General features: G+C 44.2%; 1 protein-coding gene across 1 annotated transcript; it reads right to left on the bottom strand.

The window, feature by feature from the left end:
• Window positions 1–34,341: 34,341 nt before the first annotated feature.
• On the bottom strand, window positions 34,342–57,410 carry LOC140361350 (7SK snRNA methylphosphate capping enzyme-like). The gene is made up of 9 exons (XM_072447063.1): window positions 57,091–57,410; window positions 54,245–54,517; window positions 53,238–53,515; window positions 52,521–52,722; window positions 40,715–41,087; window positions 40,319–40,618; window positions 36,984–37,196; window positions 35,457–35,565; window positions 34,342–34,558 (listed from the first exon to the last, which is right to left on the bottom strand). Exons 2-9 carry the CDS (start codon window positions 54,499–54,501, stop codon window positions 34,506–34,508), a joined length of 1,785 nt encoding a protein of 594 aa, XP_072303164.1. The 5' UTR covers window positions 54,502–54,517; window positions 57,091–57,410; the 3' UTR covers window positions 34,342–34,505.
• Window positions 57,411–72,089: the final 14,679 nt, after the last annotated feature.

The following is a 72,089-nucleotide window of genomic DNA, read 5'->3' as shown; positions in this document are numbered from 1 at the left end:
ATACAAGCGACTGACCTTTGTACCAGGGACTGACCTTTATACAAGGGACTGACCTTTATACAAGGGACTGACCTTTGTACAAATAACTGACCTTTATACAAGGGACTGACCTTTGTACCAGGGACTGACCTTTATACAAGGGACTGACCTTTATACAAGGGACTGACCTTTATACAAAGGACTGACCTTTGTACAAGGGACTGACCTTTGTACAAGGGAATGCCCTTTATACAAGTGACTGACCTTTGTACAAGGGACTGACCTTTGTACAAGGGAATGACCTTTATACAAGCGACTGACCTTTGTACCAGGGACTGACCTTTATACAAGGGACTGACCTTTATACAAGGGACTGACCTTTATACAAATAACTGACCTTTATACAAATAACTGACCTTTATACAAGGGACTGACCTTTGTACAAGGGACTGACCTTTGTACAAGGGACTGACCTTTGTACAAGGGATCGACATTTGTACAAGGGACTGACCTTTGTACAAGGGACTCACCTTTATACAAGAGACTGACCTTTGTACAAGGGACTGACTTTTGTACAAGGGAATGCCCTTTATACAAGCGACTGACCTTTATACAAGCGACTGACCTTTGTACCAGGGACTGACCTTTATACAAAGGACTGACCTTTATACAAGGGACTGACCTTTGTACAAGGGACTGACCTTTGTACAAGGGTATGTCCTTTGTACAAGGGAATGGCCTTTGTACAAGGGACTGACCTTTGTACAAGGGACTGACCTTTGTACAAGGGAATGACTTTTTTACAAGGGACTGACCTTTGTACAAGGGACTGACCTTTGTACAAGGGACTGACCTTTGTACAAGGGATTGACCTTTGTACAAGGGATTGATCTTTGTACAAGGGACTGACCTTTGTACAAGGGAATGACCTTTGTACAAGGGAATGGCCTATGTACAAGGGACTGACCTTTGTACAAGGGAATGACCTTTGTACAAGGGACTGACCTTTGTACAAGGGAATGACCTTTGTACAAGGGAATGGCCTTTGTACAAGGGACTGACCTTTGTACAAGGGAATGACCTTTGTACAAAGGACTGACCTTTGTACAAGGGATTGACCTTTGTTCAAGGGACTGACCTTTGTACAAGGGAATGACCTTTGTACAAGGGAATGGCCTCTGTACAAGGGACTGACCTTTGTACAAGGGAATGACCTTTGTACAAGGGAATGACCTTTGTACAAGGGACTGACCTTTGTACAAGGGACTGACCTTTGTACAAGGGAATGACTTTTGTACAAGGGACTGATCTTTGTACAAGGGACTGACCTTTGTACAAGGGATTGACCTTTGTACAAGGGATTGACCTTTGTACAAGGTACTGACCTTTGTACAAGGGACTGACCTTTGTACAAGGGAATGACCTTTGTACAAGGGAATGACCTTTGTACAAGGGATTGACCTTTGTACAAGAGATTGACCTTTGTACAAGGGACTGACCTTTGTACAAGGGACTGACCTTTATACAAGGGACTGACCTTTATACAAGGGACTGACCTTTATACAAGGGACTGACCTTTATACAAGTAACTGACCTTTATACAAGGGACAGACCTTTATACAAGGGACTGACCTTTGTACAAGGGACTGACCTTTGTACAAGGGATTGACCTTTGTACAAGGGATTGACCTTTGTACGAGGGACTGACCTTTGTACAAGGGACTGACCTTTATACAAGGGACTGACCTTTGTACAAGGGACTGACCTTTGTACAAGGGACTGACCTTTGTACAAGGAATTGACCTTTGTACAAGGGATTGACCTTTGTACAAGGGACTGACCTTTGTACAGGGGACTGACCTTTATACAAGGGACTGACCTTTGTACAAGGGACTGACCTTTGTACAGGGAATGACCTTTGTACAAGGGAATGACCTTTGAACAAGGGATTGACCTTTGTACAAGGGACTGACCTTTGTACAAGGGACTGACCTTTGTAGAAGGGAATGACCTTTGTACAAGGGACTGACCTTTGTACAAGGGAATTACCTTTGTACAAGGGACTGACCTTTGTACAAGGGACTGACCTTTGTACAACGGAATGGCCTTTGTACAAGGGACTGACCTTTGTATAAGGGAATGACATTTGTACAAGGGACTGACCTTTGTACAAGGGACTGACCTTTGTACAAGGTACTGACCTTTGTACAAGGTACTGACCTTTGTACAAGGGACTGACCTTTGTACAGGGGAATGACCTTTGTACAAGAGAATGACTTTTGTACAAGGGAATGACCTTTGTACAAGGGACTGGCCTTTGTACAAGGGATTGACCTTTGTACAAGGGATTGACCTTTGTACAAGGTACTGACCTTTGTACAAGGGACTGACCTTTGTACAGGGGAATGACCTTTGTACAAGAGAATGACTTTTGTACAAGGGAATGACCTTTGTACAGGGGCCTGACCTTTGTACAAGGGACTGACCTTTGTACAAGGGATTGACCTTTGCACAAGGAATTGACCTTTGTACAAGGGACTGACCTTTGTACAAAGAACTGACCTTTGTACAAGGGACTGACCTTTGTACAAGGGACTGACCTTTGTACAAGGGAATGCCCTTTATACAAGCGACTGACCTTTGTACAAGGGACTGACCTTTGTAAAAGGGAATGACCTTTATACAAGGGACTGACCTTTATACAAGGGACTGACCTTTATACAAGTAACTGACCTTTATACAAGGGACTGACCTTTATACAAGGGACTGACCTTTATACAAGGGAATGACCTTTGTATAAGGGACTGACCTTTGTACAAGGGACTGACCTTTGTACAAGGGACTGACCTTTGTACAAGGGAATGTCCTTTATACAAGCGACTGACCTTTGTACAAGGGACTGATCTTTGTACAAGGGAATGACCTTTATACAAGCGACTGACCTTTGTACCAGGGACTGACCTTTATACAAGGGACTGAACTTTATACAAGGGACTGACCTTTATACAAGTAACAGACCTTTATACAAGGGACTGACCTTTATACAAGGGAATGCCCTTTATACAAGTGACTGACCTTTGTACAAGGGACTGACCTTTGTACAAGGGAATGACCTTTATACAAGCGACTGACCTTTGTACCAGGGACTGACCTTTATACAAGGGACTGACCTTTATACAAGGGACTGACCTTTGTACAAATAACTGACCTTTATACAAGGGACTGACCTTTATACAATGGACTGACCTTTGTACAAATAACTGACCTTTATACAAGGGACTGACCTTTATACAGGGGACTGACCTTTGTACAAGGGAATGACCTTTGTACAAGGGAATGACCTCTGTACAAGGGACTGACCTTTGTAAAAGGGACAGACCTTTGTACAAGGGATTGACCTTTGTACAAGGGATTGACCTTTTTACAAGGGACTGACCTTTGTACAAGGGACTGACCTTTATACAAGGGACTGACCTTTGTACAAGGGACTGACCTTTGTACAAGGGAATGCCCTTTATACAAGTGACTACCTTTGTACAAGGGACTGACCTTTGTACAAGGGAATGACCTTTATACAAGCGACTGATCTTTGTACCAGGGACTGACCTTTATACAAGTAACTGACCTTTATACAAGGGACTGACCTTTATACAAGTAACTGACCTTTATACAAGCGACTGACCTTTGTACCAGGGACTGACCTTTATACAAGGGACTGACCTTTATACAAGTAACTGACCTTTATACAAGGGACTGACCTTTATACAAGGGACTGACCTTTATACAAGGGACTGACCTTTATACAAAGGACTGACCTTTGTACAAGGGACTGACCTTTGTACAAGGGAATGCCCTTTATACAAGTGACTGACCTTTGTACAAGGGACTGACCTTTGTACAAGGGAATGACCTTTATACAAGCGACTGACCTTTGTACCAGGGACTGACCTTTATACAAGGGACTGACCTTTATACAAGGGACTGACCTTTATACAAATAACTGACCTTTATACAAATAACTGACCTTTATACAAGGGACTGACCTTTGTACAAGGGACTGACCTTTGTACAAGGGACTGACCTTTGTACAAGGGATCGACATTTGTACAAGGGACTGACCTTTGTACAAGGGACTCACCTTTATACAAGAGACTGACCTTTGTACAAGGGACTGACCTTTATACAAGTAACTGACCTTTATACAAGGGACTGACCTTTATACAAGGGACTGACCTTTATACAAGGGACTGACCTTTGTACAAATAACTGACCTTTATACAAGGGACTGACCTTTATACAAGGGACTGACCTTTGTACAAGGGACTGGCCTTTGTACAAGGGATTGACCTTTGCACAAGGGATTGACCTTTGTACAAGGGACTGACCTTTGTACAAAGAACTGACCTTTGTACAAGGGACTGACCTTTGTACAAGGGACTCACCTTTATACAAGAGACTGACCTTTGTACAAGGGACTGACCTTTATACAAGTAACTGACCTTTATACAAGGGACTGACCTTTATACAAGGGACTGACCTTTATACAAGTAACTGACCTTTATACAAGGGACTGACCTTTATACAAGGGACTGACCTTTATACAAGGGACTGACCTTTGTACAAATAACTGACCTTTATACAAGGGACTGACCTTTATACAAGGGACTGACCTTTGTACAAGGGAATGACCTTTGTACAAGGGAATGACCTCTGTACAAGGGACTGACCTTTGTACAAGGGACTGACCTTTGTACAAGGGATTGACCTTTGTACAAGGGATTGACCTTTTTACAAGGAACTGACCTTTGTACAAGGGACTGACCTTTATACAAGGGACTGACCTTTGTACAAGGGACTGACCTTTGTAAAAGGGAATGCCCTTTATACAAGTGACTGACCTTTGTACAAGGGACTGACCTTTGTACAAGGGAATGACCTTTATACAAGCGACTGACCTTTGTACCAGGGACTGACCTTTATACAAGTAACTGACCTTTATACAAGGGACTGACCTTTATACAAGTAACTGACCTTTATACAAGCGACTGACCTTTGTACCAGGGACTGACCTTTATACAAGGGACTGACCTTTATACAAGGGACTGACCTTTATACAAAGGACTGACCTTTGTACAAGGGACTGACCTTTGTACAAGGGAATGCCCTTTATACAAGTGACTGACCTTTGTACAAGGGACTGACCTTTGTACAAGGGAATGACCTTTATACAAGCGACTGACCTTTGTACCAGGGACTGACCTTTATACAAGGGACTGACCTTTATACAAGGGACTGACCTTTATACAAATAACTGACCTTTATACAAATAACTGACCTTTATACAAGGGACTGACCTTTGTACAAGGGACTGACCTTTGTACAAGGGACTGACCTTTGTACAAGGGATCGACATTTGTACAAGGGACTGACCTTTGTACAAGGGACTCACCTTTATACAAGAGACTGACCTTTGTACAAGGGACTGACCTTTGTACAAGGGAATGCCCTTTATACAAGCGACTGACCTTTATACAAGCGACTGACCTTTGTACCAGGGACTGACCTTTATACAAAGGACTGACCTTTATACAAGGGACTGACCTTTGTACAAGGGACTGACCTTTGTACAAGGGTATGTCCTTTGTACAAGGGAATGGCCTTTGTACAAGGGACTGACCTTTGTACAAGGGACTGACCTTTGTACAAGGGAATGACTTTTTTACAAGGGACTGACCTTTGTACAAGGGACTGACCTTTGTACAAGGGACTGACCTTTGTACAAGGGATTGACCTTTGTACAAGGGATTGATCTTTGTACAAGGGACTGACCTTTGTACAAGGGAATGACCTTTGTACAAGGGAATGGCCTATGTACAAGGGACTGACCTTTGTACAAGGGAATGACCTTTGTACAAGGGACTGACCTTTGTACAAGGGAATGACCTTTGTACAAGGGAATGGCCTTTGTACAAGGGACTGACCTTTGTACAAGGGAATGACCTTTGTACAAAGGACTGACCTTTGTACAAGGGATTGACCTTTGTTCAAGGGACTGACCTTTGTACAAGGGAATGACCTTTGTACAAGGGAATGGCCTCTGTACAAGGGACTGACCTTTGTACAAGGGAATGACCTTTGTACAAGGGAATGACCTTTGTACAAGGGACTGACCTTTGTACAAGGGACTGACCTTTGTACAAGGGAATGACTTTTGTACAAGGGACTGATCTTTGTACAAGGGACTGACCTTTGTACAAGGGATTGACCTTTGTACAAGGGATTGACCTTTGTACAAGGGACTGACCTTTGTACAAGGGACTGACCTTTATACAAGGGACTGACCTTTATACAAGGGACTGACCTTTATACAAGTAACTGACCTTTATACAAGGGACAGACCTTTATACAAGGGACTGACCTTTGTACAAGGGACTGACCTTTGTACAAGGGATTGACCTTTGTACAAGGGATTGACCTTTGTACGAGGGACTGACCTTTGTACAAGGGACTGACTTTTATACAAGGGACTGACCTTTGTACAAGGGACTGACCTTTGTACAAGGGACTGACCTTTGTACAAGGAATTGACCTTTGTACAAGGGATTGACCTTTGTACAAGGGACTGACCTTTGTACAGGGGACTGACCTTTATACAAGGGACTGACCTTTGTACAAGGGACTGACCTTTGTACAGGGAATGACCTTTGTACAAGGGAATGACCTTTGAACAAGGGATTGACCTTTGTACAAGGGACTGACCTTTGTACAAGGGACTGACCTTTGTAGAAGGGAATGACCTTTGTACAAGGGACTGACCTTTGTACAAGGGAATTACCTTTGTACAAGGGACTGACCTTTGTACAAGGGACTGACCTTTGTACAACGGAATGGCCTTTGTACAAGGGACTGACCTTTGTATAAGGGAATGACATTTGTACAAGGGACTGACCTTTGTACAAGGTACTGACCTTTGTACAAGGTACTGACCTTTGTACAAGGGACTGACCTTTGTACAGGGGAATGACCTTTGTACAAGAGAATGACTTTTGTACAAGGGAATGACCTTTGTACAAGGGACTGGCCTTTGTACAAGGGATTGACCTTTGTACAAGGGATTGACCTTTGTACAAGGTACTGACCTTTGTACAAGGGACTGACCTTTGTACAGGGGAATGACCTTTGTACAAGAGAATGACTTTTGTACAAGGGAATGACCTTTGTACAAGGGAATGACCTTTGAACAAGGGATTGACCTTTGTACAAGGGACTGACCTTTGTACAAGGGACTGACCTTTGTAGAAGGGAATGACCTTTGTACAAGGGACTGACCTTTGTACAAGGGAATTACATTTGTACAAGGGACTGACCTTTGTACAAGGGACTGACCTTTGTACAAGGTACTGACCTTTGTACAAGGGACTGACCTTTGTACAGGGGAATGACCTTTGTACAAGAGAATGACTTTTGTACAAGGGAATGACCTTTGTACAAGGGACTGGCCTTTGTACAAGGGATTGACCTTTGCACAAGGGATTGACCTTTGTACAAGGGACTGACCTTTGTACAAAGAACTGACCTTTGTACAAGGGACTGACCTTTGTACAAGGGACTGACCTTTGTACAAGGGAATGCCCTTTATACAAGCGACTGACCTTTGTACAAGGGACTGACCTTTGTAAAAGGGAATGACCTTTATACAAGGGACTGACCTTTATACAAGGGACTGACCTTTATACAAGTAACTGACCTTTATACAAGGGACTGACCTTTATACAAGGGACTGACCTTTGTACAAGGGAATGACCTTTGTATAAGGGACTGACCTTTGTACAAGGGACTGACCTTTGTACAAGGGAATGCCCTTTATACAAGCGACTGACCTTTGTACAAGGGACTGACCTTTGTACAAGGGAATGCCCTTTATACAAGCGACTGACCTTTGTACAAGGGACTGACCTTTGTACAAGGGAATGCCCTTTATACAAGCGACTGACCTTTGTACAAGGGACTGACCTTTGTAAAAGGGAATGACCTTTATACAAGGGACTGACCTTTATACAAGGGACTGACCTTTATACAAGTAACTGACCTTTATACAAGGGACTGACCTTTATACAAGGGACTGACCTTTGTACAAGGGAATGACCTTTGTATAAGGGACTGACCTTTGTACAAGGGACTGACCTTTGTACAAGGGAATGCCCTTTATACAAGCGACTGACCTTTGTACAAGGGACTGACCTTTGTACAAGGGAATGACCTTTATACAAGCGACTGACCTTTGTATCAGGGACTGACCTTTATACAAGGGACTGACCTTTATACAAGGGACTGACCTTTGTACAAATAACTGACCTTTATACAAGGGACTGACCTTTATACAAGGGACTGACCTTTGTACAAGGGAATGACCTTTGTACAAGGGAATGACCTCTGTACAAGGGACTGACCTTTGTAAAAGGGACAGACCTTTGTACAAGGGATTGACCTTTGTACAAGGGATTGACCTTTTTACAAGGGACTGACCTTTGTACAAGGGACTGACCTTTATACAAGGGACTGACCTTTGTACAAGGGACTGACCTTTGTACAAGGGAATGCCCTTTATACAAGTGACTACCTTTGTACAAGGGACTGACCTTTGTACAAGGGAATGACCTTTATACAAGCGACTGACCTTTGTACCAGGGACTGACCTTTATAAAAGTAACTGACCTTTATACAAGGGACTGACCTTTATACAAGTAACTGACCTTTATACAAGCGACTGACCTTTGTACCAGGGACTGACCTTTATACAAGGGACTGACCTTTATACAAGGGACTGACCTTTATACAAGTAACTGACCTTTATACAAGGGACTGACCTTTATACAAGGGACTGACCTTTGTACAAGGGACTGACGTTTGTACAAGGGAATGCCCTTTATACAAGTGACTGACCTTTGTACAAGGGACTGACCTTTGTACAAGGGAATGACCTTTATACAAGCGACTGACCTTTGTACCAGGGACTGACCTTTATACAAGGGACTGACCTTTATACAAGGGACTGACCTTTATACAAGGGACTGACCTTTGTACAAGGGAATGACCTTTGTACAAGGGACTGACCTTTGTACAAGGGACTGACCTTTGTTCAAGGGATTGACCTTTGTACAAGGGATTGACCTTTGTACAAGGGACTGACCTTTGTACAAGGGACTGACCTTTATACAAGAGACTGACCTTTGTACAAGGGACTGACCTTTGTACAAGGGAATGCCCTTTATACAAGCGACTGACCTTTATACAAGCGACTGACCTTTGTACCAGGGACTGACCTTCATACAAGGGACTGACCTTTATACAAGAGACTGACCTTTGTACAAGGGAATGACCTTTGTACAAGGGAATAGCCTTTGTACAAGGGACTGACCTTTTTACAAGGGAATGACCTTTGTACAAAGGACTGACCTTTGTACAAGGGACTGACCTTTGTACAAGGGAATGACCTTTGTACAAGGGAATGGCCTTTGTACAAGGGACTCACCTTTGTACAAGGGACTGACCTTTGTACAAGGGAATGACCTTTGTACATGGACTGACCTTTGTACAAGGGAATGACCTTTGTACAAAGGACTGACCTTTGTACAAGGGACTGACCTTTGTACAAGGGACTGACCTTTGTACAACGGAATGGCCTTTGTACAAGGGACTGACCTTTGTACAAGGGAATGACTTTTGTACAAGGGACTGACCTTTGTACAAGGTACTGACCTTTGTACAGGGGAATGACCTTTGTACAAGAGAATGACTTTTGTACAAGGGAATGACCTTTGTACAAGGGACTGGCCTTTGTACAAGGGATTGACCTTTGTACAAGGGATTGACCTTTGTACAAGGTACTGACCTTTGTACAAGGGACTGACCTTTGTACAGGGGAATGACCTTTGTACAAGAGAATGACTTTTGTACAAGGGAATGACCTTTGTACAAGGGAATGACCTTTGAACAAGGGATTGACCTTTGTACAAGGGACTGACCTTTGTACAAGGGACTGACCTTTGTAGAAGGGAATGACCTTTGTACAAGGGACTGACCTTTGTACAAGGGAATTACATTTGTACAAGGGACTGACCTTTGTACAAGGGACTGACCTTTGTACAAGGTACTGACCTTTGTACAAGGGACTGACCTTTGTACAGGGGAATGACCTTTGTACAAGAGAATGACTTTTGTACAAGGGAATGACCTTTGTACAAGGGACTGGCCTTTGTACAAGGGATTGACCTTTGCACAAGGGATTGACCTTTGTACAAGGGACTGACCTTTGTACAAAGAACTGACCTTTGTACAAGGGACTGACCTTTGTACAAGGGACTGACCTTTGTACAAGGGAATGCCCTTTATACAAGCGACTGACCTTTGTACAAGGGACTGACCTTTGTAAAAGGGAATGACCTTTATACAAGGGACTGACCTTTATACAAGGGACTGACCTTTATACAAGTAACTGACCTTTATACAAGGGACTGACCTTTATACAAGGGACTGACCTTTGTACAAGGGAATGACCTTTGTATAAGGGACTGACCTTTGTACAAGGGACTGACCTTTGTACAAGGGAATGCCCTTTATACAAGCGACTGACCTTTGTACAAGGGACTGACCTTTGTACAAGGGAATGACCTTTATACAAGCGACTGACCTTTGTACCAGGGACTGACCTTTATACAAGGGACTGAACTTTATAAAAGGGACTGACCTTTATACAAGTAACAGACCTTTATACAAGGGACTGACCTTTATACAAGGGAATGCCCTTTATACAAGTGACTGACCTTTGTACAAGGGACTGACCTTTGTACAAGGGAATGACCTTTATACAAGCGACTGACCTTTGTATCAGGGACTGACCTTTATACAAGGGACTGACCTTTATACAAGGGACTGACCTTTGTACAAATAACTGACCTTTATACAAGGGACTGACCTTTATACAAGGGACTGACCTTTGTACAAGGGAATGACCTTTGTACAAGGGAATGACCTCTGTACAAGGGACTGACCTTTGTAAAAGGGACAGACCTTTGTACAAGGGATTGACCTTTGTACAAGGGATTGACCTTTTTACAAGGGACTGACCTTTGTACAAGGGACTGACCTTTATACAAGGGACTGACCTTTGTACAAGGGACTGACCTTTGTACAAGGGAATGCCCTTTATACAAGTGACTACCTTTGTACAAGGGACTGACCTTTGTACAAGGGAATGACCTTTATACAAGCGACTGACCTTTGTACCAGGGACTGACCTTTATACAAGTAACTGACCTTTATACAAGGGACTGACCTTTATACAAGTAACTGACCTTTATACAAGCGACTGACCTTTGTACCAGGGACTGACCTTTATACAAGGGACTGACCTTTATACAAGGGACTGACCTTTATACAAGTAACTGACCTTTATACAAGGGACTGACCTTTATACAAGGGACTGACCTTTGTACAAGGGACTGACGTTTGTACAAGGGAATGCCCTTTATACAAGTGACTGACCTTTGTACAAGGGACTGACCTTTGTACAAGGGAATGACCTTTATACAAGCGACTGACCTTTGTACCAGGGACTGACCTTTATACAAGGGACTGACCTTTATACAAGGGACTGACCTTTGTACAAGGGAATGACCTTTGTACAAGGGACTGACCTTTGTACAAGGGACTGACCTTTGTTCAAGGGATTGACCTTTGTACAAGGGATTGACCTTTGTACAAGGGACTGACCTTTGTACAAGGGACTGACCTTTATACAAGAGACTGACCTTTGTACAAGGGACTGACCTTTGTACAAGGGAATGCCCTTTATACAAGCGACTGACCTTTATACAAGCGACTGACCTTTGTACCAGGGACTGACCTTCATACAAGGGACTGACCTTTATACAAGAGACTGACCTTTGTACAAGGGAATGACCTTTGTACAAGGGAATAGCCTTTGTACAAGGGACTGACCTTTTTACAAGGGAATGACCTTTGTACAAAGGACTGACCTTTGTACAAGGGACTGACCTTTGTACAAGGGAATGACCTTTGTACAAGGGAATGGCCTTTGTACAAGGGACTCACCTTTGTACAAGGGACTGACCTTTGTACAAGGGAATGACCTTTGTACATGGACTGACCTTTGTACAAGGGAATGACCTTTGTACAAAGGACTGACCTTTGTACAAGGGACTGACCTTTGTACAAGGGACTGACCTTTGTACAACGGAATGGCCTTTGTACAAGGGACTGACCTTTGTACAAGGGAATGACTTTTGTACAAGGGACTGACCTTTGTACAAGGTACTGACCTTTGTACAAGGGATTGACCTTTATACAAGCGACTGACCTTTGTACCAGGGACTGACCTTTATACAAGGGACTGACCTTTATACAAGGGACTGACCTTTATACAAGTAACTGACCTTTATACAAGGGACTGACCTTTATACAAGGGACTGACCTTTATACAAGGGACTGACCTTTGTACAAGGGACTGACCTTTGTACCAGGGACTGACCTTTATACAAGGGACTGACCTTTGTACAAGGGACTGACGTTTGTACAAGGGAATGCCCTTTATACAAGTGACTGACCTTTGTACAAGGGACTGACCTTTGTACAAGGGAATGACCTTTATACAAGCGACTGACCTTTGTACCAGGGACTGACCTTTATACAAGGGACTGACCTTTATACAAGGGACTGACCTTTATACAAGGGACTGACCTTTGTACAAGGGAATGACCTTTGTACAAGGGACTGACCTTTGTACAAGGGACTGACCTTTGTTCAAGGGATTGACCTTTGTACAAGGGATTGACCTTTGTACAAGGGACTGACCTTTGTACAAGGGACTGACCTTTATACAAGAGACTGACCTTTGTACAAGGGACTGACCTTTGTACAAGGGAATGCCCTTTATACAAGCGACTGACCTTTATACAAGCGACTGACCTTTGTACCAGGGACTGACCTTCATACAAGGGACTGACCTTTATACAAGGGACTGACCTTTGTACAAGGGAATGACCTTTGTACAAGGGAATAGCCTTTGTACAAGGGACTGACCTTTTTACAAGGGAATGACCTTTGTACAAAGGACTGACCTTTGTACAAGGGACTGACCTTTGTACAAGGGAATGACCTTTGTACAAGGGAATGGCCTTTGTACAAGGGACTCACCTTTGTACAAGGGACTGACCTTTGTACAAGGGAATGACCTTTGTACAAGGGACTGACCTTTGTACAAGGGAATGACCTTTGTACAAAGGACTGACCTTTGTACAAGGGACTGACCTTTGTACAAGGGACTGACCTTTGTACAACGGAATGGCCTTTGTACAAGGGACTGACCTTTGTACAAGGGAATGACTTTTGTACAAGGGACTGACCTTTGTACAAGGTACTGACCTTTGTACAAGGGATTGACCTTTATACAAGAGACTGACCTTTGTACCAGGGACTGACCTTTATACAAGGGACTGACCTTTATACAAGGGACTGACCTTTATACAAGTAACTGACCTTTATACAAGGGACTGACCTTTATACAAGGGACTGACCTTTGTACAAGGGACTGACCTTTGTACCAGGGACTGACCTTTATACAAGGGACTGACCTTTATACAAGTAACTGACCTTTATACAAGGGACTGACCTTTGTACAAGGGATTGACCTTTGTACAAGGGACTGACCTTTGTACAAGGGAATGACCTTTATATAAGCGACTGACCTTTGTACCAGGGACTGACCTTTATACAAGGGACTGACCTTTATACAAGTAACTGACCTTTATACAAGGGACTGACCTTTATACAAGGGACTGACCTTTGTACCAGGGACTGACCTTTATACAAGGGACTGACCTTTATACAAGGGACTGACCTTTGTACAAGGGATTGACCTTTGTACAAGGGACTGACCTTTGTACAAGGGACTGACCTTTATACAAGGGACTGACCTTTATACAAGTAACTGACCTTTATACAAGGGACTGACCTTTATACAAGGGACTGACCTTTGTACCAGGGACTGACCTTTATACAAGGGACTGACCTTTATACAAGGGACTGACCTTTGTACAAGGGATTGACCTTTGTACAAGGGACTGACCTTTGTACAAGGGACTGACCTTTATACAAGGGACTGACCTTTGTACAAGGGACTCACCTTTATACAAGAGACTGACCTTTGTACAAGGGACTGACCTTTATACAAGTAACTGACCTTTATACAAGGGACTGACCTTTATACAAGGGACTGACCTTTATACAAGGGACTGACCTTTATACAAGTAACTGACCTTTATACAAGGGACTGACCTTTATACAAGGGACTGACCTTTATACAAGGGACTGACCTTTGTACAAATAACTGACCTTTATACAAGGGACTGACCTTTATACAAGGGACTGACCTTTGTACAAGGGAATGACCTTTGTACAAGGGAATGACCTCTGTACACGGGACTGACCTTTGTACAAGGGACTGACCTTTGTACAAGGGATTGACCTTTGTACAAGGGATTGACCTTTTTACAAGGAACTGACCTTTGTACAAGGGACTGACCTTTATACAAGGGACTGACCTTTGTACAAGGGACTGACCTTTGTAAAAGGGAATGCCCTTTATACAAGTGACTGACCTTTGTACAAGGGACTGACCTTTGTACAAGGGAATGACCTTTATACAAGCGACTGACCTTTGTACCAGGGACTGACCTTTATACAAGTAACTGACCTTTATACAAGGGACTGACCTTTATACAAGTAACTGACCTTTATACAAGCGACTGACCTTTGTACCAGGGACTGACCTTTATACAAGGGACTGACCTTTATACAAGGGACTGACCTTTATACAAAGGACTGACCTTTGTACAAGGGACTGACCTTTGTACAAGGGAATGCCCTTTATACAAGTGACTGACCTTTGTACAAGGGACTGACCTTTGTACAAGGGAATGACCTTTATACAAGCGACTGACCTTTGTACCAGGGACTGACCTTTATACAAGGGACTGACCTTTATACAAGGGACTGACCTTTATACAAATAACTGACCTTTATACAAATAACTGACCTTTATACAAGGGACTGACCTTTGTACAAGGGACTGACCTTTGTACAAGGGACTGACCTTTGTACAAGGGATCGACATTTGTACAAGGGACTGACCTTTGTACAAGGGACTCACCTTTATACAAGAGACTGACCTTTGTACAAGGGACTGACCTTTGTACAAGGGAATGCCCTTTATACAAGCGACTGACCTTTATACAAGCGACTGACCTTTGTACCAGGGACTGACCTTTATACAAAGGACTGACCTTTATACAAGGGACTGACCTTTGTACAAGGGACTGACCTTTGTACAAGGGTATGTCCTTTGTACAAGGGAATGGCCTTTGTACAAGGGACTGACCTTTGTACAAGGGACTGACCTTTGTACAAGGGAATGACTTTTTTACAAGGGACTGACCTTTGTACAAGGGACTGACCTTTGTACAAGGGACTGACCTTTGTACAAGGGATTGACCTTTGTACAAGGGATTGATCTTTGTACAAGGGACTGACCTTTGTACAAGGGAATGACCTTTGTACAAGGGAATGGCCTATGTACAAGGGACTGACCTTTGTACAAGGGAATGACCTTTGTACAAGGGACTGACCTTTGTACAAGGGAATGACCTTTGTACAAGGGAATGGCCTTTGTACAAGGGACTGACCTTTGTACAAGGGAATGACCTTTGTACAAAGGACTGACCTTTGTACAAGGGATTGACCTTTGTTCAAGGGACTGACCTTTGTACAAGGGAATGACCTTTGTACAAGGGAATGGCCTCTGTACAAGGGACTGACCTTTGTACAAGGGAATGACCTTTGTACAAGGGAATGACCTTTGTACAAGGGACTGACCTTTGTACAAGGGACTGACCTTTGTACAAGGGAATGACTTTTGTACAAGGGACTGATCTTTGTACAAGGGACTGACCTTTGTACAAGGGATTGACCTTTGTACAAGGGATTGACCTTTGTACAAGGTACTGACCTTTGTACAAGGGACTGACCTTTGTACAAGGGAATGACCTTTGTACAAGGGAATGACCTTTGTACAAGGGATTGACCTTTGTACAAGAGATTGACCTTTGTACAAGGGACTGACCTTTGTACAAGGGACTGACCTTTATACAAGGGACTGACCTTTATACAAGGGACTGACCTTTATACAAGGGACTGACCTTTATACAAGTAACTGACCTTTATACAAGGGACAGACCTTTATACAAGGGACTGACCTTTGTACAAGGGACTGACCTTTGTTCAAGGGATTGACCTTTGTACAAGGGATTGACCTTTGTACAAGGGACTGACCTTTGTACAAGGGACTGACCTTTATACAAGAGACTGACCTTTGTACAAGGGACTGACCTTTGTACAAGGGAATGCCCTTTATACAAGCGACTGACCTTTATACAAGCGACTGACCTTTGTACCAGGGACTGACCTTCATACAAGGGACTGACCTTTATACAAGGGACTGACCTTTGTACAAGGGAATGACCTTTGTACAAGGGAATAGCCTTTGTACAAGGGACTGACCTTTTTACAAGGGAATGACCTTTGTACAAAGGACTGACCTTTGTACAAGGGACTGACCTTTGTACAAGGGAATGACCTTTGTACAAGGGAATGGCCTTTGTACAAGGGACTCACCTTTGTACAAGGGACTGACCTTTGTACAAGGGAATGACCTTTGTACAAGGGACTGACCTTTGTACAAGGGAATGACCTTTGTACAAAGGACTGACCTTTGTACAAGGGACTGACCTTTGTACAAGGGACTGACCTTTGTACAACGGAATGGCCTTTGTACAAGGGACTGACCTTTGTACAAGGGAATGACTTTTGTACAAGGGACTGACCTTTGTACAAGGTACTGACCTTTGTACAAGGGATTGACCTTTATACAAGCGACTGACCTTTGTACCAGGGACTGACCTTTATACAAGGGACTGACCTTTATACAAGGGACTGACCTTTATACAAGTAACTGACCTTTATACAAGGGACTGACCTTTATACAAGGGACTGACCTTTGTACAAGGGACTGACCTTTGTACCAGGGACTGACCTTTATACAAGGGACTGACCTTTATACAAGTAACTGACCTTTATACAAGGGACTGACCTTTGTACAAGGGATTGACCTTTGTACAAGGGACTGACCTTTGTACAAGGGAATGACCTTTATATAAGCGACTGACCTTTGTACCAGGGACTGACCTTTATACAAGGGACTGACCTTTATACAAGTAACTGACCTTTATACAAGGGACTGACCTTTATACAAGGGACTGACCTTTGTACCAGGGACTGACCTTTATACAAGGGACTGACCTTTATACAAGGGACTGACCTTTGTACAAGGGATTGACCTTTGTACAAGGGACTGACCTTTGTACAAGGGACTGACCTTTATACAAGGGACTGACCTTTATACAAGTAACTGACCTTTATACAAGGGACTGACCTTTATACAAGGGACTGACCTTTGTACCAGGGACTGACCTTTATACAAGGGACTGACCTTTATACAAGGGACTGACCTTTGTACAAGGGATTGACCTTTGTACAAGGGACTGACCTTTGTACAAGGGACTGACCTTTATACAAGGGACTGACCTTTGTACAAGGGACTCACCTTTATACAAGAGACTGACCTTTGTACAAGGGACTGACCTTTATACAAGTAACTGACCTTTATACAAGGGACTGACCTTTATACAAGGGACTGACCTTTATACAAGGGACTGACCTTTATACAAGTAACTGACCTTTATACAAGGGACTGACCTTTATACAAGGGACTGACCTTTATACAAGGGACTGACCTTTGTACAAATAACTGACCTTTATACAAGGGACTGACCTTTATACAAGGGACTGACCTTTGTACAAGGGAATGACCTTTGTACAAGGGAATGACCTCTGTACAAGGGACTGACCTTTGTACAAGGGACTGACCTTTGTACAAGGGATTGACCTTTGTACAAGGGATTGACCTTTTTACAAGGAACTGACCTTTGTACAAGGGACTGACCTTTATACAAGGGACTGACCTTTGTACAAGGGACTGACCTTTGTAAAAGGGAATGCCCTTTATACAAGTGACTGACCTTTGTACAAGGGACTGACCTTTGTACAAGGGAATGACCTTTATACAAGCGACTGACCTTTGTACCAGGGACTGACCTTTATACAAGTAACTGACCTTTATACAAGGGACTGACCTTTATACAAGTAACTGACCTTTATACAAGCGACTGACCTTTGTACCAGGGACTGACCTTTATACAAGGGACTGACCTTTATACAAGGGACTGACCTTTATACAAAGGACTGACCTTTGTACAAGGGACTGACCTTTGTACAAGGGAATGCCCTTTATACAAGTGACTGACCTTTGTACAAGGGACTGACCTTTGTACAAGGGAATGACCTTTATACAAGCGACTGACCTTTGTACCAGGGACTGACCTTTATACAAGGGACTGACCTTTATACAAGGGACTGACCTTTATACAAATAACTGACCTTTATACAAATAACTGACCTTTATACAAGGGACTGACCTTTGTACAAGGGACTGACCTTTGTACAAGGGACTGACCTTTGTACAAGGGATCGACATTTGTACAAGGGACTGACCTTTGTACAAGGGACTCACCTTTATACAAGAGACTGACCTTTGTACAAGGGACTGACCTTTGTACAAGGGAATGCCCTTTATACAAGCGACTGACCTTTATACAAGCGACTGACCTTTGTACCAGGGACTGACCTTTATACAAAGGACTGACCTTTATACAAGGGACTGACCTTTGTACAAGGGACTGACCTTTGTACAAGGGTATGTCCTTTGTACAAGGGAATGGCCTTTGTACAAGGGACTGACCTTTGTACAAGGGACTGACCTTTGTACAAGGGAATGACTTTTTTACAAGGGACTGACCTTTGTACAAGGGACTGACCTTTGTACAAGGGACTGACCTTTGTACAAGGGATTGACCTTTGTACAAGGGATTGATCTTTGTACAAGGGACTGACCTTTGTACAAGGGAATGACCTTTGTACAAGGGAATGGCCTATGTACAAGGGACTGACCTTTGTACAAGGGAATGACCTTTGTACAAGGGACTGACCTTTGTACAAGGGAATGACCTTTGTACAAGGGAATGGCCTTTGTACAAGGGACTGACCTTTGTACAAGGGAATGACCTTTGTACAAAGGACTGACCTTTGTACAAGGGATTGACCTTTGTTCAAGGGACTGACCTTTGTACAAGGGAATGACCTTTGTACAAGGGAATGGCCTCTGTACAAGGGACTGACCTTTGTACAAGGGAATGACCTTTGTACAAGGGAATGACCTTTGTACAAGGGACTGACCTTTGTACAAGGGACTGACCTTTGTACAAGGGAATGACTTTTGTACAAGGGACTGACCTTTGTACAAGGGACTGACCTTTGTACAAGGGATTGACCTTTGTACAAGGGATTGACCTTTGTACAAGGTACTGACCTTTGTACAAGGGACTGACCTTTGTACAAGGGAATGACCTTTGTACAAGGGAATGACCTTTGTACAAGGGATTGACCTTTGTACAAGAGATTGACCTTTGTACAAGGGACTGACCTTTGTACAAGGGACTGACCTTTATACAAGGGACTGACCTTTATACAAGGGACTGACCTTTATACAAGTAACTGACCTTTATACAAGGGACAGACCTTTATACAAGGGACTGACCTTTGTACAAGGGACTGACCTTTGTACAAGGGATTGACCTTTGTACAAGGGATTGACCTTTGTACGAGGGACTGACCTTTGTACAAGGGACTGACTTTTATACAAGGGACTGACCTTTGTACAAGGGACTGACCTTTGTACAAGGGACTGACCTTTGTACAAGGAATTGACCTTTGTACAAGGGATTGACCTTTGTACAAGGGACTGACCTTTGTACAGGGGACTGACCTTTATACAAGGGACTGACCTTTGTACAAGGGACTGACCTTTGTACAGGGAATGACCTTTGTACAAGGGAATGACCTTTGAACAAGGGATTGACCTTTGTACAAGGGACTGACCTTTGTACAAGGGACTGACCTTTGTAGAAGGGAATGACCTTTGTACAAGGGACTGACCTTTGTACAAGGGAATTACCTTTGTACAAGGGACTGACCTTTGTACAAGGGACTGACCTTTGTACAACGGAATGGCCTTTGTACAAGGGACTGACCTTTGTATAAGGGAATGACATTTGTACAAGGGACTGACCTTTGTACAAGGTACTGACCTTTGTACAAGGTACTGACCTTTGTACAAGGGACTGACCTTTGTACAGGGGAATGACCTTTGTACAAGAGAATGACTTTTGTACAAGGGAATGACCTTTGTACAAGGGACTGGCCTTTGTACAAGGGATTGACCTTTGTACAAGGGATTGACCTTTGTACAAGGTACTGACCTTTGTACAAGGGACTGACCTTTGTACAGGGGAATGACCTTTGTACAAGAGAATGACTTTTGTACAAGGGAATGACCTTTGTACAAGGGAATGACCTTTGAACAAGGGATTGACCTTTGTACAAGGGACTGACCTTTGTACAAGGGACTGACCTTTGTAGAAGGGAATGACCTTTGTACAAGGGACTGACCTTTGTACAAGGGAATTACATTTGTACAAGGGACTGACCTTTGTACAAGGGACTGACCTTTGTACAAGGTACTGACCTTTGTACAAGGGACTGACCTTTGTACAGGGGAATGACCTTTGTACAAGAGAATGACTTTTGTACAAGGGAATGACCTTTGTACAAGGGACTGGCCTTTGTACAAGGGATTGACCTTTGCACAAGGGATTGACCTTTGTACAAGGGACTGACCTTTGTACAAAGAACTGACCTTTGTACAAGGGACTGACCTTTGTACAAGGGACTGACCTTTGTACAAGGGAATGCCCTTTATACAAGCGACTGACCTTTGTACAAGGGACTGACCTTTGTAAAAGGGAATGACCTTTATACAAGGGACTGACCTTTATACAAGGGACTGACCTTTATACAAGTAACTGACCTTTATACAAGGGACTGACCTTTATACAAGGGACTGACCTTTGTACAAGGGAATGACCTTTGTATAAGGGACTGACCTTTGTACAAGGGACTGACCTTTGTACAAGGGAATGCCCTTTATACAAGCGACTGACCTTTGTACAAGGGACTGACCTTTGTACAAGGGACTGACCTTTGTACAAGGGAATGCCCTTTATACAAGCGACTGACCTTTGTACAAGGGACTGACCTTTGTAAAAGGGAATGACCTTTATACAAGGGACTGACCTTTATACAAGGGACTGACCTTTATACAAGTAACTGACCTTTATACAAGGGACTGACCTTTATACAAGGGACTGACCTTTGTACAAGGGAATGACCTTTGTATAAGGGACTGACCTTTGTACAAGGGACTGACCTTTGTACAAGGGAATGCCCTTTATACAAGCGACTGACCTTTGTACAAGGGACTGACCTTTGTACAAGGGAATGACCTTTATACAAGCGACTGACCTTTGTACCAGGGACTGACCTTTATACAAGGGACTGACCTTTGTACCAGGGACTGACCTTTATACAAGGGACTGACCTTTATACAAGGGACTGACCTTTGTACAAGGGATTGACCTTTGTACAAGGGACTGACCTTTGTACAAGGGACTGACCTTTATACAAGGGACTGACCTTTGTACAAGGGACTCACCTTTATACAAGAGACTGACCTTTGTACAAGGGACTGACCTTTATACAAGTAACTGACCTTTATACAAGGGACTGACCTTTATACAAGGGACTGACCTTTATACAAGGGACTGACCTTTATACAAGTAACTGACCTTTATACAAGGGACTGACCTTTATACAAGGGACTGACCTTTATACAAGGGACTGACCTTTGTACAAATAACTGACCTTTATACAAGGGACTGACCTTTATACAAGGGACTGACCTTTGTACAAGGGAATGACCTTTGTACAAGGGAATGACCTCTGTACAAGGGACTGACCTTTGTACAAGGGACTGACCTTTGTACAAGGGATTGACCTTTGTACAAGGGATTGACCTTTTTACAAGGAACTGACCTTTGTACAAGGGACTGACCTTTATACAAGGGACTGACCTTTGTACAAGGGACTGACCTTTGTAAAAGGGAATGCCCTTTATACAAGTGACTGACCTTTGTACAAGGGACTGACCTTTGTACAAGGGAATGACCTTTATACAAGCGACTGACCTTTGTACCAGGGACTGACCTTTATACAAGTAACTGACCTTTATACAAGGGACTGACCTTTATACAAGTAACTGACCTTTATACAAGCGACTGACCTTTGTACCAGGGACTGACCTTTATACAAGGGACTGACCTTTATACAAGGGACTGACCTTTATACAAAGGACTGACCTTTGTACAAGGGACTGACCTTTGTACAAGGGAATGCCCTTTATACAAGTGACTGACCTTTGTACAAGGGACTGACCTTTGTACAAGGGAATGACCTTTATACAAGCGACTGACCTTTGTACCAGGGACTGACCTTTATACAAGGGACTGACCTTTATACAAGGGACTGACCTTTATACAAATAACTGACCTTTATACAAATAACTGACCTTTATACAAGGGACTGACCTTTGTACAAGGGACTGACCTTTGTACAAGGGACTGACCTTTGTACAAGGGATCGACATTTGTACAAGGGACTGACCTTTGTACAAGGGACTCACCTTTATACAAGAGACTGACCTTTGTACAAGGGACTGACCTTTGTACAAGGGAATGCCCTTTATACAAGCGACTGACCTTTATACAAGCGACTGACCTTTGTACCAGGGACTGACCTTTATACAAAGGACTGACCTTTATACAAGGGACTGACCTTTGTACAAGGGACTGACCTTTGTACAAGGGTATGTCCTTTGTACAAGGGAATGGCCTTTGTACAAGGGACTGACCTTTGTACAAGGGACTGACCTTTGTACAAGGGAATGACTTTTTTACAAGGGACTGACCTTTGTACAAGGGACTGACCTTTGTACAAGGGACTGACCTTTGTACAAGGGATTGACCTTTGTACAAGGGATTGATCTTTGTACAAGGGACTGACCTTTGTACAAGGGAATGACCTTTGTACAAGGGAATGGCCTATGTACAAGGGACTGACCTTTGTACAAGGGAATGACCTTTGTACAAGGGACTGACCTTTGTACAAGGGAATGACCTTTGTACAAGGGAATGGCCTTTGTACAAGGGACTGACCTTTGTACAAGGGAATGACCTTTGTACAAAGGACTGACCTTTGTACAAGGGATTGACCTTTGTTCAAGGGACTGACCTTTGTACAAGGGAATGACCTTTGTACAAGGGAATGGCCTCTGTACAAGGGACTGACCTTTGTACAAGGGAATGACCTTTGTACAAGGGAATGACCTTTGTACAAGGGACTGACCTTTGTACAAGGGACTGACCTTTGTACAAGGGAATGACTTTTGTACAAGGGACTGATCTTTGTACAAGGGACTGACCTTTGTACAAGGGATTGACCTTTGTACAAGGGATTGACCTTTGTACAAGGTACTGACCTTTGTACAAGGGACTGACCTTTGTACAAGGGAATGACCTTTGTACAAGGGAATGACCTTTGTACAAGGGATTGACCTTTGTACAAGAGATTGACCTTTGTACAAGGGACTGACCTTTGTACAAGGGACTGACCTTTATACAAGGGACTGACCTTTATACAAGGGACTGACCTTTATACAAGGGACTGACCTTTATACAAGTAACTGACCTTTATACAAGGGACAGACCTTTATACAAGGGACTGACCTTTGTACAAGGGACTGACCTTTGTACAAGGGATTGACCTTTGTACAAGGGATTGACCTTTGTACGAGGGACTGACCTTTGTACAAGGGACTGACTTTTATACAAGGGACTGACCTTTGTACAAGGGACTGACCTTTGTACAAGGGACTGACCTTTGTACAAGGAATTGACCTTTGTACAAGGGATTGACCTTTGTACAAGGGACTGACCTTTGTACAGGGGACTGACCTTTATACAAGGGACTGACCTTTGTACAAGGGACTGACCTTTGTACAGGGAATGACCTTTGTACAAGGGAATGACCTTTGAACAAGGGATTGACCTTTGTACAAGGGACTGACCTTTGTACAAGGGACTGACCTTTGTAGAAGGGAATGACCTTTGTACAAGGGACTGACCTTTGTACAAGGGAATTACCTTTGTACAAGGGACTGACCTTTGTACAAGGGACTGACCTTTGTACAACGGAATGGCCTTTGTACAAGGGACTGACCTTTGTATAAGGGAATGACATTTGTACAAGGGACTGACCTTTGTACAAGGTACTGACCTTTGTACAAGGGACTGACCTTTGTACAGGGGAATGACCTTTGTACAAGAGAATGACTTTTGTACAAGGGAATGACCTTTGTACAAGGGACTGGCCTTTGTACAAGGGATTGACCTTTGTACAAGGGATTGACCTTTGTACAAGGTACTGACCTTTGTACAAGGGACTGACCTTTGTACAGGGGAATGACCTTTGTACAAGAGAATGACTTTTGTACAAGGGAATGACCTTTGTACAAGGGAATGACCTTTGAACAAGGGATTGACCTTTGTACAAAGGACTGACCTTTGTACAAGGGACTGACCTTTGTAGAAGGGAATGACCTTTGTACAAGGGACTGACCTTTGTACAAGGGAATTACATTTGTACAAGGGACTGACCTTTGTACAAGGGACTGACCTTTGTACAAGGTACTGACCTTTGTACAAGGGACTGACCTTTGTACAGGGGAATGACCTTTGTACAAGAGAATGACTTTTGTACAAGGGAATGACCTTTGTACAAGGGACTGGCCTTTGTACAAGGGATTGACCTTTGCACAAGGGATTGACCTTTGTACAAGGGACTGACCTTTGTACAAAGAACTGACCTTTGTACAAGGGACTGACCTTTGTACAAGGGACTGACCTTTGTACAAGGGAATGCCCTTTATACAAGCGACTGACCTTTGTACAAGGGACTGACCTTTGTAAAAGGGAATGACCTTTATACAAGGGACTGACCTTTATACAAGGGACTGACCTTTATACAAGTAACTGACCTTTATACAAGGGACTGACCTTTATACAAGGGACTGACCTTTGTACAAGGGAATGACCTTTGTATAAGGGACTGACCTTTGTACAAGGGACTGACCTTTGTACAAGGGAATGCCCTTTATACAAGCGACTGACCTTTGTACAAGGGACTGACCTTTGTACAAGGGAATGACCTTTATACAAGCGACTGACCTTTGTACCAGGGACTGACCTTTATACAAGGGACTGAACTTTATAAAAGGGACTGACCTTTATACAAGTAACAGACCTTTATACAAGGGACTGACCTTTATACAAGGGAATGCCCTTTATACAAGTGACTGACCTTTGTACAAGGGACTGACCTTTGTACAAGGGAATGACCTTTATACAAGCGACTGACCTTTGTATCAGGGACTGACCTTTATACAAGGGACTGACCTTTATACAAGGGACTGACCTTTGTACAAATAACTGACCTTTATACAAGGGACTGACCTTTATACAAGGGACTGACCTTTGTACAAGGGAATGACCTTTGTACAAGGGAATGACCTCTGTACAAGGGACTGACCTTTGTAAAAGGGACAGACCTTTGTACAAGGGATTGACCTTTGTACAAGGGATTGACCTTTTTACAAGGGACTGACCTTTGTACAAGGGACTGACCTTTATACAAGGGACTGACCTTTGTACAAGGGACTGACCTTTGTACAAGGGAATGCCCTTTATACAAGTGACTACCTTTGTACAAGGGACTGACCTTTGTACAAGGGAATGACCTTTATACAAGCGACTGACCTTTGTACCAGGGACTGACCTTTATACAAGTAACTGACCTTTATACAAGGGACTGACCTTTATACAAGTAACTGACCTTTATACAAGCGACTGACCTTTGTACCAGGGACTGACCTTTATACAAGGGACTGACCTTTATACAAGGGACTGACCTTTATACAAGTAACTGACCTTTATACAAGGGACTGACCTTTATACAAGGGACTGACCTTTGTACAAGGGACTGACGTTTGTACAAGGGAATGCCCTTTATACAAGTGACTGACCTTTGTACAAGGGACTGACCTTTGTACAAGGGAATGACCTTTATACAAGCGACTGACCTTTGTACCAGGGACTGACCTTTATACAAGGGACTGACCTTTATACAAGGGACTGACCTTTATACAAGGGACTGACCTTTGTACAAGGGAATGACCTTTGTACAAGGGACTGACCTTTGTACAAGGGACTGACCTTTATACAAGAGACTGACCTTTGTACAAGGGACTGACCTTTGTACAAGGGAATGCCCTTTATACAAGCGACTGACCTTTATACAAGCGACTGACCTTTGTACCAGGGACTGACCTTCATACAAGGGACTGACCTTTATACAAGAGACTGACCTTTGTACAAGGGAATGACCTTTGTACAAGGGAATAGCCTTTGTACAAGGGACTGACCTTTTTACAAGGGAATGACCTTTGTACAAAGGACTGACCTTTGTACAAGGGACTGACCTTTGTACAAGGGAATGACCTTTGTACAAGGGAATGGCCTTTGTACAAGGGACTCACCTTTGTACAAGGGACTGACCTTTGTACAAGGGAATGACCTTTGTACATGGACTGACCTTTGTACAAGAGAATGACCTTTGTACAAAGGACTGACCTTTGTACAAGGGACTGACCTTTGTACAAGGGACTGACCTTTGTACAACGGAATGGCCTTTGTACAAGGGACTGACCTTTGTACAAGGGAATGACTTTTGTACAAGGGACTGACCTTTGTACAAGGTACTGACCTTTGTACAAGGGATTGACCTTTATACAAGCGACTGACCTTTGTACCAGGGACTGACCTTTATACAAGGGACTGACCTTTATACAAGGGACTGACCTTTATACAAGTAACTGACCTTTATACAAGGGACTGACCTTTATACAAGGGACTGACCTTTATACAAGGGACTGACCTTTGTACAAGGGACTGACCTTTGTACCAGGGACTGACCTTTATACAAGGGACTGACCTTTGTACAAGGGACTGACGTTTGTACAAGGGAATGCCCTTTATACAAGTGACTGACCTTTGTACAAGGGACTGACCTTTGTACAAGGGAATGACCTTTATACAAGCGACTGACCTTTGTACCAGGGACTGACCTTTATACAAGGGACTGACCTTTATACAAGGGACTGACCTTTATACAAGGGACTGACCTTTGTACAAGGGAATGACCTTTGTACAAGGGACTGACCTTTGTACAAGGGACTGACCTTTGTTCAAGGGATTGACCTTTGTACAAGGGATTGACCTTTGTACAAGGGACTGACCTTTGTACAAGGGACTGACCTTTATACAAGAGACTGACCTTTGTACAAGGGACTGACCTTTGTACAAGGGAATGCCCTTTATACAAGCGACTGACCTTTATACAAGCGACTGACCTTTGTACCAGGGACTGACCTTCATACAAGGGACTGACCTTTATACAAGGGACTGACCTTTGTACAAGGAATGACCTTTGTACAAGGGAATAGCCTTTGTACAAGGGACTGACCTTTTTACAAGGGAATGACCTTTGTACAAAGGACTGACCTTTGTACAAGGGACTGACCTTTGTACAAGGGAATGACCTTTGTACAAGGGAATGGCCTTTGTACAAGGGACTCACCTTTGTACAAGGGACTGACCTTTGTACAAGGGAATGACCTTTGTACAAGGGACTGACCTTTGTACAAGGGAATGACCTTTGTACAAAGGACTGACCTTTGTACAAGGGACTGACCTTTGTACAAGGGACTGACCTTTGTACAACGGAATGGCCTTTGTACAAGGGACTGACCTTTGTACAAGGGAATGACTTTTGTACAAGGGACTGACCTTTGTACAAGGTACTGACCTTTGTACAAGGGATTGACCTTTATACAAGCGACTGACCTTTGTACCAGGGACTGACCTTTATACAAGGGACTGACCTTTATACAAGGGACTGACCTTTATACAAGTAACTGACCTTTATACAAGGGACTGACCTTTATACAATGGACTGACCTTTGTACAAGGGACTGACCTTTGTACCAGGGACTGACCTTTATACAAGGGACTGACCTTTATACAAGTAACTGACCTTTATACAAGGGACTGACCTTTGTACAAGGGATTGACCTTTGTACAAGGGACTGACCTTTGTACAAGGGAATGACCTTTATATAAGCGACTGACCTTTGTACCAGGGACTGACCTTTATACAAGGGACTGACCTTTATACAAGTAACTGACCTTTATACAAGGGACTGACCTTTATACAAGGGACTGACCTTTGTACCAGGGACTGACCTTTATACAAGGGACTGACCTTTATACAAGGGACTGACCTTTGTACAAGGGATTGACCTTTGTACAAGGGACTGACCTTTGTACAAGGGACTGACCTTTATACAAGGGACTGACCTTTGTACAAGGGACTGACCTTTGTACAAGGGAATGACCTTTATACAAGCGACTGACCTTTGTACCAGGGACTGACCTTTATACAAGGGACTGACCTTTATACAAGGGAATGACCTTTATACAAGGGACTGACCTTTATACAAGGGACTGACCTTTGTACAAGGGACTGACCTTTGTACCAGGGACTGACCTTTATACAAGGGACTGACCTTTATACAAGTAACTGACCTTTATACAAGGGACTGACCTTTATACAAGGGACTGACCTTTGTACAAGGGAATGACCTTTGTACAAGGGACTGACCTTTGTACAAGGGACTGACCTTTGTACAAGGGATTGACCTTTGTACAAGGGATTGACCTTTGTACAAGGGACTGACCTTTATACAAGTGACTGACCTTTGTACAAGTGACTGACCTTAGGCGGAGATCCGGTCCAGACGAGCGCCGTCTCGTCCAGAACCTCTGATGTGAGACTTTGGAGTGAACAGTGTGCGGCCCCTGTCCCGGGCCCCTGTCCTGGGCCCCTGTCCCGGGCCCCTGTCCCGGGCCCCTGTGCAGCCTCAGTTAGAGATGAGCGGGTTTGAGTTTGCTCTCTCTCACATCACCATGTGTGAGATCAATCGTGACTCGTGTCTGTTTGACTTTGACTTCTTAAAGTGCAATAAGAGGAACGTAAAGGTTTATGCACGTGAGGTCCATCAGCCAATCACATCGCAGCATTGTTTCACACAGAGTCCAGTGTGTGATGTTCTGATCAGAACAAACATTTATATTGTAATTCACTTTTAATAGAGCAATAAAACATTTCAATGTATTTAAAAAGCATCATTAGACTATTTGTTATAAATTATAATAAATTGATGGAAAATAACCAGACATATTATGATCTATGAATATGAATAACATGTTTGTTTTATCAGTGTTAATTGTTAATCAAGCAATGCTTATGCCATTTGTTTAATTTAATATAACTTGTTTTGTCACTTTGGCAAGAAGGAACAGTTGGGAGCAGTAAAAGATAAATTAGTAAAGTAACTATTACTTTTATATTTTCAGTTAAACTGAATCAATTTGATCATAATTATTTTTCATAGCCAATATTGTATTGAGTAATTAAATACTAATGTATTAATAACTGGCTTTAGTCATTTTCTCCTGGCACAGTTTCATCACATCATCATTTTATAGCATTACAACCTCAACATTTGACTCTTACTTTAGCGGCTGGACCACATTAAAATGCACCAGAATACCCCCCTGTTCATTCATTTAAACTGCTAATGTGGCTGTCGACCTTTAACGCCCACAAATACACCCAAAAACATATGTGGGACGTGTGTTATTTGTACAGGGAGTAGAGGTGATGTCAGCGGAATACCAAGTTGCATTGTGGGATTTAAGTTATCAATATTTGAGCTTGTGAGGAGCTGAGAATAAAGTAACTGACAAACAGATGCCCTGGAGTTTGGGTGCTTTTTGTTTGTGTTGAAGAAAGTTCCATATGTGAATTGTTTACTGACAATGGCAATAAAACTGATTCTGATGACGTGGTGAGGGGCCCCCAAAAATGTTTTCGCTTAGGGCCCCCTGAAGGCTTGGGCCGGCCCTGCCAGTACCTTGGAATAGACCTTATGGGAGGCTGAGGAGTGTGATCCCTCTGTAGTTGGAACACACCCTCCGGTCCCCCTTCTTAAACAGAGGGACCACCACCCCGGTCTGCCAGTCCAGAGGCACGGTCCCCGACCGCCACGCCCTGTTGCAGAGACGTGTCAACCAAGACAGTCCTACAACATCCAGAGACTTTAGGTCCTCAGGGCGGATCTCATCCACCCCCGGAGCCCTGCCACATATATATAGATATATGTTATACATATATAACATGTATGACATGTATGACTGTGATAAAATGTAAATATATGATTATATTTCTGTGATGTATCTTATCTGCATAATAGTGATATGACGATATTTGTATATTATCAAATCATTAGTCTAAGAGAAAAACGGCATGTGACAAACTGCATTTGTGAAGATGTCGTAAAGATGGAGCAGAGGAATGTTTACTCTCCAGGGAGGGGGGGTAGCACCCCAGGGGAGTTTGGGTAATGTTTACCCAAGGCTTTATCTCTAAGGAAAATACCAACTGTTGTGAAAGACAAGTGCCTTGATGTGAAGCTGACCAATGAGAAATGTGACCCGCCTTTTTCATGATTTCTGATAAAACCAACCTGCATGAGAAAAACCTGGTGAGACAAAGGAGGGTCACCAGGCTGTCGGCTGTTTCTCCCATGTCACATAAAAGTGATGTTTCTGTATCGTTTCATATTCTAAGTTGAATTGTGTTCTCTGTGTGTTAAGGAATAGCATTGGTGTAAGTCTCATTCCATGACAATGACATGTATGACATGTATGACATGACAGGTATGACATGACAGGTATGACAGGTATGACATGACATGTATGACAGGTATGACAGGTATGACATGACAGGTATGACATGACATGTATGACAGGTGTGACAGGTGTGACAGGTATGACAGGTATGACATGTATGACAGGTATGACAGGTGTGACAGGTATGACAGGTATGACAGGTATGACAGGTATGACAGGTATGACATGTATGACAGGTATGACAGGTATGACAGGTATGACAGGTATGACAGGTATGACAGGTATGACATGTATGACATTCTTCTGTGTAATATTGACAATGTTTCTGACGACAATAAGTGTCTGGATCTAATTCCTTTAAACATCATATTTACCATGTTTAACATTTAAATCATTGAAGTTATTGTAGACGTCAGTTGGATCAGTTAAGTCTGTGTTTAGTTCTACCAAAGATCCAAGTTCTGAGAGAAAAATCTATATCAATGATAATAGTATCAATAACAAAAATAAGGACTAAATGTCTGGAAAACTCCACTGGTCCAAACACAAGTTGCCTTGTGGCGTCGCTCAGGTGACGGTGGAGGTCGCTCAGGTGACGGTGGGCGTCGCTCAGGTGACGGTGGAGGTCGCTCAGGTGGCGGTGGGCGTCGCTCAGGTGACGGTGGGCGTCGCTCAGGTGACGGTGGAGGTCGCTCAGGTGGCGGTGGGCGTCGCTCAGGTGACGGTGGAGGTCGCTCAGGTGGCGGTGGGCGTCGCTCAGGTGACGGTGGGCGTCGCTCAGGTGACGGTGGGCGTCGCTCAGGTGGCGGTGGGCGTCGCTCAGGTGACGGTGGGCGTCGCTCAGGTGACGGTGGAGGTCGCTCAGGTGGCGGTGGGCGTCGCTCAGGTGACGGTGGAGGTCGCTCAGGTGGCGGTGGGCGTCGCTCAGGTGACGGTGGAGGTCGCTCAGGTGGCGGTGGGCGTCGCTCAGGTGGCGGTGGGCGTCGCTCAGGTGGCGGTGGGCGTCGCTCAGGTGACGGTGGGCGTCGCTCAGGTGACGGTGGAGGTCGCTCAGGTGGCGGTGGGCGTCGCTCAGGTGGCGGTGGGCGTCGCTCAGGTGGCGGTGGGCGTCGCTCAGGTGGCGGTGGGCGTCGCTCAGGTGACGGTGGGCGTCGCTCAGGTGACGTGGGCGTCGCTCAGGTGGCGGTGGGCGTCGCTCAGGTGGCGGTGGGCGTCGCTCAGGTGGCGGTGGGCGTCGCTCAGGTGGCGGTGGGCGTCGCTCAGGTGACGGTGGGCGTCGCTCAGGTGACGGTGGGCGTCGCTCAGGTGGCGGTGGGCGTCGCTCAGGTGACGGTGGGCGTCGCTCAGGTGGCGGTGGGCGTCGCTCAGGTGGCGGTGGGCGTCGCTCAGGTGGCGGTGGGCGTCGCTCAGGTGGCGGTGGGCGTCGCTCAGGTGACGGTGGGCGTCACTCAGGTGGCGGTGGGCGTCGCTCAGGTGACGGTGGAGGTCGCTCAGGTGACGGTGGGCGTCGCTCAGGTGGCGGTGGGCGTCGCTCAGGTGACGGTGGGCGTCACTCAGGTGGCGGTGGGCGTCGCTCAGGTGACGGTGGAGGTCGCTCAGGTGACGGTGGAGGTCGCTCAGGTGACGGTGGGCGTCGCTCAGGTGACGGTGGAGGTCGCTCAGGTGGCGGTGGGCGTCGCTCAGGTGACGGTGGAGGTCGCTCAGGTGGCGGTGGGCGTCGCTCAGGTGACGGTGGGCGTCGCTCAGGTGACGGTGGAGGTCGCTCAGGTGGCGGTGGGCGTCGCTCAGGTGGCGGTGGGCGTCGCTCAGGTGACGGTGGAGGTCGCTCAGGTGACGGTGGGCGTCGCTCAGGTGACGGTGGAGGTCGCTCAGGTGACGGTGGGCGTCGCTCAGGTGACGGTGGAGGTCGCTCAGGTGGCGGTGGGCGTCGCTCAGGTGACGGTGGAGGTCGCTCAGGTGGCGGTGGGCGTCGCTCAGGTGACGGTGGGCGTCGCTCAGGTGACGGTGGAGGTCGCTCAGGTGGCGGTGGGCGTCGCTCAGGTGACGGTGGAGGTCGCTCAGGTGGCGGTGGGCGTCGCTCAGGTGACGGTGGAGGTCGCTCAGGTGACGGTGGGCGTCGCTCAGGTGACGGTGGAGGTCGCTCAGGTGGCGGTGGGCGTCGCTCAGGTGGCGGTGGGCGTCGCTCAGGTGGCGGTGGGCGTCGCTCAGGTGGCGGTGGGCGTCGCTCAGGTGACGGTGGGCGTCGCTCAGGTGACGGTGGAGGTCGCTCAGGTGGCGGTGGGCGTCGCTCAGGTGACGGTGGAGGTCGCTCAGGTGGTGGTGGGCGTCGCTCAGGTGACGGTGGGCGTCGCTCAGGTGGCGGTGGGCGTCGCTCAGGTGGCGGTGGGCGTCGCTCAGGTGACGGTGGGCGTCGCTCAGGTGACGGTGGAGGTCGCTCAGGTGGCGGTGGGCGTCGCTCAGGTGACGGTGGAGGTCGCTCAGGTGGCGGTGGGCGTCGCTCAGGTGACGGTGGAGGTCGCTCAGGTGGCGGTGGGCGTCGCTCAGGTGGCGGTGGGCGTCGCTCAGGTGGCGGTGGGCGTCGCTCAGGTGACGGTGGGCGTCGCTCAGGTGACGGTGGAGGTCGCTCAGGTGGCGGTGGGCGTCGCTCAGGTGGCGGTGGGCGTCGCTCAGGTGGCGGTGGGCGTCGCTCAGGTGGCGGTGGGCGTCGCTCAGGTGACGGTGGGCGTCGCTCAGGTGACGGTGGGCGTCGCTCAGGTGGCGGTGGGCGTCGCTCAGGTGGCGGTGGGCGTCGCTCAGGTGGCGGTGGGCGTCGCTCAGGTGGCGGTGGGCGTCGCTCAGGTGGCGGTGGGCGTCGCTCAGGTGACGGTGGGCGTCGCTCAGGTGGCGGTGGGCGTCGCTCAGGTGGCGGTGGGCGTCGCTCAGGCGGCGGTGGGCGTCGCTCAGGTGGCGGTGGGCGTCGCTCAGGTGACGGTGGGCGTCACTCAGGTGGCGGTGGGCGTCGCTCAGGTGACGGTGGAGGTCGCTCAGGTGACGGTGGGCGTCGCTCAGGTGGCGGTGGGCGTCGCTCAGGTGACGGTGGGCGTCACTCAGGTGGCGGTGGGCGTCGCTCAGGTGACGGTGGAGGTCGCTCAGGTGACGGTGGGCGTCGCTCAGGTGGCGGTGGGCGTCGCTCAGGTGGTGAATAACATTTCAATCACACTCGTGTCACTTTCATGAATTTGCCTCTGAGACATTTGTGCTTTATTTGTTTATTTTGATCATTTTCACACATTTCAAACAAAGCTTCTGATTGGTCAAACTCCGATGTGTCACTTCCTGTCGCTGTGGGGACCTCATTTCCCACAATGCTTTACTGTTCCCTGATAAAGTCCAATCAGAATCCTCATGTAAGGTGCTTCACTTCCTGTGGGCGGAGCCTTTGTGGAACAGGTAAACCGGCCGAGGATTTCCTGTGAAAAAGAGAAAAGTAGGTCTAAACCGGGTCCAAACCAGGGTCTATATAAAAGTACAAGTGTACTCCACATATAAAAGTACAAGTATACTTCATATATAAAAGTACAAGTGTACTCCACATATAAAAGTACAAGTATACTTCATATATAAAAGTACAAGTGTACTCCACATATAAAAGTACAAGTGTACTTCATATATAAAAGTACAAGTATACTTCATATATAAAAGTACAAGTGTACTCCACATATAAAAGTACAAGTGTACTTCATATATAAAAGTACAAGTGTACTTCATATATAAAAGTAACTGTGTACTTCACATATAAAAGTACAAGTGTACTTCATATATAAAAGTAACTGTGTACTTCACATATAAAAGTACAAGTGTACTTCATATATAAAAGTACAAGTGTACTCCACATATAAAAGTACAAGTGTACTCCACATATAAAAGTACAAGTATACTCCACATATAAAAGTACAAGTATACTTCATATATAAAAGTACAAGTGTACTCCACATATAAAAGTACAAGTGTACTTCATATATAAAAGTACAAGTGTACTCCACATATAAAAGTACAAGTGTACTTCATATATAAAAGTACAAGTGTACTTCATATATAAAAGTAACTGTGTACTTCACATATAAAAGTACAAGTGTACTTCATATATAAAAGTACAAGTGTACTCCACATATAAAAGTACAAGTGTACTCCACATATAAAAGTACAAGTATACTCCACATATAAAAGTACAAGTATACTTCATATATAAAAGTACAAGTGTACTCCACATATAAAAGTACAAGTATACTTCATATATAAAAGTACAAGTGTACTTCACATATTAAAGTATAAGTATACTTAATATAAAAGTACAAGTGTACTTCAGACCTGCTGGTGTGAGTAAACGGTAGGAGCTGAAGCCGACGCCTTCAGTCAGAAACCAAGTGAACTTTTCTGGACGAAGACGAAGAGTCTGGAAGTTTCTGAAGGTCGTCTCCTGGGAAACGAGGAGACAAGGTGAGAGGTGATGAGAAGACGAGGTGAGGAGACGATGAGAGAGGAAACGAGGAGAGAGGAAACGAGGAGAGAGGAGACGATGAGAGAGGAGACGATGAGAGAGGAGACGAGGAGAGAGGAGACGATGAGAGAGGAGACGATGAGAGAGGAGACGAGGAGAGAGGAGACGAGGAGAGAGGAGACGATGAGAGAGGAGACGAGGAGAGAGGAGACGAGGAGAGAGGAGACGATGAGAGAGGAGACGAGGAGAGAGGAGACGAGGAGAGAGGAGACGAGGAGAGAGGAGACGATGAGAGAAGAGACGAGGAGAGAGGAGACGAGGAGAGAGGAGACGAGGAGAGAGGAGACGAGGAGAGAGGAGACGAGGAGAGAGGAGACGAGGAGAGAGGAGACGATGAGAGAGGAGACGAGGAGAGAGGAGAGAGGAGACGAGGAGAGAGGAGACGATGAGAGAGGAGACGAGGAGAGAGGAGACGAGGAGACGAGGAGAGAGGAGATGATGAGAGAAGAGACGATGAGAGAAGAGACGATGAGAGAGGAGACGAGGAGAGAGGAGACGAGGAGAGAGGAGACGAGGAGAGAGGAGACGAGGAGAGAGGAGACGAGGAGAGAGGAGACGATGAGAGAGGAGACGAGGAGAGAGGAGACGATGAGAGAGGAGACGAGGAGAGAGGAGACGATGAGAGAGGAGACGAGGAGAGAGGAGACGAGGAGAGAGGAGACGAGGAGAGAGGAGACGAGGAGAGAGGAGACGATGAGAGAGGAGACGAGGAGAGAGGAGACGATGAGAGAGGAGACGAGGAGAGAGGAGACGATGAGAGAGGAGACGAGGAGAGAATAAATATTGTACCAGGACTAAACCAGGCAGGCTGTGAAAAAGACGGGGCCCCTCCTAATTCAAACCGCGGGCCTACGGGGCCTCCGGGGCCTCCGGGGCCTCCGGGGCCTACGGGGCGAAATTACTCGAAAAAAATCCAGATTAAACTAGTAATTTGTCCATATTCGGGGCATTTTCATGGTTTAAGTTTGGTTTTGACAGAAATGCCACTTCACAGTCTTCTCGCTTCTCATTGGCCGAGCGGTGTCCGTGATCTAATTTCGATGAAAGCGGGCATCTGATTGGCCGCTGCGTTCGGTCGTGTTCGGGTGAACTCAGAAATGCTCGCTCTAAATTTTGCCCCAAAAATGATTTCTATGTCTTCTCAGTCCAACAAGTCTTTTTAAAGTTGTTTCAACAAAAGCTCTGTCAATGTGGAAGCGTCTGGAAGAGGGAAACCAGCACCACAGACAGTATATGGAGCGGTGAGACAGACAGTATATGGAGCCTGACTTTGAAAATCTATTTCTCAGCCTGCCAGGACTAAACCGGGACTAAACCGGGACTAAACCGGGTCTTACCGAGGCCTTCTTGCTGTGGCAGTAACTGGTCCAGGGCTGCGTCTCCAGGAGGAAGAATCCGCCCGGCGACAGACTACGATAGGCTCGTTTGAAGAGTTTGGCCACACCCTCATCTCCAGCCTGTAACTGAACCCATTTGGCCACGCCCAGACACATGATGACGTCATAGAGGCCCCGCCCAGGCCACTCCTCCTGCTCGCACACGTAATCGCCCTGGAAAAAAGAGGCCACGCCCACTGATCAATGACCCGGACGCTCTCATGTGACACGCCCCCTGGAGGACGCTGTCACACGTGACACGCCCCCTGGAGGACGCTGTCACACGTGACACGCCCCCTGGAGGACGCTGTGACACGCCCCCTGGAGGACGCTGTGACACGTGACACGCCCCCTGGAGGACGCTGTCACACGTGACACGCCCCCTGGAGGACGCTCACACGTGACACGCCCCGTGGAGGACGCTGTCAAGTGTGACACGCCCCCTGGAGGACGCTGTCACACGTGACACGCCCCCTGGAGGACGCTGTGACACGTGACATCACCCCTGGAGGACGCTGTGACACGTGACACGCCCCCTGGAGGACGCTGTGACACGCCCCCTGGAGGACGCTGTGACACGTGACACGCCCCCTGGAGGACGCTGTGACACGTGACACGCCCCCTGGAGGACGCTGTCACACGTGACACGCCCCCTGGAGGACGCTCACACGTGACACGCCCCCTGGAGGACGCTGTCACACGTGACACGCCCCCTGGAGGACGCTGTGACACGTGACACGCCCCCTGGAGGACGCTGTGACACGCCCCCTGGAGGACGCTGTCACACGTGACACGCCCCCTGGAGGACGCTGTGACACGTGACACGCCCCCTGGAGGACGCTGTGACACGCCCCCTGGAGGACGCTGTGACACGTGACACGCCCCCTGGAGGACGCTGTCACACGTGACACGCCCCCTGGAGGACGCTCACACGTGACACGCCCCGTGGAGGACGCTGTCAAGTGTGACACGCCCCCTGGAGGACGCTGTCACACGTGACACGCCCCCTGGAGGACGCTGTGACACGTGACACCGCCCCTGGAGGACGCTGTGACACGCCCCCTGGAGGACGCTGTGACACGCCCCCTGGAGGACGCTGTGACACGTGACACGCCCCCTGGAGGACGCTGTGACACGTGACACCGCCCCTGGAGGACGCTGTGACACGCCCCCTGGAGGACGCTGTGACACGCCCCCTGGAGGACGCTGTGACACGTGACACGCCCCCTGGAGGACGCTGTGACACGCCCCCTGGAGGACGCTGTGACACGTGACACGCCCCCTGGAGGACGCTGTCACACGTGACACGCCCCCTGGAGGACGCTGTGACACGTGACACGCCCCCTGGAGGACGCTGTGACACGCCCCCTGGAGGACGCTGTGACACGTGACACGCCCCCTGGAGGACGCTGTCACACGTGACACGCCCCCTGGAGGACGCTCACACGTGACACGCCCCGTGGAGGACGCTGTCAAGTGTGACACGCCCCCTGGAGGACGCTGTCACACGTGACACGCCCCCTGGAGGACGCTGTGACACGTGACACCGCCCCTGGAGGACGCTGTGACACGCCCCCTGGAGGACGCTGTGACACGCCCCCTGGAGGACGCTGTGACACGTGACACGCCCCCTGGAGGACGCTGTCACACGTGACACGCCACCTGGAGGACGCTCACACGTGACACGCCCCCTGGAGGACGCTGTCACACGTGACACGCCCCCTGGAGGACGCTGTGACACGTGACACGCCCCCTGGAGGACGCTGTGACACGCCCCCTGGAGGACGCTGTGACACGTGACACGCCCCCTGGAGGACGCTGTCACACGTGACACGCCCCCTGGAGGACGCTGTGACACGTGACACGCCCCCTGGAGGACGCTGTGACACGCCCCCTGGAGGACGCTGTGACACGTGACACGCCCCCTGGAGGACGCTGTCACACGTGACACGCCCCCTGGAGGACGCTGTCACACGTGACACGCCCCCTGGAGGACGCTCACACGTGACACGCCCCGTGGAGGACGCTGTCAAGTGTGACACGCCCCCTGGAGGACGCTGTGACACGTGACACCGCCCCTGGAGGACGCTGTGACACGTGACACGCCCCCTGGAGGACGCTGTCACACGTGACACGCCCCCTGGAGGACGCTGTCACACGTGACACGCCCCCTGGAGGACGCTGTCACACGTGACACGCCCCCTGGAGGACGCTGTGACACGTGACACGCCCCCTGGAGGACGCTGTGACACGTGACACGCCCCCTGGAGGACGCTGTGACACGTGACACGCCCCCTGGAGGACGCTGTGACACGTGACACGCCCCCTGGAGGACGCTGTCACACGTGACACGCCCCCTGGAGGACGCTGTGACACGTGACACGCCCCCTGGAGGACGCTGTCACACGTGACACGCCCCCTGGAGGACGCTGTCACACGTGACACGCCCCCTGGAGGACGCTCACACGTGACACGCCCCCTGGAGGACGCTCACACGTGACACGCCCCGTGGAGGACGCTGTCACACGTGACACGCCCCCTGGAGGACGCTGTCACGTGACACGCCCACTGGAGGACGCTGTCAAGTGACACGCCCACTGGAGGACGCTGTCACACGTGACACGCCTCCTGGAGGACGCTGTCACACGTGACACGCCCCCTGGAGGACGCTGTGACACGTGACACGCCCCCTGGAGGACGCTGTCACACGTGACACGCCCCCTGGAGGACGCTGTGACACGTGACACGCCCCCTGGAGGACGCTGACACGTGACACGCCCCCTGGAGGACGCTGTGACACGTGACACGCCCCCTGGAGGACGCTGTGACACGTGACACGCCCCCTGGAGGACGCTGTCACACGTGACACGCCCCCTGGAGGACGCTGTCACGTGACACGCCCACTGGAGGACGCTGTCAAGTGACACGCCCACTGGAGGACGCTGTCACACGTGACACGCCCCCTGGAGGACGCTGTGACACGTGACACGCCCCCTGGAGGACGCTGTCACACGTGACACGCCCCCTGGAGGACGCTGTGACACGTGACACGCCCCCTGGAGGACGCTGACACGTGACACGCCCCCTGGAGGACGCTGTGACACGTGACACGCCCCCTGGAGGACGCTGTGACACGTGACACGCCCCCTGGAGGACGCTGTCACACGTGACACGCCCCCTGGAGGACGCTGTCACAGTCTAGTTCAAAACTGTAGTGTAGTAAAAGGTAAAAAGTATCCTGTGTAAAATGTACTTTATGTATTTGTACTTTACTGAAGTAACAGAGTCAGACTGACCTGAAGGAAGGTGACATTGTGAGGGAAACCTGGAGGAACTAAGGCCCCGGCCCGGGCCCCGGCCTGCGCTGTGGGGAGCAGAGGGGCCGACAGAGGACCTCGAGTGACTCTGAACGACTGAGGGAACGACAGAGACGAGAGGATGTTCTGCAGCTCAGACAAGTCCTGGTCCTGGTCCAGACCCTGGTCCTGGTCCAGACCCGGGTCCTGGTCCAGACCCGGGTCCTGGTCCAGACCCGGGTCCTGGTCCAGACCCGGGTCCTGGTCCTCTGGGCTCTTAGTCTCATATTTGTCTTCTTCCTAAACAGAGTCAGATTACATGTTATTTGTGGCGGTTTGTTCTAATCTTAGAGCTTTAAAATAATAAACTCATTATTTCTCTTCTGTAAAACTCACCTTCGTCTCTTTGCTCCTCGTTTCCTTTCCTCGTCTCCTCGCTTGCTCCTCTTTCACCAGGTCATGTGACAGGAAGTGCCGGACGTTCTGATTGGCAGCGTGCACCAGGCGTGGGTCTAGCTCCACCCCCAGGATGTGGGCGGGGCCAAAGGTGCGTGCGACGTACAGAGTCACGTGACCGGCGCCGCAGCCCACGTCCAGCGCCCGTCGACCCCTGAACCACTCGTCCTGCAGCACGGACAAACGGGCGTCGGCCCCGCCCACCACGCAGTCGCCGTCACCGTAGCAACCACAGAAACCATAGAACTTGCTGCAGTTTCCAAACTGATAGCGGCGCCGGTCCTTTGGCCGCGAGCGCCGGGCGGAGCCAGAGCTGAGGACAGGGAGGGCATCTGGCTTTATACTACACACACGTACTACACACATGTACTACACACATGTACTACACACATGTACTACACACATGTACTACACACATGTACTACACACACGTACTACACACACGTACTACACACACGTACTACACACACGTACTACACACACGTACTACACACATGTACTACACACATGTACTACACACATGTACTACACACACGTACTACACACACGTACTACACACATGTACTAAAATGAAAAGTGTATCTGCTTCCGAAGAGTGCACACGCTTTTTTGCTCGCTCCGCTTGCTATCGCTGCTTTCCTTATTTATTTTGCTTTTTAATCAGTTTTTGTCTTCCAAACATTTTTGCTTTAGACTTTTTCAAGTAAACCAAGGATTTTAAGAACATTTTTCCAGTTTTAACGACATATCTGACGCCAGCGACATGTCCGGGAGAAGAAGGGAGAAAGACTGTGAACGCTGTCGGAAATATCAACAAGAAATTAATGAGCTGAAAACACGGATATTTGTTTTGGAATCTGAAAAAGTTCTTCACGATACCATTCCTGTGTCAACCGACGGTAAGAAGAGCACACTTTTTACAAGAAAAACTGCTACTTTCAACCTAAACTGCAGTGACTCTGTGTCGTTTCCAAAACTGTCTAAAAAACAGAAAGACCAGGCTGTTTCTTGGAACAAACTTGGAGCAAAGCCTAAACGATACAAAGATAACGTGAAGTCACCTAAAATACAGCTCACCAACAGATTTTTACCACTTTCAGAGATGGAATTAAATGAAAAAAGGAAAGGTGACGTGGCCAAAATACAGCGAGGAGGAACTGTGCCAAAAGCCAAGGTCACACGGATTGTTTTGGTTGGGGACGGCGCGATAAGTCACGTGACGCATGAAAAGATAAACACACATTCTTTTCCAAGCGCAACTGTTTCTGAGATAACGTCACTCCTTCCAAATATTATGGCTAAGCATGGAGGAGCTAAACAGCTGATTGTGCACGTGGGTGCAGTGGACATGCGGCGGGAACAGACTGAAGTTTTGAAAAAAGACTTCTTGAAGTTATTCGACGTGCTTGATAAAATGAAAATCAAAACATTCATAAGTGGACCTCTTCCAAACATCGACAGGAGGATAAACAAGTTTAGCCGGCTTCTTCAGCTGAACACATGGCTGTCCAAAGAGTGTTCACCGAGAGGACTACACTATATTGAGAACTTCTATCTATTCTGGAAACGAGAGGACCTGTTTAAGAGAAATGGCCCCCACCTATGCAGAGGTGGAGTGAGGGTGCTGACAGAGAACCTGCTCCACGCTCTGAGGCATTGGACTGGGCCTGGACAGGGTCCTGAGCAGATAGTTAGAGAAGAGAGGAATGAGAGAAGAATTCCTGCTCCATCAGCCAGAGACCGAGCCAATGTTTCAACATCAAAAGCACCACAACCTCAGCCTCCACCAAAGGATTCATCAGCAGCTGCTCCACCACCACCAGCAAAGGATTCAGCTCCAGCTGCTCCACATTCACCTCCAGCAAAGGAACAATCTTCAAAGGCCTTGGACCCATCTGTGACAAGCCCAACAACATCCCTGTCACCGCCCCTGCCTTCACACCAGCCCTGGGTTCCCCCTGCAACATCTACTCCCACTAAAGATTCATCATTCTCCTTCTCATCTCCACTCTCACCCATGGGCCTTCCCAGCCATTTTGAAAGTCTGATCAAATCAGGCATTAAGATGGCTCCACTCACGCCCAATATAGCAAGGGCTATGCCAATACTTATCAACTCTTCCCTGCACAAGCCGACTACACCAACAAAAGCCCCACCACCCATCCCCCCTCGCCTCTCACCTGGTCCCAAACTCTCCTTGGCTACAAAAGCCCCACCACCCATCCAACCTCGCCTTTCACCTGGTATCTCCCATAGCTAGGATGCACTGGGTCTCAGCGTTGCCGGGACTTATTGTCACATTAAAAATCAAACCAACCCGGGGCCCTATGTAAAAAGAGCCCCCCCTAGTGCTATTTCTGTAGTCACATCATCACACAGATGGAAAAACAAAATGCGAGTCAGGCCCAATCTGAGAAATGTGATTCATATTCCCTGTGAAAAGATAAAGCCCAGTCTCACTGAAACTAGTCTGAAACTTGCTGTGCTAAATGTCAGATCCTTATGTAACAAATCTCTCTTAATTAATAATTTTATTTCTTCTTATAATCTTGATTTTATGTTTTTAACTGAAACATGGCTTGACAAAAACACAGGAAATGTAGTTCTGATAGAATCTGCTCCACCCAACTTTAGGTTTGAATCTGAAACACGAGAAAACAAAAAAGGGGGTGGAGTCTGTGCTGTCTTTAGAGATGAAATAATTACCCGCAGGTTGTCTTTTGGGGTGTTTTCATCATTTGAGTATGTATCCTTTAAAATGGAGCTAAAACGGTCTCCATCCATTCTCTTCATTGTTTTATACAAGCCTCCCCAGCACTGCCAAGGTTTTATTGATGATTTGACTGAGATGCTTTCAGTCATATGCACAGACTTTGATGGTTTGGTCATTACAGGTGATTTCAATGTGCATGTTGATAATATTTGTGACAGAAACGCTAAAGAGCTTGATGCTGTCCTTGAAACCTTCAGTCTTACTCAGCATGTGAGAGGCCCCACCCACAGCAAAGGACACACTCTAGATCTCATAATTACAAAGGGGGTAAATATTTCAAATGTTAATGTGATCGATGTTGCTCTGTCTGATCATTTCTGTGTCTTCTTTGACCTGTCTGTTTCTCCCAAACCTCCGGTTGGTCCTGCAGTTGTTCAGAGGAGACACATAAGTGATGGCACAGGTGCACTGTTTATGGAAATGATAAACTTTGAAAATGTCTCATGTTCTAATGTAAATGATTTGTTGAACTCTGTTACATCTAGTGTTTTGAATGTTCTGGACACCATCGCCCCTATAAAGGCTAAAATGGTAAAAAATAAGCAGAAGGCGCCGTGGAGAAATGATGATTCGGTCAGGGCACAGAAAAGGGAGTGCCGCAGGGCCGAACGGAAATGGCGCAAGTCAAAGCTCCAGGTTCAAAAAGAGATTTACAAAGAAAAGCTGAACATGTACAACCTAATCTTATGTAGAACTAGGGAAAGATATTTTTCTGAAATAATTGGAAGCTGCAGTAACAACTCGCGTGTCCTGTTTGCCACAGTAAACAGATTAACAAACCCTCCAGCTCAGCTGCCGTTAGAACTCATTTCCACATCCAAGTGTAATGAGTTTGCATTATTCTTTAATGACAAAGTTCAGGGCATTAAAAATGCTATAAATCCCACAATGCAAAAAATTACCCTAAAACCACCAAGACACTTAGAGCTAACTCACTTTGCACCAGTAACTGATAAAACTGTCCATGAGATCATCACCAGTCTGAGTTCATCTACATGCTGCCTTGATGTGTTACCCACCAGATTTCTAAAGTCTGTGCTGAACAGTTTGTTAGCACCACTCACTCACATAGTTAACATGTCGCTTCAATCTGGAACATTCCCAATGTCTTTGAAAACTGCGGTCATAAAGCCTCTCCTAAAGAAGAGCAGTCTTGATGCCGCAGTATTATATATAGTATATTGAGAACTTCTATCTATTCTGGAAACGAGAGGACCTGTTTAAGAGAAATGGCCCCCACCTATGCAGAGGTGGAGTGAGGGTGCTGACAGAGAACCTGCTCCACGCTCTGAGGCATTGGACTGGGCCTGGACAGGGTCCTGAGCAGATAGTTAGAGAAGAGAGGAATGAGAGAAGAATTCCTGCTCCATCAGCCAGAGACCGAGCCAATGTTTCAACATCAAAAGCACCACAACCTCAGCCTCCACCAAAGGATTCATCAGCAGCTGCTCCACCACCACCAGCAAAGGATTCAGCTCCAGCTGCTCCACATTCACCTCCAGCAAAGGAACAATCTTCAAAGGCCTTGGACCCATCTGTGACAAGCCCAACAACATCCCTGTCACCGCCCCTGCCTTCACACCAGCCCTGGGTTCCCCCTGCAACATCTACTCCCACTAAAGATTCATCATTCTCCTTCTCATCTCCACTCTCACCCATGGGCCTTCCCAGCCATTTTGAAAGTCTGATCAAATCAGGCATTAAGATGGCTCCACTCACGCCCAATATAGCAAGGGCTATGCCAATACTTATCAACTCTTCCCTGCACAAGCCGACTACACCAACAAAAGCCCCACCACCCATCCCCCCTCGCCTCTCACCTGGTCCCAAACTCTCCTTGGCTACAAAAGCCCCACCACCCATCCAACCTCGCCTTTCACCTGGTATCTCCCATAGCTAGGATGCACTGGGTCTCAGCGTTGCCGGGACTTATTGTCACATTAAAAATCAAACCAACCCGGGGCCCTATGTAAAAAGAGCCCCCCCTAGTGCTATTTCTGTAGTCACATCATCACACAGATGGAAAAACAAAATGCGAGTCAGGCCCAATCTGAGAAATGTGATTCATATTCCCTGTGAAAAGATAAAGCCCAGTCTCACTGAAACTAGTCTGAAACTTGCTGTGCTAAATGTCAGATCCTTATGTAACAAATCTCTCTTAATTAATAATTTTATTTCTTCTTATAATCTTGATTTTATGTTTTTAACTGAAACATGGCTTGACAAAAACACAGGAAATGTAGTTCTGATAGAATCTGCTCCACCCAACTTTAGGTTTGAATCTGAAACACGAGAAAACAAAAAAGGGGGTGGAGTCTGTGCTGTCTTTAGAGATGAAATAATTACCCGCAGGTTGTCTTTTGGGGTGTTTTCATCATTTGAGTATGTATCCTTTAAAATGGAGCTAAAACGGTCTCCATCCATTCTCTTCATTGTTTTATACAAGCCTCCCCAGCACTGCCAAGGTTTTATTGATGATTTGACTGAGATGCTTTCAGTCATATGCACAGACTTTGATGGTTTGGTCATTACAGGTGATTTCAATGTGCATGTTGATAATATTTGTGACAGAAACGCTAAAGAGCTTGATGCTGTCCTTGAAACCTTCAGTCTTACTCAGCATGTGAGAGGCCCCACCCACAGCAAAGGACACACTCTAGATCTCATAATTACAAAGGGGGTAAATATTTCAAATGTTAATGTGATCGATGTTGCTCTGTCTGATCATTTCTGTGTCTTCTTTGACCTGTCTGTTTCTCCCAAACCTCCGGTTGGTCCTGCAGTTGTTCAGAGGAGACACATAAGTGATGGCACAGGTGCACTGTTTATGGAAATGATAAACTTTGAAAATGTCTCATGTTCTAATGTAAATGATTTGTTGAACTCTGTTACATCTAGTGTTTTGAATGTTCTGGACACCATCGCCCCTATAAAGGCTAAAATGGTAAAAAATAAGCAGAAGGCGCCGTGGAGAAATGATGATTCGGTCAGGGCACAGAAAAGGGAGTGCCGCAGGGCCGAACGGAAATGGCGCAAGTCAAAGCTCCAGGTTCAAAAAGAGATTTACAAAGAAAAGCTGAACATGTACAACCTAATCTTATGTAGAACTAGGGAAAGATATTTTTCTGAAATAATTGGAAGCTGCAGTAACAACTCGCGTGTCCTGTTTGCCACAGTAAACAGATTAACAAACCCTCCAGCTCAGCTGCCGTTAGAACTCATTTCCACATCCAAGTGTAATGAGTTTGCATTATTCTTTAATGACAAAGTTCAGGGCATTAAAAATGCTATAAATCCCACAATGCAAAAAATTACCCTAAAACCACCAAGACACTTAGAGCTAACTCACTTTGCACCAGTAACTGATAAAACTGTCCATGAGATCATCACCAGTCTGAGTTCATCTACATGCTGCCTTGATGTGTTACCCACCAGATTTCTAAAGTCTGTGCTGAACAGTTTGTTAGCACCACTCACTCACATAGTTAACATGTCGCTTCAATCTGGAACATTCCCAATGTCTTTGAAAACTGCGGTCATAAAGCCTCTCCTAAAGAAGAGCAGTCTTGATGCCGCAGTACTGAGTCATTACCGGCCCATCTCTAATCTGCCATTTTGGGGCAAAGTCCTTGAAAAGGTTGTTTACCAACAGCTCACAGATTTCCTCTTAATAAACAACTCATTTGATGTTTTTCAGTCAGGTTTTAGACCTCATCACAGCACTGAGACTGCTCTTGTCAAGGTGACAAATGACATCCGCCTGAACACTGACATGGGCAAAGCCTCAGTCTTAATTCTGTTAGATCTGAGTGCTGCTTTTGACACTGTTGATCATGGGATCCTCTTACAGAGACTAGAGGACTGGGTGGGCATCACTGGCACTGCCCTAAACTGGTTAAGGTCCTATCTGGAAGACAGGAAGTACTTTGTTGAAATTGGTAGCTGTGTCTCAGACCACATGACCCTGACCTGTGGAGTGCCCCAAGGGTCAGTCCTGGGTCCTCTTCTGTTCAACCTCTACATGCTGCCGTTAGGTCAGTTGATACGCAGTGAAAATGTGTCCTATCACAATTATGCAGACGACACTCAAATCTATGTTTCACTATCGGCAGGTGACTATGGACCAGTAGATTCACTCTGTCACTGCATCCAACAGATCAGTTTGTGGAGGCAAAACAACTTTCTCCAGCTGAACTCAGACAAGACTGAAATAATCGTTTTTGGCCCACAGAAACAAAGAGAAAGTGTTAGCGGTCACCTCCAGAGTCTCGCTCTAAAACCTACAAACCAAATTAGAAATCTGGGGGTAATAATGGACTCAGACTTGAACTTTAATAGCCACGTCAAATCAATAACATCAGCAGCTTTTTACCATCTAAAAAACATTGCCAAAATCAAAAATATAGTGTCAAAACCAGATTTAGAGAGACTTATCCATGCGTTTGTCTCCAGTAGATTAGACTACTGTAACGGCCTGCTCACTGGCCTCTCCAAACGAGTTGTAAAACAGCTGCAGTACATCCAGAACGCTGCTGCTCGGGTCCTGACTAGAACCAGGAAGTATGATCACATTAGTCCTGTTCTCAGGTCTCTGCACTGGCTCCCTGTGGCTCAGAGAATAGACTTTAAAGCAGCTCTGCTTGTGTACAAGTCTCTCCATGGCCTAGCACCAAAGTACATCTTGGATATGTTAGTGCCATATGAACCATCTCGGACTCTGAGGACCTCAGGGACCGGCCTCCTGCTGGTGCCAGAGTCAGGACTAAACATGGACCGGCCTCCTGCTGGTGCCAGAGTCAGGACTAAACATGGACCGGCCTCCTGCTGGTGCCAGAGTCAGGACAAAACATGGGGAATCTGCGTTTCAGTTTTATGCAGCTAAAATCTGGAACAGTCTTCCTGAAGATGTGAGACAGGTTCTACTCTGACAATGTTCAAATCTAAGCTAAAAACAGTTTTGTTTAGCTGCGCATATGACTGAAAGGATTTTTTCTTTGCACTCTTCTCTTTTGTTTGTGATTTTATTAGTTTAGAAAATCAGTTGGATTGATAATTTTTAATTTAGTTAATTTTATTGTATTTCTGTTTCTGTAATTTCTTTGTGATTTGAATGCATTTTTCCTGCTGTGAAGCTTTGAATTGCCTTGTGTATGAAATGTGCTCTACAAATAAACTTGCCTTGCCTTGCCTTACTACACACACGTACTACACACACGTACTACACACACGTACTACACACACGTACTACACACACGTACTACACACATATACTACACACATGTACTACACACATGTACTACACACACACATATACTACACACACGTACTACAGACATGTACTACACACACACATATACTACACACACGTACTACACACATGTACTACACACATGTACTACACACATGTACTACACACATGTACTACACACACACATATACTACACACACGTACTACAGACATGTACTACACACACGTACTACGCACACACATATACTACACACACGTACTACACACATGTACTACACACACACATATACTACACACACGTACTACACACATGTACTACACACACGTACTACACACATGTACTACACACACGTACTACACACATGTACTACACACACACATATACTACACACACGTACTACACACATGTACTACACACATGTACTATACACATGTACTACACACACACATATACTACATACACGTACTACACACATGTACTACACACACACATATACTACACACACGTACTACACACACGTACTACACACATGTACTACACACACACATATACTACACACACGTACTACACACATGTACTACACACACACACATACTACACACACACGTACTACACACACGTACTACACACACGTACTACACACATGTACTACACACACGTACTAAACACATGTACTACACACACGTACTACAGACATGTACTACACACACACATATACTACACACACGTACTACACACATGTACTACACACACGTACTACACACATGTACTACACACACACACATATACTACACACACGTACTACAGACATGTACTACACACACACATACTACACACACGTACTACACACATGTACTACACACACGTACTACGCACACACATATACTACACACACGTACTACACACATGTACTACACACACACATATACTACACACACGTACTACACACACGTACTACACACATGTACTACGCACACACATATACTACACACACGTACTACACACACACATATACTACACACACGTACTACACACATGTACTACACACACGTACTACACACACACATATACTACACACACGTACTACACACATGTACTACACACACATGTACTACACACACACATATACTACACACACGTACTACACACATGTACTACACACATGTACTATACACATGTACTACACACACACATATACTACACACACGTACTACACACATGTACTACACACATGTACTATACACACACGTACTACACACATGTACTACACACATGTACTATACACATGTACTACACACACACATATACTACATACACGTACTACACACATGTACTACACACACACATATACTACACACACGTACTACACACATGTACTACACACGTACTACACACATGTACTATACACATGTACTACACACACACATATACTACATACATGTAGTACACACATGTACTACACACACACATATACTACATACATGTACTACACACATGTACTACACACATGTACTACACACACACATATACTACATACATGTAGTACACACATGTACTACACACACACATATACTACATACATGTACTACACACACACATACTACATACACGTACTACACCCATGTACTACACACACACACGTACTACATACACGTACTACACACACGTACTACATACACGTACTACACACATGTACTACACACACGTACTACAATGTGTATAAGGTATATATGCATATAATGTGTATATTTATATAATGTGTATATGTATATAATGTATATATGTATATAATGTATATAATGTGTATAATGTATTTAATGTATATATGTATATAATGTATATATGTTAGTAGTTTATTTTGTAGGTTGTGATTTCATATATTCCACCTCCTCGTGTCACATGTTGTAAACAGTATTTATTGTGTAAGAAATATGATGATATTGAATGAAACAGTAAAGATCATGATCTATGATGTATATATGTATATGATGTATATATGTATATGATGTATATATGTATGATGTATATATGTATATGATGTATATGATGTATATATGTATATATGTATGATGTATATATGTATATGATGTATATGATGTATATATGTATATGATGTATATATGTATATGATGTATATATGTATATATGTATATGATGTATAAATGTATATATGTATATGATGTATATGATGCAGTATTTGTGCTCTTCATATTAAAGAACAGATAAAAGTACTTTACATTGTTTTACAGATAATAACCAGCTTTAAAACACATTTATCTTGTTCTTATGACGCCGCGATGCCGCGCGCTTGTGGCCCCTGAAATTGCTTGGGGGCCCCTAACTTTGAAAATCTATCTTCTCAGCCTGACTACACACATGTACTACAGAAATATACTACACACATGTACTACAGAAATATACTACACACATGTACTACAGAAATATACTACACACATGTACTACAAAAATATACTACACACATGTACTACAGAAATATACTACACACATGTACTACAGAAATATACTACACACATGTACTACAAAAATATACTACACACATGTACTACAGAAATATACTACACACATGTACTACAGAAATATACTACACACATGTACTACAGAAATATACTACACACATGTACTACAAAAATATACTACACACATGTACTACAGAAATATACTACACACATGTACTACAGAAATATACTACACACATGTACTACAGAAATATACTACACACATGTACTACAGAAATATACTACACACATGTACTACAGAAATATACTACACACATGTACTACAGAAATATACTACAAACATGTACTACAGAAATATACTACACACATGTACTACACACACGTACTACACACACGTACTACACACACGTACTTCACAAATATACTACACACACGTACTTCACACAGGTACTACATGTACTACACACACACGTACTACACACGTACTACACACGTACTACACACGTACTACACACACGTACTTCACAAATATACTACACACACGTACTTCACACAGGTACTACACACAGGTACTACACAAATATACTACACACATGTACTACACAAATGTACTACACACGTACTACACACGTACTACACACGTACTACACACGTACTACACACGTACCACACACATGTACTACACAAATGTACTACACACGTACTACACACGTACTACACACACGTACCACACACATGTACCACACACACGTACCACACACATGTACCACACACACGTACTACACACACGTACTACACACACGTACCACACACACGTACCACACACACGTACCACACACACGTACCACACACACGTACCACACACACGTACCACACACGCGTACCACACACGTACCACACACACGTACCACACACACACGTACTACACACACGTACTACACACACGTACTACACACACGTACTACACACACGTACCACACACGTACCACACACACGTACTACACACACGTACTACACACACGTACTACACACACGTACCACACACGTACCACACACGTACCACACACGTACCACACACACGTACTACACACAGTACAAGGAGGACTACCTGAGCTTTGGCGCCACCTACAGGCGGCAGAGTGAATTACACACTTCCTGAGCCCGTCACTTCCTGCTCTAAAGCTCTAAAGATTGTGATTGGACGAGTCTGAGATGATTTGTGGGGAGGGCATCTGACACACACTCACCTGTCGCCTGTTTTGGCCCCTCCCACCTGTGGCGTCTCAAAGCGGATTGGCTTGGGCGTCGTCATGGTGACGCAGGTGGAGGCGGTGCGTCGCCGTCGGTTACCGTGCAGGGGTGGGTGGGTGTGTCTGCGCCGAGGGGGCGGAGCCAGGTCATCTCGACAGGTGAGCGCAGTGTTCAGCTCGCACCACAAGGGGGAGGAGTCTGAAAATATACAAGTAATGTTAGCACGCTCGTTAGCACACGGCCGCTAGCACACGGCCGTTAGCACACGACCGCTAGCACACGACCGTTAGCCCACGACCGTTAGCACACGACCGCTAGCGCACGACCGCTAGCGCAAGCCCGCTAGCACACGACCGTTAGCGCAAGCCCGTTAGCACACGACCGTTAGCACACGACCGCTAGCACACGACCGTTAGCACACGACCGTTAGCACACGACCGTTAGCACACGACCGTTAGCACACGACCGTTGGCACATTCATTACTACATAGAGATGAATAAGTGAGCAAAGAATGTTACAAATATTATTACGCTCATAATATCGTCCTAAAAACTAAAATGTAAATAAATGTATGAAGCCGTTTTGGGGACAATATGACGTCTTCATTCAGACGTTTGACCGACTGTAGCTGGACGTAGCTGGACGTAGCTGGACAGTAGTTTGACTCGACTGCTTTCATTAGAGCTTTTAGTGCTCGTTGAGACTCTGGTACCTGCAGCGACGTCCGTAGTACTGGCTGTAGTACTGGCTGTAGTACTGGCTGTAGTACTGGCTGTAGTACTGGCTGTAGTACTGGCCGTAGTATCCGCAGTAGTACTGGCTGTACTTTCCGACACACAGTGGCCGTGCCTGTGCCGGTGTCTCTTCCTCTTGGGCGGCGCCCCCTTCAGGTTGAGCGGGTCGGTGATGTCGCGCGGCACCACGATCTCCACAGGGTCTCCTCCTCGCTGCGGCAGGGGCGAGCTCTGAGGCGTCTCCTGATTGGTCAATCTGAAAGAGAGGGGCGGGATTACTACTTCGGGCGTCGCAAACTTTTTGTGTTTAACCGTTTGATGTTTATATTTGTGTCTGTGATGAGAACTGCACGTCTAACAGCGCCCTCTTCTGTCTGTGATGAGGACTGCACGTCTAACAGCGCCCTCTTCTGTCTGTGATGAGAACTGCACGTCTAACAGCGCCCTCTTCTGTCTGTGATGAGAACTGCACGTCTAACAGCGCCCTCTTCTGTCTGTGATGAGAACTGCACGTCTAACAGCGCCCTCTTCTGTCTGTGATGAGAACTGCACGTCTAACAGCGCCCTCTTCTGTCTGTGACGAGGACTGCAGTGTACGAGGGCCCGTGAGGCCCGAGGGCCCGTGAGGAGCCGTGAGGCCCGAGGGCCCATGAGGAGCCGTGAGGAGCCATGAGGGCCCATGAGGAGCCGTGAGGAGCCATGAGGGCCCATGAGGAGGCCCAGTGTTAAGTGTAAAGTTTGGTGGCCTCTGTGTTAAATACCGTATTTTCCGGGCTTGAAGTCTCACTGGAGGATGAAATGCAGTTGCAAGTGTGAAAATAACACATAATATCACGTATAAGTCTCTCTGGAGTATAAGTATATAAGTATAAATATAAGTATAAGTAGCACTCCGGCCAAAACACTGAAAAAATGTGTGACTTATAGTCCGGAATATACGGTAATGATGAGCTCCTGTGTTAATGTGGAGGGGGCGGGGCTTCACCTGTTGACGTCGTCGTTCATCAGTGAGTTCAGGTTCAAAGGGTCGAAGATGTTCCCGCCCAACAGGAAGTGACTGGGCAGGACGGACTCCGACTGGCTCTCGCTGTTGGCACGGCGACGGCGTTTGGGCGGGGCCCTGAAGCCACCCCCCGCCGAGCAGCGCCGCTTTCCCATTGGCTGAGAGGAGCAGACAGGGCGGGCTTTCGGCAGGGAGGGCTCCGATTGGACCAGGGCCGAGGGTTTGTCCAGCGACATCATTTTCCACCAATCACAGCTGAGGAGAGAGAACGGACCAATGTTTGTTCTTAAAGCGTTGTCATGGTGACGGAGTGTCATTGTATTTGTTCTTAAAGCGTTGTCATGGTGATACAGTGTCATTGTGTTTGTTCTTAAAGCGTTGTCATGGTGACGGAGTGTCATTGTGTTTGTTCTTAAAGCGTTGTCATGGTGACGGAGTGTCATTGTGTTTGTTCTTAAAGCGTTGTCATGGTGACGGAGTGTCATTGTATTTGTTCTTAAAGCGTTGTCATGGTGACGGAGTGTCATTGTGTTTGTTCTTAAAGCGTTGTCATGGTGACACACGTCATTGTGTTTGTTCTTAAAGCGTTGTCATGGTGACGGAGTGTCATTGTGTTTGTTCTTAAAGCGTTGTCATGGTGACGGAGTGTCATTGTGTTTGTTCTTAAAGCGTTGTCATGGTGACAGTGTCATTGTGTTTGTTCTTAAAGCGTTGTCATGGTGACACGTGTCATTGTGTTTGTTCTTAAAGCGTTGTCATGGTGACAGTGTCATTGTGTTTGTTCTTAAAGCGTTGTCATGGTGACACACGTCATTGTGTTTGTTCTTAAAGCGTTGTCATGGTGACGGAGTGTCATTGTGTTTGTTCTTAAAGCGTTGTCATGGTGACGGAGTGTCATTGTGTTTGTTCTTAAAGCGTTGTCATGGTGACACGTGTCATTTTGTTTGTTCTTAAAGCGTTGTCATGGTGACACGTGTCATTGTGTTTGTTCTTAAAGCGTTGTCATGGTGACGGAGTGTCATTGTATTTGTTCTTAAAGCGTTGTCATGGTGACGGATGGTCATTATGTTTGTTCTTAAAGCGTTGTCATGGTGACGGAGTGTCATTGTATTTGTTCTTAAAGCGTTGTCATGGTGACGGAGTGTCATTGTGTTTGTTCTTAAAGCGTTGTCATGGTGACGGAGTGTCATTGTGTTTGTTCTTAAAGCGTTGTCATGGTGACACGTGTCATTGTGTTTGTTCTTAAAGCGTTGTCATGGTGACACGTGTCATTGTGTTTGTTCTTAAAGCGTTGTCATGGTGACACGTGTCATTGTATTTGTTCTTAAAGCGTTGTCATGGTGACACGTGTCATTGTGTTTGTTCTTAAAGCGTTGTCATGGTGACACGTGTCATTGTATTTGTTCTTAAAGCGTTGTCATGGTGACACGTGTCATTGTGTTTGTTCTTAAAGCGTTGTCATGGTGACACGTGTCATTTTGTTTGTTCTTAAAGCGTTGTCATGGTGACATGTGTCATTGTGTTTGTTCTTAAAGCGTTGTCATGGTGACACGTGTCATTGTGTTTGTTCTTAAAGCGTTGTCATGGTGACAGTGTCATTGTGTTTGTTCTTAAAGCGTTGTCATGGTGACACGTGTCATTGTGTTTGTTCTTAAAGCGTTGTCATGGTGACAGTGTCATTGTGTTTGTTCTTAAAGCGTTGTCATGGTGACACAGTGTCATTGTGTTTGTTCTTAAAGCGTTGTCATGGTGACACAGTGTCATTGTGTTTGTTCTTAAAGCGTTGTCATGGTGACAGTGTCATTGTGTTTGTTCTTAAAGCGTTGTCATGGTGACACATGTCATTGTGTTTGTTCTTAAAGCGTTGTCATGGTGACACAGTGTCATTGTGTTTGTTCTTAAAGCGTAGTCATGGTGACACGTGTTTGTTCTTAAAGCGTTGTCATGGTAACAGTGTCATTGTGTTTGTTCTTAAAGCGTTGTCATGGTGACACGTGTCATTGTGTTTGTTCTTAAAGCGTTGTCATGGTGACACGTGTCATTGTGTTTGTTCTTAAAGCGTTGTCATGGTGACACGTGTCATTGTGTTTGTTCTTAAAGCGTTGTCATGGTGACACAGTGTCATTGTGTTTGTGCTTAAAGCGTTGTCATGGTGACACAGTGTCATTGTGTTTGTTCTTAAAGCGTTGTCATGGTGACATGTGTCATTGTGTTTGTTCTTAAAGCGTTGTCATGGTGACACGTGTCATTGTGTTTGTTCTTAAAGCGTTGTCATGGTGACACGTGTCATTGTATTTGTTCTTAAAACGTTGTCATGGTGACACGTGTCATTGTGTTTGTTCTTAAAGCGTTGTCATGGTGACACGTGTCATTGTATTTGTTCTTAAAGCGTTGTCATGGTGACACATGTCATTGTATTTGTTCTTAAAGCGTTGTCATGGTGACAGTGTCATTGTGTTTGTTCTTAAAGCCTCGTTCGTTAGAGCCTCGCTCACTTGCAGCCGTGTGCGGCTCGTCCCACATTTCCGCGTGTCTAAGCGCATTGATCTATCATAATATAGTTCCCTCAGTGACGGGACAAAATGAAGACGGAGACAGTTGGAGCTGTCTCGAAGAAGACGGAAATCTACAGGAGACAGAGATGACGTGATCCGTCGCACTAATAAACAAACGCACGTGTATGTGTTGTATCAGTCCGCACAGGGGAGTGCGCATGCGCACTTCCACCTACGTTCTCAAATCGCAGAAAAATCGTCCATTGCGTCTTTAACTTAATGACTCCAGTGCTTTGTCCTCATGTTCCACAGTAGAACTTTAACTTTACTCACGTGATTTGTAGAAGTTTGTTTATTTGTTTAATGCGTCGTGGCCCCGCCCCTCTGCGTGAGTCGTCATCAGCCCCTCACGCAGAGCTAGCCGTTAGCCTCAGAGGCTAATCCTGAACTTCTCACAAACGCCTCAGAGCCGCGGGACCGGGCCCGGTACCGGCCGTGCGCGCGCACAGCGGCTCGTGCCACGTGCCCCGTGCCCCGTGCAGGCACGTGCGTGTGTCCGTGCGCACGCGCCTTCTGTTCGCTCAAAAACGTTGCGGAACCGCGCGGGGTTTAGCATCAGACGCGCCTCGGCCTGCGCGCATGGATCTGTGAATGTGATGAGGCCAGCACTCACAGCCAATCAGAGCGAGGGACAGGATCAAGACCCACGGGATTGGTCAGAGCAGGCAAGGGCGGAGCTAAGGCAGCGCATGCGCAAAATTATTATATATATTAAATATACTTATTTACAAAAACATCTCATTAAAGTTGTTTAAATCCAGAATAAATAACGACGTTGATGAATCTGTGACTCTAATGTATAAACTATAGAAGTACAAAGTATATAAGTATAATATATATAAGTATAATATACATAAGTATAATATATATAAGTATAATATAAATAAGTATAATATATATAAGTATAATATACTTAAGTATAATATATATATATATAAGTATAAGGGCAGCTCCTGACAGGGCCGCTCCTGACAGGGCCACTCCTGACAGGGCCACTCCTGAAGACCTTCTCCTCCTCTGTGGTGCATCAGCTCCTGTAGGTGTGGTCATCACAGAGGGAGAGGAAGAAGCTGGACAAAGCTCCGTCCTGGGCTGTCCTCTGGACTCGGTGCAGGAGGTGGGGGACAGAAGGGTCCTGGCTAAACTCACATCTATGCTGGACCATGAGTGTCGCCCCCTTCAGGACACTCTGTCCCCTGCAGGACACTCTGTCCCCTGCAGGACACTCTGTCCACTCTGGAGAGCAGCTTCAGTGACTGATCCACCCTCGCTGTGAAGGAGACGTTTCACACTCTGTCCTTCTGCTGCTGTCACACTACAACAAACACTGTCATACCCATGTGCAATACTGTCATACCCATGTGCAATACTGTCATACACATGTGCAATACTGTCATACCCATGTGCAATACTGTCATACACATGTGCAATACTGTCATACCCATGTGCAATACTGTCATAACCCATGTGCAATACTGTCATACCCATGTGCAATACTGTTAGACCCATGTGCAATACTGTCATACCCATGTGCAATACTGTAATACCCATGTGCAATACTGTCATACCCATGTGCAATACTGTTATACCCATTTGCAATACTGTCATACCTATGTGCAATACTGACATACCCATGTGAAATACTGACATACCCATGTGTAATACTGTCATACCCATGTGCAATACTGTCATATTCATGTGCAATACTGACATACCCATGTGCAATACTGTCATACCCATGTGCAATACTGGCATATTCATGTGCAATACTGACATACCCTTGTGCAATACTGTGATACCCATATGCAATACTGTCATACTCGTGTGCAATACTGTCATACTCATGTGCAATACTGTCATATCCATGTGCAATACTGTCATACCCATGTGCAATACTGTCATACCCATGTGTTATACTGTCATACACATGTGCAATACTGTCATATTCATGTGCAATACTGACATACCCATGTGCAATACTGTGATACCCATATGCAATACTGTCATACTCGTGTGCAATACTGTCATACTCATGTGCAATACTGTCATATCCATGTGCAATACTGTCATACCCATGTGCAATACTGTCATACCCATGTGTTATACTATCATACTCATGTGCAATACTGTCATACCTATGTGCAATACTGTCATATTCATGTGCAATGCTGTCATACCCATGTGCAATACTGTCATATTCATGTACAATACTGACATACCCATGTGCAATACTGTCATACTCATGTGCAATACTGTCATACCCATGTGCAATACTGTCATATTCATGTGCAATATTGACATACCCATGTGCAATAATGTCATACCCATGTGCAATACTGTTATACCCATGTGAAATACTGTCATACCCATGTGGAATACTGTTATACCCATTTGCAATACTGCCATACCCATGTGCAATACTGTTATACCAATGTGCAATACTGTCTTACCCATGTGCAATACTGATATACCCATGTGCAATACTGTCATACACATGTGCAATACTGTCATATTCATGTGCAATACTGACATACCCATGTGCAATACTGTGATACCCATATGCAATACTGTCATACTCGTGTGCAATACTGTCATACTCATGTGCAATACTGTCATATCCATGTGCAATACTGTCATACCCATGTGCAATACTGTCATATCCATGTGCAATACTGTCATACTCATGTGCAATACTGCCATACCTATGTGCAATACTGTCATATTCATGTGCAATGCTGTCATACCCATGTGCAATACTGTCATATTCATGTGCAATACTGTCATATTCATGTACAATACTGACATACCCATGTGCAATACTGTCATACTCATGTCCCCCCTTCAGGACACTCTGTCCCCTGCAGGACACTCTGTCCCCTGCAGGACACTCTGTCCGCTCTGGAGAGCAGCTTCAGTGACTGATCCACCCTCGCTGTGAAGGAGACGTTTCACACTCTGTCCTTCTCCTGCTGTCACACTACAACAAACACTGTCATACCCATGTGCAATACTGTCATAACCCATGTGCAATACTGTCATACCCATGTGCAATACTTTTATACCCATGTGCAATACTGTCATACCCATGTGCAATACTGTTAGACCCATGTGCAATACTGTCATACCCATGTGCAATACTGTAATACCCATGTGCAATACTGTCATACCCATGTGCAATACTGACATACCCATGTGAAATACTGACATACCCATGTGTAATACTGTCATACCCATGTGCAATACTGTCATATTCATGTGCAATACTGACATACCCATGTGCAATACTGTGATACCCATATGCAATACTGTCATACTCGTGTGCAATACTGTCATACTCATGTGCAATACTGTCATATCCATGTGCAATACTGTCATACCCATGTGCAATACTGTCATACCCATGTGTTATACTGTCATACACATGTGCAATACTGTCATATTCATGTGCAATACTGACATACCCATGTGCAATACTGTGATACCCATATGCAATATTGTCATACTCGTGTGCAATACTGTCATACTCATGTGCAATACTGTCATATCCATGTGCAATACTGTCATACCCATGTGCAATACTGTCATACCCATGTGTTATACTGTCATACTCATGTGCAATACTGTCATACCTATGTGCAATACTGTCATATTCATGTGCAATGCTGTCATACCCATGTGCAATACTGTCATATTCATGTACAATACTGACATACCCATGTGCAATACTGTCATACTCATGTGCAATACTGTCATACCCATGTGCAATACTGTCATATTCATGTGCAATATTGACATACCCATGTGCAATACTGTCATACCCATGTGCAATACTGTTATACCCATGTGAAATACTGTCATACCCATGTGGAATACTGTTATACCCATTTGCAATACTGCCATACCCATGTGCAATACTGTTATACCAATGTGCAATACTGTCTTACCCATGTGCAATACTGATATACCCATGTGCAATACTGTCATACACATGTGCAATACTGTCATATTCATGTGCAATACTGACATACCCATGTGCAATACTGTGATACCCATATGCAATACTGTCATACTCGTGTGCAATACTGTCATACTCATGTGCAATACTGTCATATCCATGTGCAATACTGTCATACCCATGTGCAATACTGTCATACCCATGTGTTATACTGTCATACTCATGTGCAATACTGCCATACCTATGTGCAATACTGTCATATTCATGTGCAATGCTGTCATACCCATGTGCAATACTGTCATATTCATGTGCAATACTGTCATATTCATGTACAATACTGACATACCCATGTGCAATACTGTCATACTCATGTGCAATACTGTCATACCCATGTGCAATACTGTCATATTCATGTGCAATATTGACATACCCATGTGCAATACTGTCATACCCATGTGCAATACTGTTATACCCATGTGAAATACTGTCATACCCATGTGGAATACTGTTAAACCCATTTGCAATACTGCCATACCCATGTGCAATACTGTTATACCAATGTGCAATACTGTCTTACCCATGTGCAATACTGATATACCCATGTGCAATACTGTCATACCCCTGTGCAATACTGACATTCCCATGTGCAATACTGTCATATTCATGTGCAATACTGTCATATTCATGTGCAATACTGACATACCCATGTGCAATACTGACATACCAATGTGCAAATCCTGTCATACCCATGTGCAATACTGTCATACCCATGTGCAATACTGTCATACCCATGTGCAATACTGATATACCCATGTGCAATACTGTCATACCCATGTGCAATACTGTCATATTCATGTGCAATACTGTCATATTCATGTGCAATACTGTCTTATCCATGTGCAATACTGACATGCCCATGTGCAATACTGTCATACCCATGTGCAATGCTGTCATACTCATGTGCAATATTGTCATACCCATGTGCAATGCTGTCATATTCATGTGCAATATTGTCATACCCATGTGCAATACTGTCATATTCATGTGCAATACTGACATACCCATGTGCAATACTGACATACCCATGTACAATACTGACATACCCATGTGCAATACTGTGATGCCCATGTGCAATACTTTCATACCCATTAGCAATACTGTTATACCCATGTGCAATACTGTCATACCCATGTGCAATACCGTCATAACCATGTGCAATACTGTCATACCCATGTGCAATACTGTTATACCCATGTGCAATACTGTCATACCCATGTGCAATACTGTTATACCCATGTGCAATACTGTCATACCCATATGCAATACTGTCATACCCATGTGCAATACTGTCATACCCATGTGCAATACTGTCATACCCATGTGCAATACTGTCATACCCATGTGCAATACTGACATATTCATGTGCAATACTGTCATACCCATGTGCAATACTGACATACCCATGTGCAATACTGAATTACCCATGTGCAATACTGTCATATTCATGTGCAATACTGTCATAACCATGTGCAATACTGTCATATTCATGTGCAATACTGTCATACCCATGTGCAATACTGTCATACCCATGTGCAGTACTGTCATATTCATGTGCAATACTGTCATACTCATGTGCAATACTGACATACTCATGTGCAATACTGTCATACCCATGTGCAATACTGTCATACCCATGTGCATTACTGTCAAACCCATGTGCAATACTGTTATACCCATGTGCAATACTGTCATACCCATGTGCAATACTGTTATACCCATGTGCAATACTGACATACCCATGTGCAATACTGTCATACCCATGTGCAATACTGACATACCCATGTGCAATACTGAATTACCCATGTGCAATACTGTCATACTCATGTGCAATACTGTCATACCCATGTGCAATACTGTCATATTCATGTGCAATATTGACATACCCATGTGCAATACTGTCATACCCATGTGCAATACTGTTATACCCATGTGAAATACTATCATACCCATGTGGAATACTGTTATACCCATTTGCAATACTGCCATACCCATGTGCAATACTGTTATACCAATGTGCAATACTGTCTTACCCATGTGCAATACTGATATACCCATGTGCAATACTGTCATACACATGTGCAATACTGTCATATTCATGTGCAATACTGACATACCCATGTGCAATACTGTGATACCCGTATGCAATACTGTCATACTCGTGTGCAATACTGTCATACTCATGTGCAATACTGTCATATCCATGTGCAATACTGTCATACCCATGTGCAATACTGTCATACCCATGTGTTATACTGTCATACTCATGTGCAATACTGCCATACCTATGTGCAATACTGTCATATTCATGTGCAATGCTGTCATACCCATGTGCAATACTGTCATATTCATGTGCAATACTGTCATATTCATGTACAATACTGACATACCCACGTGCAATACTGTCATACTCATGTGCAATACTGTCATACCCATGTGCAATACTGTCATATTCATGTGCAATATTGACATACCCATGTGCAATACTGTCATACCCATGTGCAATACTGTTATACCCATGTGAAATACTGTCATACCCATGTGCAATACTGTCATACCCATGTGCAATACTGTTATACCCATGTGAAATACTGTCATACCCATGTGGAATACTGTTATACCCATTTGCAATACTGTCATACCCATGTGCAATACTGATATACCCATGTGCAATACTGTCATACCCATGTGCAATACTGTCATATTCATGTGCAATACTGTCATATTCATGTGCAATACTGTCTTATCCATGTGCAATACTGACATGCCCATGTGCAATACTGTCATACCCATGTGCAATGCTGTCATACTCATGTGCAATATTGTCATACCCATGTGCGATACTGTCATATTCATGTGCAATACTGACATGCCATGTGCAATACTGTCATACCATGTGCAATGCTGTCATACTCATGTGCAATATTGTCATACCCATGTGCAATACTGTCATATTCATGTGCAATACTGACATACCCATGTGCAATACTGACATACCCATGTGCAATACTGTCATATTCATTTGCAATACTGTCATATTCATGTGCAATACTGTTATACCCATGTGCAATACTGACATACCCATGTGCAATACTGTCATGCCCATGTGCAATACTTTCATACCCATTAGCAATACTGTTATACCCATGTGCAATACTGTCATACCCATGTGCAATACTGTCATAACCATGTGCAATACTGTCATACCCATGTGCAATACTGTTATACCCATGTGCAATACTGTCATACCCATGTGCAATACTGTTATACCCATGTGCAATACTGTCATACCCATATGCAATACTGTCATACCCATGTGCAATACTGTCATACCCATGTGCAATACTGTCAAACCCATGTGCAATACTGTCATACCCATGTGCAATACTGACATATTCATGTGCAATACTGTCATACCCATGTGCAATACTGACATATTCATGTGCAATACTGTCATACCCATGTGCAATACTGACATACCCATGTGCAATACTGAATTACCCATGTGCAATACTGTCATATTCATGTGCAATACTGTCATAACCATGTGCAATACTGTCATATTCATGTGCAATACTGTCATACCCATGTGCAATACTGTCATACCCATGTGCAGTACTGTCATATTCATGTGCAATACTGTCATACTCATGTACAATACTGACATACTCATGTGCAATACTGTCATACCCATGTGCAATACTGTCATACCCATGTGCCTTACTGTCAAACCCATGTGCAATACTGACATACCCATGTGCAATACTGACATACTCATGTGCAATACTGTTATACCCATGTGCAATACTGTCATACCCATGTGCAATACTGTTATACCCATGTGCAATACTGACATACCCATGTGCAATACTGTCATACTCATGTGCAATACTGTCATACCCATGTGCAATACTGACATACCCATGTGCAATACTGAATTACCCATGTGCAATACTGTGCTATAATGTTTATCTTCCTTGTGCCTATCACAGCTGTAATTAAGAGTGTTATTAATAAAATTAAGAGTTATCTCTAAGTTCTCTGTTGTGTTGTGTCCAATCTTTTATCTTATCACAAACATCACAAACATCACAAACATCACCAACATCACAAACATCACAAACATCACAAACATCACAAACATCACAAACATCACAAACATCACAAACAAACATCACAAACATCACAAACAAACATCACAAACATCACTAACATCACTAACATCACAAACATCACAAACATCACAAACAAACATCACAAACAAACATCACAAACATCACAAACATCACAAACAAACATCACAAACAAACATCACAAACATCACTAACATCACAAACAAACATCACAAACAAACATCACAAACAAACATCACAAACATCACAAACAAACATCACAAACAAACATCACAAACATCACAAACATCACAAACATCACAAACATCACAAACATCACAAACATCACAAACAAACATCACAAACATCACAAACAAACATCACAAACAAACATCACAAACAAACATCACAAACATCACAAACATCACAAACATCACAAACATCACTAACATCACAAACAAACATCACAAACATCACAAACATCACAAACATCACAAACATCACAAACAAACATCACAAACATCACAAACAAACATCACAAACATCACAAACAAACATCACAAACATCACAAACATCACAAACATCACAAACATCACAAACAAACATCACAAACATCACTAACATCACAAACATCACAAACAAACATCACAAACAAACATCACAAACAAACATCACAAACATCACAAACATCACAAACATCACAAACATCACAAACAAACATCACAAACATCACAAACATCACAAACATCACAAACATCACAAACAAACATCACAAACAAACATCACAAACATCACAAACATCACAAACATCACAAACAAACATCACAAACATCACAAACATCACTAACATCACAAACATCACAAACATCACAAACATCACAAACATCACAAACATCACAAAATTCACAAACATCACAAACAAACATCACAAACATCACAAACATCACAAACATCACAAACAAACATCACTAACATCACAAACATCACAAACATCACAAACATCACAAACATCACAAACAAACATCACAAACAAACATCACAAAAATCACAAACATCACAAACAAACATCACAAACATCACAAACATCACAAACATCACAAACATCACAAACAAACATCACAAACATCACTAACATCACAAACATCACGAACATCACAAACATCACTAACATCACAAACATCACAAACATCACAAACATCACAAACATCACAAACAAACATCACAAACATCACAAACATCACAAACATCACAAACATCACTAACATCACAAACATCACAAACATCACAAACATCACAAACATCACAAACAAACATCACAAACATCACTAACATCACAAACATCACAAACATCACAAACATCACAAACATCACAAACAAACATCACTAACATCACAAACATCACAAACATCACAAACATCACAAACATCACTAACATCACTAACATCACTAACATCACTAACATCACAAACATCACAAACAAACATCACAAACATCACAAACATCACAAACATCACTAACATCACAAACATCACAAACATCACAAACATCACAAACATCACAAACATCACAAACATCACTAACATCACAAACAAACATCACAAACATCACAAACAAACATCACAAACAAACATCACAAACATCACAAACATCACAAACATCACAGACAAACATCACAAACAAACATCACAAACATCACTAACATCACAAACAAACATCACAAACAAACATCACAAACATCACTAACATCACAAACAAACATCACAAACAAAGATCACAAATATCACAAACATCACAAACATCACAAACATCACAAACAAACATCACAAACATCACAAACATCACAAACATCACAAACATCACAAACATCACTAACATCACAAACAAACATCACAAACATCACAAACATCACAAACATCACTAACATCACTAACATCACAAACATCACTAACATCACAAACATCACAAACATCACAAACATCACAAACATCACAAACATCACAAACATCAAAAACAAACATCACAAACAAACATCACAAACATCACAAACATCACAAACATCACAAAATTCACAAACATCACTAACATCACAAACATCACAAACATCACAAACATCACTAACATCACAAACATCACAAACATCAAAAACAAACATCACAAACATCACAAACATCACAAACATCACAAACATCACTAACATCACAAACATCACAAACATCACAAACATCACAAACATCACAAACAAACATCACAAACAAACATCACAAACATCACAAACATCACAAACAAACATCACAAACAAACATCACAAACATCACAAACATCACAAACATCACAAACATCACTAACATCACTAACATCACAAACATCACAAACAAACATCACAAACATCACAAACATCACAAACATCACTAACATCACAAACATCACAAACATCACAAACATCACAAACATCACAAACATCACAAACAAACATCACAAACATCACAAACATCACAAACAAACATCACAAACAAACATCACAAACATCACAAACATCACTAACATCACAAACATCACAAACATCACAAACATCACAAACATCACAAACATCACTAACATCACAAACATCACAAACAAACATCACAAACAAACATCACAAACAAACATCACAAACAAACATCACAAACATCACAAACATCACAAACATCACAAACATCACTAACATCACTAACATCACTAACATCACAAACATCACAAACATCACAAACAAACATCACAAACATCACTAACATCACAAACATCACAAACATCACAAACATCACAAACATCACTAACATCACAAACATCACAAACATCACAAACATCACAAACATCACTAACATCACAAACATCACAAACATCACAAACATCACAAACATCACTAACATCACTAACATCACAAACATCACAAACAAACATCACAAACATCACTAACATCACAAACATCACAAACATCACTAACATCACAAACATCACTAACATCACAAACATCACTAACATCACTAACATCACTAACATCACAAACAAACATCACAAACATCACTAACATCACAAACATCACAAACATCACTAACATCACAAACATCACAAACATCACAAACATCACAAACATCACAAACATCACAAACATCACTAACATCACAAACATCACAAACAAACATCACAAACAAACATCACAAACATCACAAATATCACAAACATCACAAACATCACAAACATCACAAACATCACTAACATCACAAACATCACAAACATCACAAATATCACAAACATCACAAACATCACTAACATCACAAACATCACAAACAAACATCACTAACATCACAAACATCAAAAACATCACAAACATCACAAACATCACAAACATCACAAACATCACAAACATCACAAACAAACATCACAAACATCACAAATATCACAAACATCACAAACATCACAAACATCACAAACATCACTAACATCACAAACATCACAAACAAACATCACAAACAAACATCACAAACATCACAAATATCACACACATCACAAACAAACATCACAAACATCACAAACATCACAAACATCACAAACATCACTAACATCACAAACATCACAAACAAACATCACAAACAAACATCACAAACATCACAAACAAACATCACTAACATCACAAACATCACAAACAAACATCACAAACATCACTAACATCACAAACATCACTAACATCACAAACATCACAAACATCACTAACATCACAAACATCACAAACATCACAAACATCACAAACAAACATCACAAACAAACATCACAAACATCACAAACATCACAAACATCACAAACATCACAAACAAACATCACAAACATCACAAACATCACAAACATCACTAACATCACAAACATCACTAACATCACAAACATCACTAACATCACAAACATCACAAATATCACAAACATCACTAACATCACAAACATCACAAACATCACAAACATCACAAACATCACAAACAAACATCACAAACATCACAAACATCACAAACATCACTAACATCACAAACATCACTAACATCACAAACATCACTAACATCAAAAACATCACTAACATCACAAACATCACAAACATCACAAACATCACTAACATCACAAACATCACAAACATCACAAACATCACAAACATCACAAACATCACAAACATCACAAACAAACATCACAAACATCACAAACATCACAAATATCACAAACATCACAAACATCACTAACATCACAAACATCACAAACATCACTAACATCACAAACATCACAAACAAACATCACAAACATCACAAACATCACAAACATCACAAACATCACAAATATCACAAACATCACAAACATCACAAACATCACTAACATCACAAACATCACTAACATCACAAACAAACATCACAAACATCACAAACATCACAAACATCACAAACATCACAAACATCAAAAACATCACAAACATCACAAACATCACAAATATCACAAACATCACAAAATTCACAAACATCACTAACATCACAAACATCACAAACATCACAAACATCACTAACATCACTAACATCACAAACATCACAAACATCACAAACAAACATCACAAACAAACATCACAAACATCACAAACATCACAAACAAACATCACAAACAAACATCACAAACATCACAAACAAACATCACTAACATCACAAACATCACAAACATCACAAACAAACATCACAAACAAACATCACAAACATCACAAACATCACAAACATCACAAACAAACATCACAAACATCACAAACATCACAAACATCACAAACAAACATCACAAACATCACAATTATCACAAACATCACTAACATCACAAACATCACAAACATCACAAACATCACAAACAAACATCACAAACATCACAAACATCACAAACAAACATCACAAACATCACAAACATCACAAAAATCACAAACATCACAAACATCACAAACATCAAAAACATCACAAACATCACAAACATCACAAACATCACAAACATCACAAACAAACATCACAAACATCACAAACATCACAAACATCACAAACAAACATCACAAACATCACAAACATCACAAAAATCACAAACATCACAAACATCACAAACATCACGAACATCAAAAACATCACAAACATCACAAACATCACAAACATCACAAACATCACTAACATCACAAACATCACAAACATCACAAACATCACAAACATCACAAACATCACAAACATCACAAACATCACAAACATCACAAACATCACAAACATCACAAACAAACATCACAAACAAACATCACAAACATCACAAACATCACAAACAAACATCACAAACAAACATCACAAACAAACATCACAAACATCACAAACATCACAAACATCACAAACAAACATCACAAACATCACAAACATAACTAACATCACAAACATCACAAACATCACAAACATCACAAACATCACAAACATCACAAACAAACATCACAAACATCACAAACATCACAAACATCACAAACATCACAAACAAACATCACAAACAAACATCACAAACATCACAAACATCACAAACATCACAAACATCACAAACAAACATCACAAACATCACAAACATCACAAACATCAAAAACATCACAAACATCACAAACAAACATCACAAACATCACAAACATCACAAACATCACAAACAAACATCACTAACATCACAAACATCATAAACATCACAAACATCACAAACATCACAAACATCACAAACAAACATCACTAACATCACAAACATCACAAACATCACAAACATCACTAACATCACAAACATCACAAACATCACAAACATCACAAACATCACAAACAAACATCACAAACATCACAAACATCACAAACAAACATCACAAACATCACAAACATCACAAACATCACAAACATCACAAACATCACAAACATCACAAACAAACATCACAAACAAACATCACAAACATCACAAACATCACTAACATCACAAACATCACAAACATCACAAACATCACAAACATCACAAATATCACAAACATCACAAACATCACTAACATCACAAACATCACAAACAAACATCACAAACAAACATCACAACAACATCACAAACAAACATCACAAACATCACAAACATCACAAACATCACAAACATCACTAACATCACTAACATCACTAACATCACAAACATCACAAACATCACAAACAAACATCACAAACATCACTAACATCACAAACATCACAAACATCACAAACATCACAAACATCACAAACATCACAAACAAACATCACAAACATCACTAACATCACAAACATCACAAACATCACAAACATCACTAACATCACTAACATCACAAACATCACAACAAACATCACAAACATCACTAACATCACAAACATCACAAACATCACTAACATCACAACATCACTAACATCACAAACATCACTAACATCACAAACATCACTAACATCACAAACATCACTAACATCACAAACAAACATCACAAACATCACAAACATCACAAACATCACAAACATCACTAACATCACAAACATCACTAACATCACAAACAAACATCACAAACAAACATCACAAACATCACTAACATCACAAACAAACATCACAAACATCACAAAACATCACAAACATCACAAACATCACAAACATCACAAACATCACTAACATCACAAACAAACATCACAAACATCACAAACATCACAAACATCACTAACATCACAAACATCACAAACATCACAAACATCACAAACAAACATCACAAACATCACAAACATCACAAACATCACAAACATCACAAACATCACACACATCACAAACATCACTAACATCACAAACATCACTAACATCACAAACAAACATCACAAACATACAACACAAACATCACAAACAAACATCACAAACATCACAAACATCACAAATATCACAAACATCACAAACATCACAAACATCACTAACATCACAAACATCACAAACATCACAAACATCACTAACATCACAAACAAACATCACAAACATCACAAACATCACAAACATCACAAACATCACAAATATCACAAACATCACAAACATCACAAACATCACAAACATCACAAACATCACAACATCACAAACA

The sequence above is a fragment of the Eucyclogobius newberryi genome, unplaced genomic scaffold (assembly GCF_026437365.1).
Source record: "Eucyclogobius newberryi isolate DKJ021-1_F unplaced genomic scaffold, fEucNew1.0.hap1 SCAF_154, whole genome shotgun sequence".
Classification (NCBI taxonomy): Eukaryota; Metazoa; Chordata; class Actinopteri; order Gobiiformes; family Gobiidae; genus Eucyclogobius; species Eucyclogobius newberryi.
Note: the sequence above shows the minus strand (reverse complement) of the source record. Positions and strands in the feature narration are given on the sequence as shown.

What these genes read in the sequence shown, in the direction of transcription:
- LOC140361350 (XM_072447063.1), bottom strand. Translation starts at nt 54,501, where the DNA reads ATGATGTCGCTGGACAAACCCTCGGCCCTGGTCCAATCGGAGCCCTCC. An exon ending in ACAATGTCACCTTCCTTCAG is followed by an intron (nt 37,197 to 40,318) that starts GTCAGTCTGACT and finishes TCTTTTTTCCAG; the next exon opens with GGCGATTACGTGTGCGAGCA. An exon ending in CCGTTTACTCACACCAGCAG is followed by an intron (nt 34,559 to 35,456) that starts GTCTGAAGTACA and finishes TCTTTTTCACAG; the next exon opens with GAAATCCTCGGCCGGTTTAC.